General features: G+C 35.6%; 7 protein-coding genes and 1 long non-coding RNA gene across 10 annotated transcripts in view; 6 read left to right on the plus strand and 2 right to left on the minus strand.

Annotated features, from left to right (window-relative positions):
- Nucleotides 1-165, plus strand: part of LOC110760082 (auxin-induced protein IAA6) — a 2,876-nt gene extending 2,711 nt beyond the window's left edge. The window contains exon 3 of the mRNA XM_021962270.2: nucleotides 1-165. This exon is cut by the window's left edge and continues 181 nt beyond it. The gene's annotated coding sequence lies outside the window, so the exon portion shown is untranslated.
- A 14,148-nt stretch (nucleotides 166-14,313) lies between these two features.
- Nucleotides 14,314-15,931, plus strand: IAA15 (indole-3-acetic acid inducible 15). The gene is made up of 4 exons (XM_021962267.2): nucleotides 14,314-14,591; nucleotides 14,889-15,070; nucleotides 15,188-15,299; nucleotides 15,529-15,931. Exons 1-4 carry the CDS (start codon nucleotides 14,368-14,370, stop codon nucleotides 15,626-15,628), a joined length of 618 nt encoding a protein of 205 aa, XP_021817959.1. The 5' UTR covers nucleotides 14,314-14,367; the 3' UTR covers nucleotides 15,629-15,931.
- Nucleotides 15,932-17,140: 1,209 nt separating this feature from the next.
- Nucleotides 17,141-17,840, plus strand: LOC110760092 (uncharacterized). Its single transcript, XR_002527221.2, has 2 exons — nucleotides 17,141-17,560; nucleotides 17,650-17,840. It is a non-coding gene; the product is annotated as an uncharacterized LOC110760092 (long non-coding RNA).
- On the minus strand, nucleotides 17,783-22,285 carry LOC110760091 (P-loop containing nucleoside triphosphate hydrolases superfamily protein). The gene is made up of 12 exons (XM_021962280.2): nucleotides 21,978-22,285; nucleotides 19,954-20,354; nucleotides 19,684-19,763; nucleotides 19,548-19,599; nucleotides 19,431-19,472; nucleotides 19,223-19,301; nucleotides 19,115-19,146; nucleotides 18,951-19,019; nucleotides 18,568-18,642; nucleotides 18,336-18,452; nucleotides 18,175-18,225; nucleotides 17,783-18,073 (listed from the first exon to the last, which is right to left on the minus strand). Exons 1-12 carry the CDS (start codon nucleotides 22,207-22,209, stop codon nucleotides 17,930-17,932), a joined length of 1,374 nt encoding a protein of 457 aa, XP_021817972.1. The 5' UTR covers nucleotides 22,210-22,285; the 3' UTR covers nucleotides 17,783-17,929.
- An 843-nt stretch (nucleotides 22,286-23,128) lies between these two features.
- On the minus strand, nucleotides 23,129-31,271 carry CYCA2;4 (Cyclin A2;4). Of its 3 annotated transcripts, none has more exons than XM_021962261.2 (12): nucleotides 31,063-31,271; nucleotides 29,281-29,635; nucleotides 28,670-28,925; nucleotides 27,775-27,911; nucleotides 26,669-26,761; nucleotides 25,680-25,813; nucleotides 24,826-24,901; nucleotides 24,287-24,363; nucleotides 24,169-24,202; nucleotides 23,905-24,054; nucleotides 23,682-23,816; nucleotides 23,129-23,547 (listed from the first exon to the last, which is right to left on the minus strand). In XM_021962261.2, the coding sequence occupies exons 2-12, from the start codon at nucleotides 29,587-29,589 to the stop codon at nucleotides 23,494-23,496; spliced, it is 1,455 nt and encodes a 484-aa protein (XP_021817953.2). In that variant the 5' UTR covers nucleotides 29,590-29,635; nucleotides 31,063-31,271; the 3' UTR covers nucleotides 23,129-23,493. The 3 variants fall into 3 exon arrangements, with proteins under 3 accessions (XP_021817953.2, XP_021817954.2, XP_088107362.1); XM_021962262.2 differs by lacking the exon at nucleotides 31,063-31,271 and adding an exon at nucleotides 30,564-31,010; XM_088251236.1 differs by lacking the exon at nucleotides 31,063-31,271 and adding an exon at nucleotides 29,843-30,530.
- Nucleotides 31,272-39,514: 8,243 nt separating this feature from the next.
- Nucleotides 39,515-45,285, plus strand: LOC110760075 (Pyridoxal phosphate (PLP)-dependent transferases superfamily protein). Its single transcript, XM_021962263.2, has 9 exons — nucleotides 39,515-39,865; nucleotides 40,015-40,062; nucleotides 40,899-41,027; nucleotides 41,306-41,365; nucleotides 41,720-41,876; nucleotides 42,514-42,620; nucleotides 42,813-42,871; nucleotides 44,105-44,213; nucleotides 44,599-45,285. Exons 1-9 carry the CDS (start codon nucleotides 39,803-39,805, stop codon nucleotides 45,049-45,051), a joined length of 1,185 nt encoding a protein of 394 aa, XP_021817955.1. The 5' UTR covers nucleotides 39,515-39,802; the 3' UTR covers nucleotides 45,052-45,285.
- Nucleotides 45,286-46,250: 965 nt separating this feature from the next.
- ERH3 (P-loop containing nucleoside triphosphate hydrolases superfamily protein) lies at nucleotides 46,251-50,420 on the plus strand. The gene is made up of 7 exons (XM_021962282.2): nucleotides 46,251-46,593; nucleotides 47,680-48,151; nucleotides 48,378-48,575; nucleotides 48,961-49,205; nucleotides 49,350-49,508; nucleotides 49,668-49,755; nucleotides 49,928-50,420. Exons 1-7 carry the CDS (start codon nucleotides 46,472-46,474, stop codon nucleotides 50,207-50,209), a joined length of 1,566 nt encoding a protein of 521 aa, XP_021817974.1. The 5' UTR covers nucleotides 46,251-46,471; the 3' UTR covers nucleotides 50,210-50,420.
- A 571-nt stretch (nucleotides 50,421-50,991) lies between these two features.
- Nucleotides 50,992-54,685, plus strand: LOC148295512 (uncharacterized). Its single transcript, XM_088249775.1, has 6 exons — nucleotides 50,992-51,173; nucleotides 51,343-51,486; nucleotides 53,002-53,073; nucleotides 53,268-53,390; nucleotides 53,546-53,632; nucleotides 54,263-54,685. Exons 1-6 carry the CDS (start codon nucleotides 51,047-51,049, stop codon nucleotides 54,304-54,306), a joined length of 597 nt encoding a protein of 198 aa, XP_088105901.1. The 5' UTR covers nucleotides 50,992-51,046; the 3' UTR covers nucleotides 54,307-54,685.
- Nucleotides 54,686-59,689: the final 5,004 nt, after the last annotated feature.

Genomic DNA, 59,689 nt, shown 5'->3' on the forward strand with positions numbered 1-59,689 from the left:
GATATGTATGCTTTTTTTATTTTTTCCTTTCTTCATATAATCAGTAGTTAATTGCTGGCTTTAAGCAGAAAGCTCTTGTTTTAATTACAAACGTGAAACTTTGATGTTAAGATTGGTATAATGCACTAGAAATTAAGGGGAGATCATTTTCCTCCACCTTCATCATTTCCTTCGAATTCATATATGTATGTGTTTAAAACGACAATTCATTCCACTGTATTTTTTTTAATAGTTTCTTGGTGCTTCAGTTTAATGATGAATTCTGGTTCTCGCTCAAATATATGACCATTTCGTTTTATGATAATGTTAAGCACATAAACTTTTCTCCATTCCTTCCTTTCAAGAATCCATATACAACCTAGGATACTAACCTGAGATACAACTATTCTGATCAATTGTAGTATAATCTTCCTCACTATTCATACATAAACCAGTGTGGCTGCTTGTAAGGGGACCTTGCTATATATATACGTAATTAACCGTCCAAGCTTAACAACATAGGAATCCACAACATATATAGGACATAGAATCCACCTCCTACGTAGTAACGAGCCCACAATTACCTTTCTTATTAATATATCACGAGTTTACCTATGAACAGCACATAATAGGCTGATATACTAATGAATTGAGTCTAAAACCAAACATATCCCTTCTTTATTGTTGATCATTTAATTACTTTCATTAGTAATTAAACATAACCAGGGGGTGGCGATGAGTCATATTGTGTCGGGTTCGAGTCGTTTTAGATTAGGTCCAAAATAGGTAACTTGTTTAACAAATTATTGAACATGTCACATGTTTAACAGGTAATTTGTTTATACAAAACCTAATCAAAAACCTTTTTTTAGTACAATCGATAGTCTAAACTACAAGAGAAGGGGTTTCTCACACACACTACCACTATGGTGTTGTGGGGGTTCGAACATGAAATTACTAGTCTACAAGTCAAGACTATTTTTCACTGGACTAGACCTCGTTGGCTATTCAAAAAAAAATTAAGTTAAAAAGTTGTGTAGAATTTTCATTTGGGTGGGTTTAAATCCACTACCTTAGTAGGGTTCACGGTGGAATAGAATAGAACATATCAATATATGTATGTCACATATTTATTATTAATAATAATAATTTAAAATCAAACAATAAACGGGTTAAGTAGGTCATTTTGTGGGTTGGCGGGTTGATAGAAAACCCCATTGTTTATTAAATATGTCATGATGGGTTTATCAGAATTTAACCTGAATTTAACCCGAATTTGACCTATAATTTTAATCGTGCAGATTGATCACCTAAATTTCTGTGTAGATTTCGAGTCGTTCAACGGGTCATGTTGGAAATTGTCACCCCTAGTAATGACCATATACCGCAGATTTTGACTACATTGTCTGTTAATCACAGCTGTGATGAGACTTGTGAAATTAAAAAGAGGTGGACCAAAGTGTCTGCTACGGTAGGGTTATTCGTTTGAAAAGGAAGGCAAGGGAACAAGAAAAATGATGTAACTGCGCATTGCTGTTATATTATTCATTTGAAATTAAGGCTAAAGTTAATCACTCTTTACATGGTTTAGAGTGGCTCGTGGTTTTTGTAAAGGGCATTAAAGTAAATACATAATCCCCGAAAGAGAGACTTTTTCAGCCTAATCTTACAGCATTTTCACCCATTTGGCATGGCAAAAGGCAAAAGGATGCAAGGGCTGTTACTATTCATGTGAATAGTGCTTGCCCTTGCAATTTTTTTTGTTGGTTTTCCACCAATTGCCATGGCAACCCAAGGATAACCACTATTCACATAAGATATGATGAGAAGAATTTGCATAGAATTTTGGTGTGAGAAGTGAATAATATGGCTAGGTATTTATTTATTTTTAAAAAATTCTAAAATTTTTTGTGTTTTTTCCTTCTTGTTTTCAATATTTTTGTTATTTAAATTGACTGATGACATCAGCATTAGGTCTGCTTGCCCAGGCAAGTCTTGCCTTTGAGTTTGCCTAGGTTAGTGGTGCCAGCTCTTGCCCTAACAAGACTTGGGCGGTGGAAACACAAATGGGGTCTAGGGGGCCGCTTGCCTGGGTTGGTGCCTCCCGTTGGAAGTGCTTTTAGAGGCTGAATAGAACTTGATCAACTTATCAAAGAAAATGAGGGTCTTGCCAAAAAAAAAAAAATCAAAGAAAATGAGGGTTCAAATAGAAGAACCTTTGTACTTAATCAAACAATGTGCTTAAGTTCACATGCATGGGTTAAGCAAGTTGGCCAATAGGTTAAAATCTATATTAAAGAGTGAAACATAATGAAAGAAGCCCTATTTTTCCTTGATAAAATAATAAAAATTATATAAAAATACTTATAATTAGAAGTATTTAAGCTAGTTATGAACCAATTAACATTTGGTTTAGTTAGAGCATCTCCAAGGGAAGAGGCAAAAGAGAAGGTAAACCTCATTTGCCTTGCTACATCAGCATTTTCATGCTCCAAGGGAAGGGGCAAATGGGTATGCAAAATATACTTACTCTCTCCAACAAGGCAGTATTGCTTACTTCAAAGTGAAGAGATATATTGGGCCCCACTTACTTTTTATAATAAAATATTATCTCCACTCTCTTGCCTACTTTTTATAAAATATAATAATAAATGTAAGAGATAAAAATATAGACTTGCATTGTCTAGTCCCTTGGAGTTACTAACTCTTTCATGAGGCAAATGGGTAGGCAACATGCCACCTAGGTTGTTACAATACAATTTTGCCTATTTCATTTGCCTCTTTCCTTAGAGATGCTTTTAGTGGTAGTTTTTTTCCTTAGTTGGAGAAATCTGAAGTTCGACTCACATTAATGCGCTATATCACCAGGAATTTGAATTTAATACCGTACTTTAACGAAATCAACAAACTTATCAGCTAAATCTAGGAGACATGCTAAACATCAAATTTTCTCATCTCTTGACTTTAAACTACAAAGAAAATTAACAAGTGGAAATCTTCTAGAGAAAAACGTCATGTTCTCATATTCTTTGTGCATACATATACATTAATTGTGTGCTTCTTAGGCACATGATTAGTGCAATGCATAATTCCAGGTACAGAATCTTTTTGGTCTCATCTGCATTCACACATGTCCCGATAGTTTTGGTGCATATTTAGCATTTACTATTTATCATATAAATCCAACATTTAAAATAATGCAGCCGGATATTATCATTCTAATCCATAGATATTATCAATGAGATCCATTACATTGTTTTGGGTCAAGTTGCCCCTATCTTAATTTCTCTTCACTCGAAAATTTTAATCAACCGCCCATGATCCTAAGCAAATTGTGCAGATATGCATGAATTTTTCTGTGACTTCCAACTTTACAAAGCTGCCTTCCCCGAATTTAGCCTCGATAACTCAAAACAAAGAGTATGATTTGGTACGTTGCATGAGGTCCAATATTTATGGTATGTTTACTTATCAGTAATGGGTATCAGAATCATTCATATTTCTTCTTTCTCATGTGGTTGCTAACACATGGGTATTAATATGGAATAATTCTAATTCTTTACTTCTCCTGCGTTTACTTACACATACGGAATTAAAAAAATTATGAGAGTTCCATGGTAAAATCTATAATCAAATGCCCTCAAAATTATGAGAGTAGTTGATCCGATTCCAATTCCTTATTCCTAAATTCTTAATTTGTAAACTAATATCAACTCTAAATTCTGTTCACCTCGTTTCAGTTCTTCTCACTGAGTTAGATTCCTTGAAGAACGTCGTATTTGGGGTATCTTCTCGACCATCATATTGTAAATATCATCATTTTACAGGGGCTAAATTGTCATCTAATGGGGATGAAAGAATTTTGAACCCACCCAACTTTGGATTCTTGAGAATGATAGGAAATTACCAATTCCTTGCAGAAGAATCTGTCTTATCAAAACTAAGAAAGTTCTAGTATTGGGTGAAACATATGAGATTGTTTTTTATTTTGTTTTTTTGGCCAAATTAGAAAGGGGGAGGGGGAAAACTCATACACACGGGTACCATCAGGGCTTAAACCCGAATCCACTTAGGAGCTAGCACACTAAAAGTATGGGCAATTCAACTAATTAACACCCCATTGATGGTGAAACATATGAGATTAGTGGCCTTTTTCTTTGTCAGCTTCCAAATGTATTTTATCTACACTAGTCTTTCCATTCACAGAAGGGTGTGTCAACATACTTTTTTATTATTTATTATAAAGTTATTTATACTAATACCCCTTGAGGTTTTTTGTGTTTTCACAAAATCCCTTGAAATTTTAAAAATTACACGAACTCCTCTGAAATTATTTTCACAAAACCCTTTTTCATTAATATCTATATATATATAATAGATAATACCTAATTTTCATGATGACAAGGCATATATGTACATATACCAATTGATGTATGCCCTACCACATACGTGTTTGCCCCTTTGGCTAACCATATAAAGAAGCTATCTAGCTGTTTCAAAGAACCTCCATGTGAATGAGATATTGATATCGCGCTTTGATATCATGGAGAGCATGAAAAGATAAAAAATATTCATAATAAGAAATAGGGGTCCACCAAGTGGTATATCTTGCTACATCTGCTGTCTACCTTCTACTTGGGGACATGAACTTTCGACTTTGCTGGCTCCATTTCAACAAAGACAATTCAATACAGGTGGGTTTCTTTGGAAAATCAAATTGGATAGACAAGTTGAGATGCCCCACTATAACGAGAGAACTTCTTTAGGCATGCACTTTCTTTTTCTTTTTTTTAATTTATTTTTTTCTACTTAGAATGAGTGGATCGGTTACTTATAAACCGTACGTAATCAGCTTCTTTGAGTGACACTCCTACTAGCTATACTCTTCTTTGTGTTTCTATTAGTTTTAGTAGCTTTAGTTTACACTAGGATTTTTATAAGCCATATACTCAACCCAAACTGAGTCAAAGCAGAATCAATCTCGAATATGATATTGTTATATATTATTATTTCAAATAAAACTCCATGATTGTTCAGAGAATTTAAAATGGAAATAAAATTTGGTCGAATGCACTTCATCTTTCTAATAATTAATGTTTTCCCTTTCTTTTTTCTCCCTTTCATCATTTGGTCGAATGCAATTGTTTAGTATTCTAAATTATTTTTCCAACAAAAAAATTCTTGCAGCTTGTTTGATACTCCATACAAGATTTAATGATTAAACTGTCAAATATCTTCAACATTCATATTAGAAAACGAGATGCTCAGCAACAAATTATCGATCTACAAAACAAATTTAATTGAGACATGAATATAAATCTTGTATAATGATTTTTTTTTCTTCCTCAAACACCTCTATATTCTAACCAGAAGATTCCGATATAAAGTATGGATTGATTACCTTTCTATTATGAAGACTACTTGCACAAATAATCCTCAAAATATTGTAATACCATAAGATATTGACTATATAATTAGAGTGATGCTATTTCCACCCCCATCCTATTTCTCCACTCACCTTATCTTCCCACCCACCATGTAAATTTGAAAAAACACAATAATCTCTTTCCACCCACCATTATTCCTAAAATACTCTTTAATTATTCATTCAAGCAAATTCTCTTTGCTAATCATTAGTAATTGAGATATGGAGAGAACCAAGTTGTGTTTGACGGACTAGATATATATTTTAGTATAATATTTTGATTTTATGGACCTTTTAGTTTTTTTTTTCTTTTTGTCAAACAGTAGAATAGGTGGGTTACGTGAATTGAGATTTTTTCCCCAAGTTTATAGAAGTCATTTTACAAAGGGGTAGTTGTGGTTGTGGTTTTAAAAAGGAGTTTTTATCAAAAATAGCCAAAATTTACCCCCACCCCACTTTCAAAAATGGTAGTTTTTATAAAATCTTTCAAATATATCCAAAAACTCACCTAAATAGACACAAATGCCCTTAAAACTTAAAACCCGCATAAACCTAAAAAGCAAAATCCTACTACACAAAGTTTGGATTCGCATGCATGTCTGTAGCCTTTGGTCGAACTATTGCTAAGCATGCACGTCTGTAGCCTTGGTCTGAAGCAATTCCAACACTCCCTAATTCAACTTACCAATCTGTAATCCAAAGTTTGCTTTTCTTTCTCTCTCTCCTTCCATCTTTGTTTTAATTCCATGGTTTTCTGTTGGCCACTTGAAATAGTTTATTCAACTTATTAATTTTGTTTGTTGGATTGGATTTGAAGATAAAGAACTTATTAACTGTATTTCTTTTTCGATTTGAATGAATAAAATATTTCCAATTTGGGTCTACTTGGATCATTGTAAGTTGAATTAGGGAGTGTTGAGGCTATACAGATATGCGTGCTCAGGTTTTGCCCATTGAGATTGGACAGAGAGTAGAAAGTACTTTACAATGATCCAGGGCAAATCCATTCCCTAGCAAAAATAATTGGAAATTTCCTATTTGTAAATCTATTTCTTGTGTTTCGTGGGTGTTGTGAGTGTTTCTCCTGTGGTAGACCCAAATTGCACATGATTACTGATTTGCTATCCTAACAACAAAATATACAAATATATATATATATATAGTTTGAACATTGTTTTCTCAATGTGTATTGTATTATTTATTATGTTGGTTTACCTTTTAGGATAATGTCTAGTTTGACAATTTTGATTAACTACGATGGAAAGTGGGTTAACTCAACGTACAAAAATTGCAAAACTAAAGGACTACTTGTTTCAGATAAAATTACGATAGAGGAGCTTCGGAATAAGGTATATGACATTGTAAATGTGGACCGAAATGAGTATGAGATAACTATGAAAGTCATATACGATGCAATGAAAAGTGCATGGCCTGCAGAAATAGTTGATGATGATGACATGAGAGCACTTACAAGATTCCATTATGCATTACATTGAAGCATAAAATATTTTCTTATGGAAGTGGAAGCAATCAACCAATGCCAATGGACCTCAATTTGGGTACTAAAGCTGATTTAGAAGATAATGATCAATACCATGATTCAGAAAATGACTTGGGAAATGCGGAAATTGAGGACTCAGAATATGAAGAGGAAAACAATACAACACAGCTAGATGAGTTGCTTTGTGAGAACATGCAATTTGAGGATATGCCACATGTAGAGGTTGATAATGTGTTCCAAGATAATGTTGAATTCAATGACTTGCCTCGTGAAAACATTGGATGTGATGATGTTCCAATTATCAATGTGCACTCTGATGAACCCAACTCCAAAAAACCAAATGCTCGGTACAAGGATAAAAACAATGTACATGGATCAAACATGACAGAGCTATGCAATGCAAGTGGAGATTTAATTGTAGGTCAAGTGTATGAGACTAAGGAGGATATAAAAACGAAGTTGGGTATTGATGCTATGACGAAAAATTATGAGTTCAAAGTGAAGAGATCCAATAAAGAAAGATTTGAAGTTGGTTGTGTCGATGACCGATGCATATGGAAATTGCGTGCATCCAAGGTACAAAAATGCTCATATTTCATGGTTAAAAAATATTTTACAAAACACTCATGCCCATTGGATGCTATTCATCGCCATCATCGACATGCAAGTAGTTCTCTTATTGGCCAATGCATAAAATCTAAGTACAAGAATGTATCACAAGTACATAGACCCCACGACATCATTGAGGATATGCGAAAGGACATGGGTGTACGTATAAGCTATGTGAAGGCTTGGAGAGATAGGGAACATGCACTAGAGTTGGTTAGGTGATCGCCAGAGGAATCTTATGCGACATTTCCTGAAGGAGAACCCCAGTCGAAGACAAACACTTAGATTATTTGTCATTATCACATAATAATTCCTTGTAAATCCATGTTGCTTATCTCGATAGAGTTAGACTTCTATTTTGACTCTGTGTAATTATCACTACTTGTAATTGGCTCCTATAAATAATATACGTCTACCACTGTTAAATGTGTGGCCTTAGAGCATATCTTTCATGGTAATCAGAGCTGAAGATTAACCTCATGTTCGATCCTTTGCATTTTTTTTCTCTTCTCTGTTTCTTTATTTCTTTATTTTTCTCCATGGCCTCGTCTTCCTCTCATGATGATCTTTCGCTTCCTTCTTTCTCCAATGCTGTTACTGTTCGCTTGGATAGGAACAACTATCCTTTGTGGATCGCACAGATCCTTCCTCTCCTACGGAGCCGTCGTCTTCTCTCCTTCATTGACGGTTCATCTGTCTGTCCGTCTGCCTTTGTTCTCGACGATACTGGCAAACCCACTGACACTATCAACACTGCTTATGAAGATTGGATCCAAAAGGATCAGTTGGTCCTCTCATGGATCAACGGGTCTCTCAGTCACTCTGTTCTCGCTACCGTGGCTCGCTCTATTTCTGCTTGTTCTACCTGGCTTGCGCTTGAGAAACGCTATGCCTCCCAAAATCAAAATCGGCTTCTCCAGCTTCGCAGTGAACTTCTTCGTACTATGCGCGGCGACTCTTCTATTTCTGACTATCTTGATCGGGTTAATGCCATTGCTGATAACCTTGCGTTGTCAGGGTCTAAAGTTGATGAAGGTGACTTGGTTGCAGTTGTGATGAATAATGTTGGGGCTCTCTATGAAACCACCGTAAGCTCTGCCCAGGCCCGCGACACTCCTATCTCCTACGCTGATCTTGAGGCTTTACTTCTTAGTGCGGAACGTCGGGCCTCTGCGTACTAGATTCCCTCATCTACTGTTGGTTCCACTACTTTGGTTGCTGATCATGGTCGCGGCTCTCCATGTGGACGTGGTTCTTTCTCTTCTCCTCGCGGGAGTGCTCGTGGCCCTTTTCACGGTGGCATCCGCAGCTCCTCTTCTCCTTCTTTTGGTGGTCGCGGTTATGGTTATTCAGGTTCTTCTTACTCTGGCATTCTTGGCTCAGCTCCTGCTGCTTCGGGTTCTTCTGGTTTTTCTGGGTCATCGTCTGGTGCACCTCGTGTTCAATGTCAGATTTGTGGTCGCCTTGGTCATTCTGCCATCAATTGTTACAATCGTATGAATTTAGCTTATGAAGGTCGCGTTCCCTCCCAGCGCCTTACTGCCATGGCTGCTCAGTCCGCTGCCCCCTCTGCTTCTCCCGCTTGGCTTATGGATACGGGTGCTAACTCACATCTCACTCATGATTTAGGCAACTTGTCTCTTGCCAATGACTACCGTGGGCACGATCAAGTTGGTGGTGTGCTCGGCGGCGCAGGTTTAAGTATCACTCATATTGGTCAATCTTCTGTATCTTCTCCTTCTACCACTTTTGCCCTTACTGATGTTTTGCATTGTCCTCAATCCTCCAGTCATCTTATTTCTGTTAATAAATTTGCTCGTGATGATAACCGTTGTTTTCTCACCTTTTATCCCTCTTATTTTCTCATTCAGGACTTGGAGACGGGGAGGATTCTTTTTCGAGGCAAGAGTGAGAACGGTCTCTACCCTTTTTTGTTTTCAACAAATAAAACCCCTTCCTTGGGTCATATTGCGTTCGTTGGCACTCGTGTTGATAGCAATGTTTGGCATTCCCGTTTGGGGCACCCGTCTTCACCTATTTTAAAGTTTTTAATTTCTAGAAATAAATTGCTTGTACTTGGCTCCAAAACTCAGCATAATTTTATTTGTCATTCATGCCCATTGGGCAAAAGTATTAAATTGCCTTTTTCTTCTTCTCAGTCTGTCTCTACTGCTCCTCTTCAATTAATTCACTCTGATGTGTGGTGTTCATCTACTAAATCTGTTTCTGGTTTTCTCTACTATGTTTTATTTGTGGATGATTTTTCTCATTATTCATGGATTTATCCCATGAAATTAAAATCTGAAGTTTTCTCTTCTTTTATTAAATTTAAGGCTTTGGTGGAAAACATGTTTTCTACTACAATTAAAGTTTTTTTATTTGTCATTATCACATAATAATTCCTTGTAAATCCCTGTTGCTTATCTCGATAGAGTTAGACTTCTATTTTGACTCTGTGTAATTATCACTACTTGTAATTGGCTCCTATAAATAATATACATCTGCCACTGTTGAATGTGAAGCCTTAGAGCATATCTTTCACTTCCATCATATTGTGCTATGTTAGAAGCCAAAAATAACTCATATTGAAACTAACAGTAATAATCATTTTATGTATTTTTTTTCATGCCACTTAGACCTTGCATCAGAGGATTTTGCATCTTAAGAACCATTTTAAGCATGAGAGAGCGCATTCGCTGTATTATAGAGCTACTAAAGCATATCTTGTTCATGAATTTGATCGTCTTATGGTGCAAATATTTAATGTTGATTCCAAAGTGGGTGATTATCTTAATGCGGCTGGATATGAAAAGTGGGCTCATGCACACTTTAATGGGAAGCATTACAACCTAACGACAACAAATATTGCCGAATGTCTCAACTCAATCACCAAAGATGCTCGTAAACTACCTATTACCAATTTTATGGAGTATTTAAGAATGAATATACTTCAAAAGTGGTTCCATGAATGTCAAACTGAGGTAGCCAAAATGGATTCACATTTGACAGAGTGGGCAGACAATTTGGTGCGAGAAAATAACAAGAAAGGGTTGTCATTGCAAATATTTCAAATTCATTAAATTTTATTTTGTTGCAAGTAAGGAATATATGCAAACATTTGACAAAGTGGGCAAACATTTTCTTTTGTAGTTTTTGCTAATATTTTTATTTGTTCTTTTATTTAAGGAATATATGCATGATAATATTCTACATATCTTTTGAAAATATTTCAAATAAAATAATTACGGAGTATTATAAATTTATTTCTTGTTTCTTGAATATGCAGGTTTCCCTATTGAGGCTTACTCATTTTGTGAATATGATGGATGTTGTGTTGAAGTTGTAAATTTAGAGAGGAAGTGTTGCACATGCCGAGAGTTTGATCTTGACCAACTACCATGTTCACATGCTTGTGCTGCATGTAGGCATCAACAAATTTCATGTTACCCAAAGTGTTCACAATATTATACTACAAACTCATTGGTCATTGCGTATGCAGAACCTATTTGACCAGTTGGGGATCAGACAGATTGGGTGGTACCTAATGACGTACGGAATAGAATTGTCCTACAACCAATTACACGAAAAAGGTACGGCAAGCGCAAGGAAAAGAGAATCCCATCATGCGGAGAAGAACCATCAACTCGTAAGTGTTCAAGATGTGGTTCAACTTGCCATTATCGACAAACTTGCAAGAATCCGATTGCACTTCATCCTACCTCATAGATAGTTGTAATATTTTACTATTTCAATTTATTTATTAGTATGAACAATGGATGAATATTTAATTTTATAATTTTCTTAAACTTTCTAATGTGAACTTTTGAAGATGAGGAATAAAGCATGTTAGAAATTGTGTCCTTAGTTGATGTTGATAGAGGGTAAGAGTTGACTGTTAGTAGATGTTTCAGAGTGCTATAAGACGCCATAAAAGATGTTTTAGAGTGCTACCTACTATTAATAGATGTTTTAGACAGAGTGCTATAAGACCCATTTGTGTGGACTTTGAAGGCTGGATGGGGAGCTAAAGCATGTTTTCCCTCACGATTTTTGTAGATTTGAGATGATATACAGCAGAGATGCATCGCTTTTGGTTTCGCCCATGTGAGGATAAAGTCTTTGAATTGATTATTGGAAAAGAAAAAAACATGAATTATAGTAGTCATGGTCCATGCAAAGCCAACGCCTTTTATCGCAATGGTTTTCTGAAGATCTTAATCTATAGCTGGTTTGCACATGAGCTTTCTTTCTAAATCTCGTTTGTACATGAGCTTTCTTTTTAAGTTTATGTGGGTTTTAATTTTTAAGGGCATTTGTGTTTATTTAGGCGAGTTTTTGGCTATATTTGAAAGATTTTATAAAAACTGACATTTTGAAAGTGGGGGGGTAAATTTTGGCTATTTTTTTATTAAAAAAATAATTTAAAAAGAGTGCAAATTAATTTTTTAAAGTCTTTTTCTTCTTAAACAATATAGGTGGTTGTTGATTTAAATATTAGGTTGGTAGTTTTTATTTAATAAAATTCTTAGTAGAAATATTAAGTGCAAGTCAAACAGTTGGGCAATTTCTTTATTATTTGAAATAAAATGAATAAATAAATAGATGATACTAAAGGGCAAGGCCAGACAGGAGGCCCGGAGATCCCGGTTGGAGCGAACCGATTATCAACTGTAAACCGCGGGCGGAAAACTGTGGAACTTCACACGTGTCGGATATCGACAAGCAAACACGTTCACATGAAAAATGTTAGGTGGGTCCCAGAGCTCTAAACTCTCGAGTTTAAGTCATTTTGGGGTCCCACATGGAAAGTTCCATAAAGTTGACCTGTAGACAAGAACCGTGGCATGTGGGTCCTGCTTGGCCCCACGCGGGCATTGATGGGTTGCCTTTCCTCTCTCTTCACGGCTTCCTTCATCTTCTAGCTAGGTTAGTAGGTCTTTTTGTGTTCTACAAAGGAAGGAGCAGAGAGATTTCCCTTGAGCTGCAAAAATATTTCTTGTCTAAGCTAATTAGAAAAAACAAAAATATATATAATAAATTATTGGAAGCCTTTTGAATTTGAAATTTTATAGGAATTTCATTGCATGGGAATGTTTGCAAAGCACCGGCCAAAATTAAAAGAATCTATCAAATGAATTGTAACCAATATCAAACCAATGATTCCATATTTATATGGTTTTATGTCATTTTCTACTTATTTGGAAAATATTATTTTTAGCTTTTATTTTAGAAACTTTTAATGAGAAACGAGCAAGAATTTGCGGATCAATGAATAAGTTGTGGATATGCCCTGACGGTGATGGTGATAAAAAAAACAAAATGAATAGCCCTTGTTCGTTTAGTCATTCACCCACCGTTTAATATTTTGATGTAACACTTGTCAAGTTGGTTACACTTCCTTTCATATTATTAAAGCAATCAACAACAAAGTTCATCTCTCTAAAAATATGTCGAAACTGCACAACATTAAAACGTTAACAAATAAATTTGATGTCTCGAGTGATCATCTGCAGTTGCCATGGAGCAAGCCTCCAGTTTGGAATCCCCCCGTTCCACCGAAAACTCACGAATACCTTTATTAGTTGTCAAAAGCAATCAGTCATACGCAAGTGTCTCTTTGGTTAAAATAACAACAACAACCAAGGTGGTTGGTGTGAGTGGTTCGGCACTTTCATTCCTTAAGAGAGGTCAGGGGTTCGATCCCTGCTCTCGTACAGAGTCACCACTTTGGCCAACATTTTACCCCTTACGGGCCGACCCGGTGTGAGTGGGGATTAGTCTGGGTTGTGGTTAAGGCTTAAAGGTGCCACCCATAATTGGGGCCCATCCAGGACCACCTCATGGTTTAAGACCAAAAAAAAATAAATAATAACAACAACAAAATAAAGAAAATCGAAGCATTTGATTTTTTTTTTTTTCTTCCCGTCCACACACACAAGATAACTTTGTAAAGCCAATCTTAAATTTAAGTAGGTTGCTTGGTTTTTCTTTCTTGTCACTAACTTACATTATATGACAAAATAGCTTTGATTTTATATATTTTTCATGCTAATGTTAAAAAACATAAAACACATTTTGTTACCACATGCTAGCTAGGTATAGGCTTTTGTTATGATAATCGATTCATTCAATGAATTGGAACACACCAAATACCTTATTAAACTACTAGCCTTTTAAGTGATGTGTGCGCATATATATTAAATAGGCCAAAAAGCACTTCTATAGAGAATCGCTTCTCCAAATAATCACTTTAAGTGGTTTTAAGTGGTTTTATGAAGAAGCACATAGGTGGTGCTTATGTCCAGAACCATTTAAAATCACTTAAATTGATTATATAAAGAAGCACATGAGAGGTAGTTTTTCGCGAAAATGATTCTGGCCTATCAAGAATTACTCCCAAACGAGCCCTTAAAACTCTAGCAACTCAAATATTTTACTATGAATTATTTACCGCCGTTAATGCATTTATACTGCTTAGTAGCCATTTGTATTGCATATTATATGACTTAGCAGTATTAAAAAATAAATAAAATAAAATAAAATAAACAAAACAATAAATAATAAAAATTGACCAGGTCGGAATTGGACCGACCGGGGGGCCCCAAGCTTTCAGCTTCATTCAAGCATAGAAATCACAAGTTCACAACCCACACGCTTCCATCACACACTACTACCACCAACATGGACGAATCACAGCCGCTCTTTCCGAGCCACGTGTCATCTACCCACTGGCCGAATCATTTTGCCGGCCACATTCTCTCCCCCTCAACATTATATATAAGCTGCTAAGCACGCTGAGCCGGCTAAAGTTGTTAGTCCATCAAATTTACAAGCAAAGCAAAGCATTCGAAAAATGTCACCGGAAAATGAGCAGCAGCAGCCGGCCGGCTTGAACTACGACGAGACCAAGTTGACCTTGGGGTTGCCTGGCTCGGGGTCTAAGCGTGGATTTTCAGAGACCATTGATCTTAGTCTTGGGAGCTCAAGCTCATCGTCGTCAAGATCAGGGGTTGAATGTTGTGATCAAGATTGTGCTGATGGTGTTGGGGCCGAAACTCATAAGCCTCCAGCAGCAAAGTAAGACTGCCCACATGATTTATTTTTTGCTTAAGTGAGAATTGAAATGGGTTTTCTTTAACTTTTGAGTTTACAATGTGTTTGATGAAATTATATGAAACTATAATTATATGAAAACTGAAGTTTGATGGTCAACATGTTTTTTTGTGTAAAATTATATGAAATTTGAAGTTGGGTTTCCTTAGTTTTCATGGTCCTCATTGTTTTTTTGGTACAATTACAAGAAAACTGAAATGGGTTTTCTTTGATTTTTAAGTTTACAATGTGTTTGATGGAAGTTCTGTGTGAATATTTCAGGTTACAAGTGGTGGGGTGGCCGCCAGTGAGAGTGGCAAGGAAGAACTTGATGAAGACGTGCAAGTACGTGAAAGTGGCAGTAGATGGAGCTCCATATCTGCGCAAGGTGGATCTTGAGATGTACAATAGCTATCAGCAGCTGTTGGGTACTCTTGAGGACATGTTCTCCTTCTTGACCATCCGTATGTATCTCATCTCATCATATCTCTTCTAGATTTGATCTTCTTTGTAAAAAGTTAAAAACCTTTGTCATAATTTTCATGTCAGGAGTTAATGGTTGATATTTACTGTTGATGTAGGTAATTATTTGAATGAGAGAAAGCTCATGGACCCTGCAAATGGAGTGGAGTATGTACCAACTTATGAGGACAGAGATGGGGATTGGATGCTTGTAGGAGATGTACCATGGAAGTAAGATTTCGAATAAACCCTAACCATCTCTCGCCGAAATGTTATTAGACTGTGAATTAAGACCGCACATTCAAATGTTAATGGTTCTTATTCCTAAGATGACAACATAGTACTTGTACGAGAAAATTGTCGGCCAAATATATATTCCCGAGGATTTTAATTTTTCAATGTTTTACTAGATCGTGCATAATTACTTAACATCAATCCTTTCTTTTTTGGCTTTGAACAGAATGTTTGTGGAATCATGCAAGCGGATCCGGTTGATGAAAAGCTCAGAGGCAATTGGATTAGCACCAAGGACACCTCCAATATCCACAAGCACAAGTTGAAAGAGATGCCTTCTACATATGATAAAGAGACTGAATGAATGAATGAATGAAAAAATATATATATGCATGTACAGAGGCTTTTTCTTGATGGTTGGGGGGTTTTGATTAGATAGAAAAGTTGACAAGAATAAGAGATCGATCTGTGATTCTCTATAAGTTGCATTTTTCCATTTTGGTATTGAATGCACTTGATGTTGTAGGCTTTTTCTCCCCATTTTTGGGTTCATCACAGTTTTTCTTGGATTCCATATTTAGATATACACAGTAAGTTTGATATATGATAGACAAATTTTTCTTTCTGCATATTCAGTCGCATATTCAGTTTTGATATTGCTTTCAGATGCCATATATATTCTTCAATTCCCATTCTTTGCTTCTTCTTTTTTTTCTTTTGGTGTAAATGAGAAAAACATCTAAATACAATCAACAATTAGAGATCGTATCTCATATCCATCCGTTTGACAACTGGGATCTAATTAGATTTGAATTCCCAAAATCTTGAAGGAAAATGGGCAGAATAGAGACCCATTGGCTTACTTGTAAACCGAAAAGAAAGCCCAATTTGTATCCTTCATAACCTAATCTGTTCCAAGAGCATCATTTTTCACTCTACGCACCACAAGATTTTGTTCCACTCTTTCCAAGAGCATCATTTTTGCTCTACGCACCACAAGATTTTGTTCCACAAAGCAGCTAAAGGCCCGTTCGGTAACGTTTTCGGAGAATGTTTTCTTAGAATATTTTTAGAAAATGAAAACAAGAAAACAAATTTGCATTTTCAGGAAATGAAAATGCATTTGGTATATTAATTAGAAAACATCTTCATAAAACAAAAACAATGAAAACGTGTCTGATAGTACAATTTGAAATAATAATATGTGAACGTTTCTCATGAGAATGAAAACAACTTTTTCCTATTTTCTACAAGTACACATGAACTTGTTTTCATTTTATAAAAACATTCTCAATGTTTTCTGTTTTTGGGCCACCGAACGTGTTTTTGCCTCATTTTTGTTCTCTGAAAATGAAAACAACCACATAAAATGTTACCGAACGGGCCCTTTACAAGATTTCATTACCAAGCTGCTTCTATAAGATGAAAGAAATCGCAACATGCAAGCAATATCCCAAGCACAGATGCCTTTCAGGAAAAGTACAAGAAATCTGCATTTCCTCGAGAAAAAAAAAGAAAATACTTCACTCCTTTCCCATAAGTAGGAACTCCTACATTCCTGCCAATGTCAGTTTGACATGTGTGCATAATTTTTTTCTTTTGAGGGTTTGATGAATTATTTTTACATATGTCAAACTGTGATTTTCCAGAAGGAGGCAAGGAATATCCCCAAAAAAGGGGTAAAGGAAATAGATTTTATGTTTTGCAAAATGAGGAGCCACTGAATGGGTCATGAGATTCATGAGACCTATCACTCATCATGCAGTGCGCTATGACCTTATAGAAAAAAGAAAATAGAAAATAGAAAAACATGTTGGATACTGATAGTTACATATTTCTGCTCTAATTGCACATTTAAAGCTTCCATGTGGCAGCAGATGGCATAAGTTGTTTCTCATGGCTGGGACCATTATGTAATTGGTTGAGAGATAGAGAGATTCAATTGCAACAATTCATTATCATGGGTCATCAAAGAGAGCCAAGACAAAGAAGCTTTCATCCATTTCTATGCTCTACTAACAACCATAATAAATTGGGCAGTGAGAAAACTGTATCAGCTTTAAGCAAAGGCCATCTTTTTTTCCTTTGCTGCCTATATATATATATATATATATATACCATTTCGTGGTTACTTTGAAATGTTCTTCTACAGCTTCTTATCAAAGAAAAACAATGGCTGGTGCACCACCTACACAAAGGATGTCATGCTGTGATCAGGTCCAGAAGCGCAAGGAGGAGAAAGGCTGCTTCTATTCTTGGTTTGTTTATCATTAATCTTCACTTCCAATTTCCTCCTTAATCTTCATCTTATGCATTACTTATGATTGGATTGCATTTTATGTTGCAGTTTGTTTGCATTTTTCTGCTGCTGCTGCTGCTATAAGACTTGTGAGCCTTGCTTAAACGGCGTCTGCTGTTGCTGCCCTTAGATCTCTATACTTCAAAATATGTGCTATTGATTGTATGAGAAAAATCATGAGTTATTATGTGAATCATGAAATATGATTCTTTTCATTCGAGTAAAGTTACGCTTACACATTACATTTTTCCCCATTACATGATGCTTCTCTAACATGCAAATGACATCTCCAATATATCAAAATTGGACTTTAATGGCTCATAGTCACCTAGTTTCCAAGGATAGGGTTCCTTTCCTCATCAATTTCTATGAGGATGAGGCGCTTTGGGTCCGACCCTTCTGGTCCTTCTGAGTACAGGGTGGGAAGGTAAGCGTTGTATGCTGGCAAGTACCGTGAAACAAAATCTTTTACCTGCAAAACAAAGCTCTCAGAAAGCATCAGTTTCAGGTTATGGAACCTACTGCTGGTTCAGCAGACAGTTTATAAGATACAAATATAGATAGACTAGCAACCTCGTCATTGGACATTCCAGGCTTCCCTGCCTCTCTCATGGCAATCTCTGCCTGCAAGTTCAGGGAAACACTTGTTAATTAAGCAATGACAACGAGAAAAAGTAATTAAAAAGCAAAACACTACATTTTGGTTGCACGAAGATGTAAACATGAAACCCCACCTGCAAACGCCACTGGTACACACAGCTCGGATCCTTGATCTTGATAATTATCCATGCTTTGATGAACTTATACCATGCATCATAATAAGCTTCAAGATTTTTATTTACTGTCTCCAGCTGTTTAATGAAAAATTCACATTAGAGCTGTAACTGTCTTTAATAGAACTAAAATGATTAATAAATTTGTACTGGGGCCGCACAAGTTCCCACAATATATTTCCAATCCTCTAACCTGTGGATCAACTGCCTTGACAACTTCCACAGGAAGGGGTTTGAAACCAAGCATCCAACCTTCAAATAGAACAACCTACATAACCAGCCAAAACATAAATAAATTGCGAGGTGAAATACTCTTTCCAGAATTTTCTACAAAGCCTACTGAAACCACCTAACTAATTACCTTTGGGTTTGCCTATTGATTCACATCCAAACCCTATTATTACTTCTAAAAAACACTTCAACATAGCATTTGTGAGATCTTGATTCTTGATATGTTCAAACATCTATCTTCATATAATCAGGTAGCTACATGGGCCAACAGTATCAGACCCCAATTTGCATCAACCTAAGCCCACTGATTGCCAGACATTATGGAAAATCCTCTTACAGACTTACTGTAAGTGGCCCTTCAAACTCTGGCCATGTTGACGGATCAGCCCTGTCACCCTTTCCATTGTAAGCAGACTGCCACGGGAAACAAGTTATAAATAGGCACTTTGAACTAAAAATTGGTTGATGGAAAAAAATAATAAGGAAAGCAAACTTTCACTGTTGTGCACCTTATCGTATCGGGGTAGCTTCATCTTCATACCTGAACAATTTAGATGTGGATAGTTATGAAGCAGGCATGCATTTATAGCAGAGGAAAATGAATGAAGGAGAATCACCTTCTTTACTCAATTTGCTTACATCAGACAGCGTTTCAACAGAGAATGGAAGATCATGACTCCCTGCATTTCCACGTAACTACGAGCCACGAGAAATAAAAGAATAGACAGTGTTATTGATAAGAAAGCACGTTCATTTTCTAATGAGTTACAATCAACTTGTTAACTATCTTAAGTTGAATTACTTGGAACATATGTTGATCACTACCTCTAAAAGTGCATTTCCTGGATTTGCTTCTCGTAGTTTGGCCTACAAATAATACAATATCGCATCAGAAAACAAAAAATATAAAGAAGAATGTGCCACAAATTTCCTAAACAATACCTGACCCTCTGCTGTCAAATAAAAGTCATCGATGGATATTGAGGCAGACTTCCTGATATTTGAACATATTGTCAGCAATACCAAATTCCTTTATCTTGTTACGAATCATCTAGAGTATCGGTTGCTCATAGCTTACCGGCCCGTAACTTGGAAAAGATAATCAAGAGCAAACACAAGTGTAGTCTTTCCACAACCTTGTGGTGCACTAAAACCAATCTGCATCACAGACCAAAAATCAGCACCATAAGATGAAACAAAAAATAAATGATGGCAGCAATCACTCTTCACAGATACAATCATTAATCTGGAGACAGATATACCTTTACAAATGCCAATAGAATTCAACCCAATACAGAAACTTAAGAGTACAAAAAAAGAAGGGAAAATTGGAGTAGAAATGATGTACCACTAGAGGAGGTATATCTTCACCATCTTTGTACAAGGATCTGTGCTGAGAAATCTGATCATCACACCAAAAAAAGACTGGAATATAGTAGTGATAAAGCCTAACTTTTTGAGGCTCCGTCAGATACAATTCATTGAGCTGAAACAGCCGACAGAGGTGCAACCCATATGCCAACCATTTGTCAATGGACTCAGCCACTGCTTCTGGGGTAAAACCCAATTTGTTTATCAATGGACCTGAGCATATAAAGGTAAAAAGGTCCTGCACAGAAGAAACTTGTGCAGGCTTTGTAGGAAACACAGAATACAATGGGCCCTGCCCACATTCACTGCCAGCAGGACTGTTGTGATGCATAGAATTGTCTTGCATCCAGGAACCTCCACTGCCTGCAAGAAGAATCCCTGAAAGAGAAAAGAGGTGAAGAGCAGTCTTGTTGTGATTAACTTCCAATTGCACCCACAATATAGACCATGCTCAGACTATTCAGCTTGACCCATTACTATATATCAAAAATATTTCGCATTGTTTATACATCTGCAAACCTATATCTATATTCTACATGATCTCCAATGAACAAAAGGGTTTTTTCCTTCTATTTTTGTTAAGTTAAAGGAAAAGAATCCCCATGAAACCAAAAGAACAGGAAATAGATTTAGAATATAACTAAAGATAATGCAAGACCTAAATGTAAAAGTTCTAAGCCCTAGAACTAGTACTGCAGTAAGGCTAGTTAAGTTTCCAAATCAGTTATTCTTATTCAACATACAGGCGATCAATAAGCTAGAAAGTGGCTAAGAGAAGATATTTAGATCTAATAAGAAGAGATATTTAGCCTTAATAAAAAGATTTTACTCATATCTGAGTAAGCATAAAGAAAGCACAACAGTAAATAACATGCGTACGGTCATGGGCAAAGAATTGATGTCGTACAAAACGAAGAAAAGCAGCTAATTTGATCCGCCTCAAGTAACTAAGGTATAAGCCTTAGTTGTGAATTTGTAATAGTTGACCAGTACTTTCAAGTAAAGTGGTTCCTCTCCCTTTTTCACAAGGGCAAGTTATCGGTTCAACCCATGAAAGAGATGGCATTCGTGAGGAAGAGGACTAGCTTTCGACCAATGGAAGATACATAAATTTTTGAATAAGAAGGCTAGACCCCAAAAAATGGAGAGATGAGGAGACAACACAAATGTCCAACCGCAATTAGTAAAACAAGCTCCCTAAGAGAAAGCTCACAGCTCTAAAGAATTGAAGGAATCCATCCATAAGGCTTTAGTAAATTCTGCCCCAATCAAACACCGTTCACTAAAATGCCAACGTCTTATGTATGACCTCCAAAAGAAAACAGTGGCTTTTTAGTAGTGTATGGATTGCATGCTAATTTGCTTCCAGTAACTACAGTTTTTATTCCAAAGATACCGCAAGACTTCGATATTTCTTAACTTCATTGACAAGTGCTCATTATTTTTGCTCCCATTTTATGATATCTATGGCCTGCTCTTAGGTTACTCAAGTGTCAGGAGGACTTATCCTGTTGAGTAATCCATTGATGCCATTTAACCAGAAATATTCAACGTTGCATCTAAATAACTATATACATGTTAACCAGTACTTCTGGCACCAGAAAAGCTGAAGAATATATATTGCAAGAATCTTTCTTAACTTTCTAGAATGCTTTTGTCCTGTTTTCTTATGAACCCTTAAAATCATAATACTTTTTTTTCCTAAAATTACTCAAGAACAACTACCTACTGCAGCTTGAACCAGGCCTAGCATGGGAAATTGGACCCTTAACCATTCAGCTATCCCACATGAGGGACAAAGCATGAGACTTTAATAAATCTCCAAATTTCCCATTCTTTTTTTTATCCATTTTTCTTTCTATTTTAATCAGATTCCTACTCTTCCTAAGCAATTATCAAATGCAAGATAGTATGTATGTAACAAGAATCAAATTCACATTGAGTAGTAAGCAAAGTAAATGGAGAAGTAAATGAAATTATATCTGGAAATAGAAAAATTACCAGACTTTGAGAAATGGGTAGGCATTGCAGAGAGCTTAGATGATGGGTTTGGTCTATTTGACCCATAGAGTGAAGAGAGGAGAGAGAAGTGATAAGAATGAGACAAAGAATGTGACTTATTACTACTAATGGACTTACTAGTATTACAGAAAGAATAATAACAATTAGAAACAGAGAGAGATGGCGCAGGTGGCCACGGCTGAGATAAGATATTCAAGGCCGCCATTTTCATCTCTCTCGCTCTCGCTGTTGATGATGTTTTCCCAAAGCTGTGCAGGAGATATAACCAATGGTCATGGTGATTCTGTGTGCGGTAACGCGGGCAACGATACAGAAAATCTTGTTTGTTGGAAAGTACTAAACTACCCATACTTATTACTGTTTTCTCTCTTTTTTTTATTCGATCGTAAAATCCAATTCTTTTGTAGTGGATATATGAAAAAGCAAAAATTGTACACATCCACCACTTCAAATTTAATATTTTATTACCTGCAGGGTGACAAATGGATAAATTTAATACTAGGTTTTTTTTGGGTTTTGTTTTACAATCGAGATTAAAAGAGGGAAATCGAACCTAGAACTTCGGTAATGTTGTTTAACAATTTGAGCTACAAGCTCTTTGCAATTTAATAATTGTTTAAAAGACTAAAAGGGTAGGTTTCGACCTAAATGAATATCATATAGTCAGAAACCCAACATTTGGCAACCTTATTATTACAGATTTTCGAAATGAAACCTTGATCTAGTTTGGTTATCTGCGACTTTAGTGATGTCTCTTGGTTGCAGGCTACTCGCAATGTTTTTGCTCAGCACATGTTCTTATAGCGGAAGGTTGAGTACTTCGTGGTGGCCTGATTTGGGTGGTTATGTCCTTTTCATGCAGTACTGTTCTTCATCACTCTAAGGCAAAGCTTAAGCATGTTTTCGAAGAAGCTTATCTCTCACAAATCTGTAAGGAGCCAAGTAGTTTTTTTTTTTTGGGGGGGGGGGGGGGGGGGGGGGGAGAGAGAGGGGCAAGGAGCACTAATTAAGGGGAAAAAAAGGGCAATGGAAAACGAGAAGAAACTTAAAGTTCATCATAAGAAGAGTAATGAGCCACAATCACAAGACAACTGCAAATAAATTTGATTCATTAGATTAAAAGCTTTGCCTGGAAAAAAGTTACATTTCTCTCATTACAACTTAATTAAATTGTGGTCAAGGCCTGATTAAGAGCTAGTTTAAACTGAACAACATAATGACTATTAACAATTCATGTAACCAAGTTTAATACTTAAGTGGCCAGACATCCCTAGGTCAATTTTACAAAGACACAGGTTGGAAGCACAAAACCAGGTCAGAAAATCTATAAACAAGAATTAAGAAATTGGACAAAATGAATATAAATGGAATGGAGACAGGATTAAGATGGCACATCAAGTACAACCTCATGGAGTGATTGACAAAATCCAGAGGTAACTTCTGTCCGGAAAGTGTACATGTCTCAGTCTCTGTTAGCTGTCACTTGAAATCATCTTCAAAATAGTGTTTCAAGGAGTTTTGGGGATGACAAACCCGCTACGGATTTAAACTGCCACAACGAAAACCACCTCATTAATAGAAAATTCACAAAGTGTTCCAGTTGTGGTATAATGAAAAAATTCTACTGATTTTAGAAAGGTTTACAGTAAACAGCAGTTTCTTTATACTCTTGCTCTTTGATACCTTTTGGTGCCTATACTTCATGCGTACAGCACTCAGAGGACAACCATTGGTGTTCAACTGTAAATCTTGCAGAGCAAGAATTGTGATCTTCAAATCCAATGGCGTGTAACGGGTATAGTGTTCTAGTATTGGATTCTGTTAGAGTTACAACTGAAGTCATATTTCCAGTATATAATCAACATGCAGAAGAAAATAGTAAAACACTAGGGAAGAAAAGACAAACCCATGGATGGCTGGACTGATCTAAGGTCCATTTGGAAAGAAAAACAGCTGATGCAGCAACGACGGAAGGAAGGAAATTCAAGAAGCTATAGTCAACCAAAGTTAGTTCAGCAAGATAATTGGCCAAGTACTCCAGTTCAAGGCTAGGAGTCTGCAAAAAATTTGTTATTACATATGTAAGTCGTTCTTCAAAACGAAGGTCAAAACAAAAAGAGCATGGTATCTGCAAACCAAGGCCAAAAGCAACTTTAACTAATCAAGTTACCTTATAAGAAGCTTGTGCTGCTCGAAGAAATCTCCTGAAAATGAATGTGCATTAGCAATATTCAATAGCATATTGAAACTATCAATAAAGGAAACCGATACCATATAGGCAGATGTACCTGAGGAAAGTTTTAGTTGTTGGTGCAAAAAGTTGAAAGCCAAAATACTTTAATACTTGACTCTCCATTTTCAATACCTGCCATTTTTATTTATTCAGGAAGGCAATGAAAAGAATTTTAACAGGCGAGAATAAATTAGAACCTTAAGGATGTCAGTAACATACACATACAAGTCCTGCCTCAGGTTTCCAGTTTTCAGTATAGAGAGAGAGAGAGAGAGAGGAGCGCAGTTAAAGATTTTTTTCACAAACTTCAAACCCATGACAGGGAAATAAAAGGCATCCTGCCTTCTTTGCATTTATAACAGGGTGACAAAAGAACGCTTAAAATGAAATTAATCGCTTCGAAGTCGTAAACTCCTCATTTTCATCTCATCTATTTATGTGCAGAGGCAGACATCATACTAGTTCAGGAGCATCCCCTAGCAAGCATGTACTTATTTAGAACTCACATGGCTAACTCTTAAGATTTTTCTTATCAGTATTTAAACTCATGGTAATCTAACCAGTCTATTGGAATAAGAACGGGCAATCACATACCTCCTCTTTCGAGTAAGTGTTGTCTGTCATGAAACAAAGTTCTTCCACCCGCGGTGCACAAATTTCTTCATATTTCCTTAAATATAATAAACGGATAAGACAACCACATTAGCAATCACATTAAACAACATTCTGATAGATACTATGTTTTGTAAAATGCATTTGAATGAACCCTTGAAACTTCTACTTTACAATCACTTGCAAGAGATTCATAACTGAATTAAATTTAACAGATCCTAATACGGTCTTTAAATCTTCAACAATTAAAGATTAATCTTATTGTGTCGGTAAACTCAGATGATGTCCATATAAAACAATCATGTGGTCTTTTGGTAAAGGTTTCTTCTTCCCCATTTAATGGTCCTTGATCAAAACGAAACAGGCAATATTGAAGAAACTAATCTGGAATTTAAGGTGATATTAATGAATATTATTCAAAATTGCACTAGCCAAGTGAATTGTTGCCCAAATGTGTCCACGTCAAGCATATTCCGTTGATAAAGCATGTTGGGCAATTTCAATACAAATTCCTTCTGACTTCTGAGTGACCAAGGATCTAATGAAAACCAACAACGTTGTACATTCACTTCTCAACATCAAACAGCGACAGACAATATTGGACTTATTTATGTTTCCATTCTTTTCAACTGCTAAGATATGGACTTACCCATAACAGTGCTATTGCATCAGATAAAATCACAATTATCAACATTTGAGTGGTTTCATCATTGTATTATTGCCAGAGAATCCGCCTTATCCATAGTTTTGACAACTAAAATACCCCATTAATAGCTCTACATCATAAGTTCTAATCAAGTAATGCAGTTACCCCTACTATAGGTATGAAAGCTTACGAGGCAATTAGCATGCAAGTGATGCCAAGCAATTGAAGTCTAGTCCTTTCAGTGTAATTATGACAGAGAAACCAATCGATGAGATAGACTGTGAGGTAAAGCGTATCTGCCACCAACTTATATTCCTCTGACACCTGAAACCAAAGATTATTTGGATCAAATTACTTCTATTAGTATTCACAAGTTTTATATAAAGCACAATAGAGCATTTCATCATTGAACAGAAAAATAAGAAGCGTCACTGGGTACAGCTCTTCTTTAGAATACAAGACTTATTGTGCAAGTTGTTTATAAATGTGATTGAGCAAGTCATCAGTGAAGAAAAATTACAAAATAAAGCAGAGACAAAACAATCTTAGAAGCAGGATAGCAATATCAGGTAAAAGTCTAAACATGCCATCTCATTTAATACTGAACATTTCATAACATGATTCTAAAAGTGAAATCATAGGCATTGTAAGGGATGTTTAACTTCACATTAGAGGACAAAAACCAGCCATAATTTAAAAAGACTGTTAGAAAACAGTCCTCAGTTACCTTCCAGTATTTCATTAGACAATTATTGTGCCAAAAACTTGCAGTATATGCACCAGGGAACTTGTTCCTTTTCATTATACAACTATTAGGGTTATCCTTGATAAATCAAGAGGAAGGGTGACATAAATGCCATTGATATAATACTAGCATATGTTCATACCATTCTGATAAAGACACAATGTGGGGCAAATTCCAGAGCAAGATACAAAGTTTTGACCAAGATTAACTTGCATTGTATGAAGACTGAAATTCACAGTTCAATCCATAAAGATGAATTTGAAATATCCAATATGAACATATTCTACATGGTACAAAACGACAGGAATATCCTCACTAATATAAAGGGACATCACATAGCTACATAAACTACAACCTATATTTTCCTACTTAATCAGATACATGAGCTATGTGACTATGAAATTAGAACTAATAGGTAAAGGAACCATGCAAACCTCTACAAGCCAATCAATTAAAATCCCTCTCATACTTTTGGTGATATCTTGCTGTGTTGTTTCCATAAAAGTAGCATTTGGCCTTCGGTCAAGCTGTCAAAACAAAATTTTGTAGCCAATTGTCACACAGAGGAACAGAGGATAGAAAGATGAAAGCTCATAGTTTAGAACCCTGAAGTAGGAACCAGCACTGTTTGCACTCTCTGTGCTGGAAACAAAATGAGTGCAAAAAGAATAGGTTTTTTATTTTTGCTTGCACAAGGAATAGCACAACCATATAGCAGTGTAGCTTAGTATTGTATTATCATTCACTATCAAGCAATGAGTTTTGTTTTTAATTAGTAAAAACTCATGACAGACTAGTATGCATACCAGAACAACAGCATCATATGAGAAAAAGCTTGGACAGACCAAAAAAAGAGTAGCCTCAAAATGGAATCCTTTACGAGAATCCTTTGTTCCTTTATAAAGATGAGATAAATACAAGTTCACTTCCGGATACAGCTTAATAAAGGCAGTCCATCTGAGTAATTATCAGACTTGGAAATAAGAAACAGAAATTTGTTATACATGTTTTTGGTGTTAAAGATGTAGTTGCAACCAGTGCCACTTGAATGCACCATGTTCACTTCCAACAGCATCTGTATTCATTTGTTATTTAAAGTTTTTATAAGAATCCAGTCATGTCCCTTTTGCATCTGTAGGACAGTATGGAAAGAAACAAGTTCTAACATTCTTTATGGCTGATCGGTCACAAAAATAAAAAGGCTGGAAGAAGAAAAACGGTTTTAACCTTTATTAGACATTCCTCTAAACAAAATATTGTTGTCATGGATAGAGAAGGCTGAATAATAGTATTATACAACATATCGGGAATCATAAATCAGATATTCAGATGCCTCTTAAGTTGCACTACATCATTGTGATTCCAGGTAGTTATGCTTGTTGAACTAGACAATTCAATACACATCATCATCTTGTCCATTAATGAGTTGCACTGGTATCTAACTGATGAATTATACACTGTAATGTATAGCAATACGAAAATACTGGTGCTACTAGAAAGGAACTTCTATACATATTAAATAACATCAAACAGCACAAACCTCTGCAACACGTAAATGGTTGTAGATATCAGGGGCATAGAGGCTACACAATTGAGGATCCTTGTAATCTGCATCAATGTCAACAATATGTTGGTTTCTCGATGTAACCATGTCCACTGAAAGGCTACCATCATGTGCTGCACAATTTAATACTAAAGGTCACAAACTATGCATACTAAAGCCATAGAAAATCCTTAAAAGAAACATTAGCATTTGGCATCCAGCACTCAAAGTAGGTAAGAAAAGCATTGTATTGCAATGGCATGGATCAACTGTCTTAAGAATGAAAAAGGGTCATATAACATTAGGACACGGTGAAGCATAATATTAGAAGAGGAAAAGATTTGCAGAATGCTCATTTTGGAATCATGTTGGAACCCAAATAGTTTAATATGATTTTCAACGACTATTTCTGTCCTCTCATAAATCTTCAGCTTGTACTTTAGTGGAACCAACTCAGCTATAATTTTCATGAATAGTCTGTATTTGTTAAAGCTTTTAGAGTTGGATTTGAATTTACTGTAAACATATGATAACTTATTCATGTCGGTACTGCATATGGCCTCATCGCTGATAGGAGAAACAACCAGGTATTTGAACCCCCTCAGATTAAGCCTTCTAAGCTCATATCGCCATTGAGCTCTGCACTACATAAGAACTACTGAATTATGGTTCCAAATTACAGCTAATCAGAACATTGAATTTCACTCATGATGTTTCTCAGCCTATTATCCTTTGTACATTATGGGTAGGTAGAATGGAAAAGTGGACAAAGGTAAGGGTGGACATATTTCATTCCTCAAAGCAGCCATACATTGATATACAAGCTCCTATCTCTCATTTCAAATCGAGCTTGTATGCTGTTTGGAAGAAAGAAACTAAAGAAATGGCAAACCTTTATTTGAAGGGCTTTGGACTTTTGAAGCCACTCCAGATCCAGAACTCTGATTTTCTGACTGATGAACATCTTTCACATCCTTAGTTGACCACAAAAGCATGTTTCCATCTTCCAAATTAATTGAATGTAAGTCGGATGTTAGTTCTGGTTTTACAATTCCCTGCACAGCCTCCGTTTTTGAATCTACCGCAACGGAAAGGACCATTTTCGTCAGCTTTGCCTGACCCTTTTTAGCTGGCTTGCTGTTCTTAACCTGCATTCAGCAAAATAAGAGGCAGAATTCAGAATCTTGAGGGATAAAAAGAAAGTAAAGCTTTCATGACAATATATATATATATATATATATATATATCTACATATATATTACGTATTATAGGCACACATATAATCCTGACTAGACCTTGGTACAAGGAAGACACTGAACAGTGGAAACAATCCTTCCCTCAGTCTTAATCATGTTATGAACAATCAAAAGAATTGCAAATTATCTCTTTCCCTCAGTCTTCTAAATTAACATTCAGGCAACTAAGCTTAGCATCTGCATAAACCAAGCGTATTATTGTATTTGCACAACATTTATGAACAAATCTAACTAACAGCACATTGACCTGAATTTTAGTTGCATTGAAGCAGCTCCCATATGAAGGTTTACAGCAAGCATTGGTCACATCCTGAAGCACAGCCCTCCTCTTATGTTGCGTACAGGCATTACCAGCAACTTTTGTACTGTTCTCATCTGTGGCAGCTCTTTTTGGATTTGTTCGCACAGCCTGCTTCTGGCTCTGTTGTGTGGGTGGTTTTATTGGGGGCATTTGTCCAGATGTATGAAGTGCAGCAGCTCGAGCACGTGTTATTCTTCCAGGAAGCTCTCTAACTATGGAGGTGACCATATTTTCTCTCTTCATGTTTGCAGACATGAGAGACAAGCAGAACACCACATCAAATCGAACCAGTCAATGTGACCTGCAACAAAACCAGAGCCAAGTAAATTCAAGAAGAAGCTGCATAATTAGTAAGCAACTACAGATATACAGATCAAGAAATCAGGAAATATGGCATTTCTAAGAAGATCTCCAGGTATGTTGTAAATTGTAATGCAACTTCAAACTGAGGCCCCTCGTGTAATTGAAAACCATGATAAGCATGTAAAATTGTAAATGGACTGAGCACCTTTTTTAGTGCAGTTGAACAGTACACTATGATGGTGGATATAAAGTTACTCATAGAAAACTGTATGGACTTTGAAATCTGATAGACAGACGAAATAATGTTATTCATGTAGTACACAAGATCGCATGTATAACAGGCTATAAGAAATATTTGAATGATCAGTAGAAGTCAAGTCCCAAATAATCTTTCTGAGCAAACTCCCAAAGTACCAAATTACATGGAGAATCATTAAATTGACCATATTTGTCATAATACAGATCAATGGAAAAGACTTGCTTCAGCTTATACCCAAATTTCTATTCAAATGATAGACATGTTCAGAAAATTCTGCAAAATTTTCATGTTGAAGTGGGCTCTTTTCAAGATGTTTTGAAAACACAGAAAAGTTTATGTTCAATGGATGTCATACAGAAAAAAAAAATGCCGATGGTAAGTTCAAAGGGTGGCAGCAGCTGTAAAGTAAAACAAAAATTTTCTTAACACCCGATTTTTTGGTAATTCATTCAGACTAGTAGTACATTGGGCACACTAATCAAGCTATGAATTGTAAGGGAAATCCAGGGAAAAGCATGAAAACATAGCCAAAAAATGTCAAACCCACAAAATCGTTTCTGAGAAAACAAACTAGAATTTGAAAGTTTCAAATTTTTGCTACTCAGATCAGATGGAAGTGGGACCAAAAGTCATCAAAGGACTCAAAATCTGAGCTCGTTTTCCTTACCCACAAATTCTCAGCAATCAAGCAAAAGCATCAAACGGAGCTCTTCCGGGTAAAAATCATTTTTGCTTTGAGCCCATTTTTTGAAATTTCAGAATCTCCAAATTGAACACAGAAATTTGAGACCTTGACATGTTTGATCCCCAATAAAATGGGAGAAGACAAGAAAATACGACCTACTTTGGAAATTTTTCATTTTGAGGAAGAAAAAGAAGAAGAAACAAAACAAAAGTAGAGAAATCCAGCTTCAGTTAAAGTGGAGCTTCTTTCATTATCATTCAAATATTCACCCCAAAAAGATAAAGAAAGATTCTTGAAAACTTATCCATTTCCTTTTTGTTTCCCCCATTTTCTCATTAACCAAGCATACATTGGTACACAGAACCATGTCAAACGACCCAAAAGTTGAAGAATTTCAAAAATAGCAACAAAACCCACGAACCCTAATCGATTTGTCACTAGAACTAAAATAAAAAAAATTTAAAAGCCCATGATTACATACGCAGATTTTGATGCGTATAGACGCACACATTGCATTGTTGGGCTGAAAGATTGTCCTGAATCTCTCTCCTCCAAGCTCCAAGACCTCCAGATATAGGAGGTGAGAGAAGAGCTCTGTGAGCTTTAGAGAGAGAGAGGGGGAAGTGTGAGCGAGCGGGATGGGCCACAATTTGAAACTCTGACTCAGAAGCAGTGAAAGGTTGTTGCTTGGTTAATGTTAATGGAAAATTAAAATGGGAAATGAAAAACTGATTTAATAATAAATATAAAATTAATAGCTTTTTTGTAATGGTGTTGACTGTTTGACTAGGAAAGGTAAAAAGACAGTTCATTGAGTGTGCTGTTGGCTTTGTTTAATTTAATTTATTTTTAAAATTTTTGATTGAATTGACCGTGAAATCTGGTAGCTTCTTGAGGTTTTCAAATTATATTTACTGTTTTTGTTTTATTTTTATTTATTTATTTGTTTTGGTAAATTGGAAGATAAATTTTCAACTTTGGTAAAGTTTGACTTGTTCCTTTGTATTTGGGGTTTGAAGGGAGTTTTTTGGTCATTGTGAGGTCTGAGTAGAGGGTTTGGGTTTGTCTGTGGCGTGGTTTTGCTTGGCACGTTGCATGGAGGATACTTGAAATTCCTATAATGCCCTTGGCAGACCAAATCTTCTGCTTTTGCATGAGAATTTTGTTAGGATTTTATTATCAGTTGCAATGCAGCCGATAAATGATTTGAATCTTACACCAATTAAGAGATCACAATTTGTGTTTAATAATTTTTTAAAAACTAGATACATTTGTTGGTTCATTCTAAAAGGAAAAGATTTGTTTTCATATTTCTGGAAAGATTTGAAACAAGTAGCTCAAGTCCAGAAACGTACGAATTTCGAATCTCTCTTCCTGCTTGATAAAGAAAATAATGAATGTGTGGGGTCGGTATTACCCAATCAACTACTCTTCAAGCCTCTCTTATAAGTTGGGCCATTTATGTGCTACCCAATCAAGTACTCTTCAAGCATCTCCTATTTTGCATACCTAGGTTAGGTCAGTTGGGCAGGGCAGTGAGTCCGCCTCCTTACACCTAAGTTCGAGTTTTCTTTCTCGTAAATTAGATTAATTTAAAGTAATTAGACTATCGTTTGTATTAAAAAATATATATAAATAAAAAGTTACCTCTGTTTAAACCATCTCATCTTAATTACTAATATGCAAACCCACCAATTTCTGAATAAACCATAACCCATTGTCACATACTTCTTTTTCTTAACACACTCTAACAATACTCAAACCCTAGATTAGATTTGTCAAACAATTTAGACGCATATCATTTATATTTCATGTTTATCTCTCATTAAACATATCATTTATCAATGGAGTCTAACTCAGTGGAAAAAGACCTTGACTAGCAAATAAGAGGTCTTAAGTTTGAACCCTCGTGGCATCTTAGTTGTGTGTGTGTGAGATAAATTCTCCTCCCTTTTAGTTTAGACCATCAGTTGTACTAAAAAAAAGAGTATATCTTTCATTACTTGAAAGTTTCAACTTTTTGTGGCTTAATTGCTTGAAAATTTCATAAAGCATTCAAATTTAAAGTTAGCTTGTTTAGATTCAGGGGTATTGAGAATGTGAGAAAGTGTAGAAAATTATTTTTATGGTGTATTATTTAAGTTTGTTTATCCTTTAGAGTCTACGACTGGTAACGACCAAATAAAAAAACTCCACAATTTGTATATTTTTATATTTGAAGGGACGAGATAACATGCACTTCGGATCAACCGTTTATAAGAAAATGAGACTTTAATCTTATGTTTAGGCTTAAAAGTAGACTAATCAAAATTTCCCATACCCTTAAACAATAATAATAATTAAAAATCTGAATGGTCTTTGTTTACATTTGTTGAATAAGAAAATAACATCAAAACAACCCAATTTTTTCTTTAAAAAAGAATAAAACAAAGTCAAAAATAAAGAAAGAAAAAAGACACCCACCAAAGGAGGTGCTCTAAAATATTTATATATAAAACTTGGCGTCCTCTAATATATATATCAACTCATTTAATTTGGATAAATAAATATAGTTATTCTCTTATACGGATGTCCACATGTTACATGCGGATATCATTGTAAACAGGAAAAAAAAAGCAAGAAGGGATAGAAAAAAATAAATGACGTCCACACAGTAATTTGGGCCATGCCCTGGTAACCAATAATAAAAGGGTCGAATTAAACATATCTAATATAGAGAGTAAATTAACTTTAAGGGGTTTTATGCTATGAACATATCTTCTTCTCTTTCTTTATTTTTTTGGATCAACATATCAGAACCTTAGAAACTATAAGTACGATGAAAGGGGTGGTATAGAAAACCTCAAAATTAAACTATATTAATCACAGATCGTGCAATATCATTACCAAATTATTAGTCTTTAAAATGACAACCAAGAATAATTAAAATATTATATAAGTAAATTTCTCACATCTGATGTATATTCCCATTCATTATTTTCTATATATAATGATCCTTGTGACACATGGTGATGATGTAATGATAATGATGAAATACATATTGTTTCCAGATTATGTGCCTGAGATTCATCTCACTTGATCCAAATTCAAACTGAGTCGATGGAGTGGAGGGGGGGATTAGGTTTTGAATTTTGAAACCAAAGCATGCTTTTGATTTTGATGGGAAATTGATTACAATTTACACGTGATCTTGCAGCTTTTTTTTGTTTGTTTTTCTTCTTCTTTTTTGTGTGTGGCAGATTTCTTAATGGTTGAAGCTGAACTGGACCCCCCCACATGAAGGGAACAACTAGCTCTTCTTGTTTTAAATTAAGCATGTTATGCTAAATAATTGAAGGGTTGGCTTCACATTCCAATCAAATCCCACTTGAAACTTGAAACTTACAAGAACGTGACCTTTGAATGGCTCTTGCTTTCCAGTGATGAATAAACAAACTACAAAGGAGAGTTCCCGGTGGACATCTTCATGCTAAATTTGAAGTAAGTAAATAGTTTTGTTTTTAAATTTTTAATACAAGCGATATTGGGGGTGTGAGATATTCTCACACATACTGTCAATGTGTCATGAAGTTCGAATATGAGACCATTGATCTACAAATCAAAACCCTTTCCACTAAGCTAGATCCCATTGGCAAATTAAGAGATAATTAAGTTGGGTGAATTGTAAATGTTTTAAGTTTAACTAGAGTCGATTCGTCAGTTTCTCGGTGCAGTTTTATTGATTCCACCAAGAAATCGAGACGAAGTAGAGGGAAGAAGAGGGAGAGAGAGAGAGAGAGAGAGAGAGACAAGAAAAGAAGGAGACGATGTAGGCAAAGAAAAGACAGAACGTCTTACCAATATAAAAAAAATTGAATTGAAAATGATGAAATGGACAAGAATAAATATTTAAATTTGTTACAATATGGTTCCACCGGATTTCCCCATTAATTTACCTACGTGACACTATGGATCTCACATTTTCGCTTTTTTAAATTACCGATTGAGCTGTTGCAGATAGTCCACGTCAAAACCTGAAGTTGGTTAAAGATGATGCATGGCAGAGCTCACGATTTACGGGCCAACTTCAATTCCCTATTTAAGAGAGGGTGGGTCTGACCCTAAATGTTCAACCCTAAGAGCCGAAAAAGTCTGTGGCTAGGTAGAGAATAGGCTAACCCCACTCAAGGTTGGACTGGCTCAACTCGGCCCATTTTACAATCAAATACCACAATTTGGCTTTGCAATGGGTGCTTCTGATGCTTGTATTGTTACTCATAATGATGAAAATGACTATGCCACATTGTAGACTCTTAAAGAAAAAAGAAAAAAAAAAGAGAGAATAAGATAGAAGAATAAGAGTAGGTCCATATGCCTTTCTTTCCCATCTACATTGGCGTACAAAATTTATTTTCTCATTGTAAACTTTTTCATGTCTTTTCCATCACCACCATCACAACATGTAAAAGCTGCTATATTCTTCACTCTCCACATGTTTATGTTTTAGTTTGCTTGACCTCCTAAGCACAAAAAAGGTTTATAGGATAATGCTTGGCAACTGACAACAACACTCGCCGATTTTGCAGTTGTGTTGTTGTACAAATAGTTGCGCATGACCCTCACAACACTATTGCAATGTAGTTTCACCAATATGCCTTTAATAAAAATCCATAATTTTTATATGTTGAATTATTGTTTGTATCGTATCTGATCAGCCTTTTCGATACCAAGAGATCAAAAACAACAAGCATTGGCAAGTTCAATTACTGATCAAGACCAACAAAGGCCCTCCTACAACCAAGGACACATGACAGCCCCACAAGTGATGTCCACAAGTCCCACATCGAAATATTACCTCAAGGTTTCCCTCATATCTCCTCTCTATAATCAGAGCCCTTGCCCAAATGCACAAAATAATAGTAATTTGGCTATTGTACCCTTACTCTACCAAATTACCTACTCACTCTATACTTAGCTAACTTAAGTATAAGAGAGCCTTCAGACGATACCACACTGGTGCCAAGATCTCACCCTCCTTGCACTAAGGCCTAGTTTGGGATTGTTGCCACTTAAAAAAAAAACGGCTTTTGCTGTGCTTTAAAAAGAATCAGCTGCAAAGTAAAACAGTTAAACATTTGGTAAACTGTAATTTTAAAAGTGCTGTGAGTATGAAAGGCAGTGTCAGAGCATTTGGTAAATTTTACCTTAAAAGTGCTGTAGCTATTTATAATGACTAAAATGGACATGACCCCAACACAGGTTTTAGGATGGCATGAACACCGCTTGAAGAAACCATGGATTTGATTTGGCCAGGAAGTTTTCGTGTGGAAAAATTTCCAACACAAGAATCAGATATACATAATAAGCACAACCAGTATAGAAAAAACAAAAAAACAAAAGCAGCACGTATATAAAAATTTCGAGAGAGTGAAGAGATTGAAGAATAAATATATCCCAGAAAATTATAATCAATAACTTTGAAGAGATTGATAATCTACCTTGTGAAAGAGATTGAGAGAGATTGAGCCTTGGGAGGCTACGTGAAGATGAACTTTGGTGTCTGTAGATTTGAGAGAAATACGTGAGGATAATTATCTAACCTAATAAGGGTATTTGTGGAATTGCGAAAATTTCATTAAAGGGAGTGCACTGCTTCAATTGAAAGTAACTTTAAAAAGCAACCCCGATGTTGCTTTTAAAAGCTGCTGTCTAGACCTGGCATTCGTGTCGTGTTATCAGTATTCCTGTCGTGTTCGTGTCAACCCGTTTTTCTTAACGGGTTGACACGACACGACACGATAAGAAAACGGGTGAAAAATATCAAACACGAACACGACCATCTACAATTCGCGAATCACACGACACGACCCGTTTCACCCGTTAAGAAAATAAACTTAAAAAAAAAAAAAAAACTATTTGAACAAATTTTAAATGCAAACAATACATGCCTTGGCAACAGCTGGGTTCCTTTCTATTTTCTTCTTCTTTTTTGACGCAATGTGTTGATTTTATTTTTTCACTCTTCTCTCATTCCAATTTCTTACTGTTATAGATACACAACACAAGGCAATGCATCGTTTTCAAATATTGTTTGTTATTATTTATTTTTCTTGCTTCAAGCTTGTGCAAAATCCAAGCTTTTCTTCTCCTTTTTGATCTGTCAATTTCACGAATCACACCCACTTTGCTTCAAAGTTTTCACATTTCTCATATTTTTGGAGCAAACACAAACATCCGGTACAAGGCTTTTGCTATTATTGGATTGTTCATTGGGAATTTGAAAGTGCTGGGCAGTGGGGGGTTCTCACCAAGGAAGTTGAGGACTATGCTACTGGGAGTAGAGAAGAAGAGGAATGAAAAGGAAGATCCTGAATCTAAATTTACTTTGAGATCTCAACCTTTTGACTTAGATGAAGCTGGTAGAAAAAATATTTACCAAAAAAATTAAGACATTCGTACCTAGAGAGATGATTTGGCAGGGGAAGATATTGGAAGATAGAGACAGAGGTGAGATGGCAAGAAGAAGAAGATGGGGTTGTTGAGCGAGGTTCTTGAAAGAGAGAAATTTGAGAGATTGCAAGAAGGAGAAGATGAGGTTGAGAGAGAGAGAAAGCTGCGGAGAGGAGGAGATGGCTGAGAAAGCGATGCGGAATGAAACAAATGCTAGGGTTAGGAGATTTTTTAGAATTGCAAATTACAAAATTACCCCCGCTTAACGGGTTGGTTCGTGTATTCGCGAATGGGCATCAAAACGACCCGTTAGCTTAATGGGTGGCTAACGGGTCAACACGATATCAACACGACACGATAACTCAAACCCGAATACTGAATTTTTCGTGCGAATTCGTGTCGTGTTAACGGGTCGTGTACAATATTGCCAGGTCTACTGCTGTCAAAAGACCATTGCTTTTAAAATAAGCAAGATATTTTATTTTTACCAAACATCTTAAACTGCTTCACTTTAAAGTTAAGTAGGTTTTTGGCCAAAAATAGCAATCCCAAACGGGGCCTAAGGAGGTCCACGACCGAAGGCAAGACACCTTTAAGTTGGTACCATCAGTAATCATCCATTTTTGGGCATCAACAATTATAAATCTTTGTTAAACATAATAAATCATACCTAATACACATCTAAATAAACTCTACTCATCCTAAAAAAAAAATTTAAAAAATTTCTTGGACAATTTAGACATGTTAAAAGAGTAGTTATCAAGTATTAGATAACTTAGACATAACTCCATATGTACCATACGATATGTTTACTTATATGAAATATGAAAGTCATGAATTGTGTAAGTCAGTGAAGTGATAGAAGTCACGAAGTAGAATAATCCTGATTGATGCTCATTTCAGATAACTAACCTGTTCGGTAACGTTTTCGGAGAATGTTTTCTTAGAATATTTTCAAAGAATGAAAACAAGAAAATGAATTTGCATTTTCAGGAAATGAAAATGCGTCTGGTAGATTAATTAGAAAACATCTTCAGAAAATAAAAACAATGAAAACATGTATGGTAGTACAATTTGAAATAATAATATGTGAGTTATTTTTATGAAAACATTTCCCATGAGAATGAAAACAACTTTTTTCTGTTTTCTACAAGTACACATGAACTTGTTTCTATTTTATGAAAATATTCTCAGTGTTTTCTGTTTTTGGCCACCGAACATGTTTTTGCCTTATTTTTGTTCTCTGAAAATGAAAACCCCCCCTTAAAACGTTACCGATATATACTTTTTTTTTTTTTTGGTCAACTCAGATAACTAAACTAAACACACTAGTAGAGTTGAAATTTTTTGAAAACAAAAAGGAGAATAACTTTGCAAATTACATGCTCGAGAGGGCTCTTAGCACAAAATAAATTTAAAGTAAAATAAAGTAAATACAATACGGACTTTAGATCAAGAGGACATATTTTTGCAGAATAGAAACATCACATCAAATTGGTTCTGTTTGCCTCCTAAGCTCTTATTTCCAAGATGCCAGTTTAATTTTTTTTAGGGTCATGCTAGGGAGACCAACTTGGGAGACCAACTTGGGATACCAACTCTCTAATAGAGGTGGAGCCCACCAATGCAATGGGTCCCACGCTCTATTAGAGAGTTGGTATCCCAAGTTGGTCTCCCTAGCATTTTCCTTTTTTTTAACTCCACTTTTCTCTGCATTTTGCAATTAAAAGATGGCGAGAGTCTGTGAGAGAGAATCTCTTGCAGACAAAAATTCAAAGCTATGCTGTGTCATTTTGTGGGGCTCTAATTTCGTAGCAGATCAGGAAAAGTCTTTTCCTTGAAATTTCTAAATAAGTTGTTTTATTTTGCTTGCTATTCTCCAAATTCTGGTGCAGAAAATGGGTATTTCAAAAATATGGGAACTCCAAGTCTTGTAGATCCCCTGTTTCTGCTACTCTGTTTTCGACACTTGACCCAACTGCATTAAACAAAACAGAACATAAAAAATTGGTAAATGTAAGCATAATTTTCGGAGAGTCCACATTACAATCATAAAAAAATGGTCATAAACTTCAAAAATAATTTACTTACCATTCTATAATTTTCCATTTGAGATAATTCAGCTTTGTCAGTTTGCTCATTCTGGGTTTTTTTTTTCCTTCTGGTTTACTCTGGTTCAAAAATGAAATTTAAATACAGAAAAAGAAAGAGCTTTTATTTTATTTTATTTGCCTAACTAAAGTCCATCCAGGCAAAAGTGAAAACGGTGGTTTTCTTTTCCGGCAGAGATAAAAGGTAAAAGAAAATGAGATTATTCATCAAGGAGGAGGCAAAAGCAAGTCAAAGAAACGTACCAAAATAGCATGCGCAAGTCAGTATCTGTTTTCTGAAATTGAACAGAGAAAAGAAAAAGAAATAAAAGTAAAAGAAAAGCGTTTGGTATAATTGCCTTATCTTTTTTGGACTGTTTATTATGCAGAGAGAGGAATTATAAAACGTAATTGGGGTTGTTGACGCGTGCAGACATGGTCTCCTCTCATAGCTGATAAACGTTACCTACTTTGTTATTGTATTGATAGAGAAGTGTCAAACGTTGTGACGGTGGAAGCTTTTTGGGTAGGTGGAGGTCTTATCCTTGAAGCATAAAAACAAAAAGCTTTTATTTTTCTCTCTTCTCTTCGTTGCCTTACTGGGAAAGTTTCAGAATTTGGGTTTTGAGAAGGAGGGTCAAGAATTGGGTTGCATAGCTATATTTTGGAGATCATTTGTGAGGGTTGGGTTTGGTTGGCGAGATGGGTTCATATGGAAAACTTGCAAAGAGGGCTGTGGAGACTGAGATGCCGATCATGGTTCAGGTATTCAGGCAAAAACTCCAACGGGGTTTTTTGTAATTCTTTGAACTAAATCTGTTTTATCTCCAAATTTTGGGTCTTCTTCTTTGGGTGTGAATTGTTTGTTGTGTAATTCCAAAGTATATGTTTGAAAATGGTAGTTGTTTTTGCAGATACAACAATTGGTTCGAGGAGCCAAGAATGCTGTGTCACTGGCCCAGGTTTGTTTCTCTTATCCCAAGGAATAAAATCTCATTTTGATTGGTTTTATGTTTTGCTGTAACCATGGAGGCATTGAGAAGTGAAAATAATTTTTTATTTGGTTTTGGCGTTGAGATAAATGTAAACCCAAGTTATTGGACAAAGAGAACCGTTTAGTTTGTTCTTTGAGGGTGAGGGCGTGTTTGGTGCTAATTCTGATTGCTGGAAACGATGAATGTGATACAAAAGAGGCATTTGATAATTCATATTAGAATTAGTGTTTGACTAGGAAGCTATGCACCTGAAGAGTGAACAAGCTGTTTGTGTGTGCATATCTGGTTTACTTTTCTGGGTGTAAATACTTTTTAAGAAACACAAAATGAGAGAAAAATTGCAACCTTTTCCTGTGATAGTTTTTGTGCCAAGATTTTAATAATTGAAACATGCATCTTTCAAGTTAAAAACTATTATAGAGAACCAAATAACATATCTCTGAAATCATGACTAATGGGAGCCAGTCCGTCCCAATTGTCAAACATGAGCCAACTTGCTTAACTTAATGAAATAAAACACTCTATTTTGTTATATGTTTATTTATGTTCAACAAATTCCTGACCTTTTTTTAAATCTATATTTTGCCAAATCTGCTAACTCGTTTATGTTATTTTATTTATCTATTTTTTAACGGATTGTTGCATTATATGCATGCATGCCAGAACGGATGTTCTAAAAAGCAGTTTGAATTTGTTCATCACATTGGCGTTTTCTTGCATCACTGCTTATTTTATGTGTTCTCTATCCCGTAGTTAGGTTTGGAAAATATGCTTAAATGTTCTTTGGTTGAATTGTGCTGTAGGGAGTAGTTCACTGGCAACCACCCAAACAGGCTTTGGATAAGGTGAAAGAACTTGTATGGGAGCCTTCAATTAGTCGTTATGGTGCTGATGAAGGTATAGCTGAACTCAGGGAGGCATTGGTAAAAAAGGTATCAGTAGAAATAGTTCAGTGTTTCTCCTAATTATGATCGATTTTAATCTCTTGATACGGTTGAGCTACTTGGGGTTCTCTGTTCAATGTTATTTTCAAATAATATATGGCTTGTCATATTCTGTTTTATATGTCATTATTAACAATTACCCTTTAGGGACAATGCCAAGGATTGTTGTCTTTGTCTGAGATCAATATTTTTGAAAATATGACCATGCAACTACAAATTTATAACATCTTTTGCCATCTCCTTTTTTTTCCTTCTTTATTTTGCAGTTGCATAATGAAAATAAGTTGTACAAATCTTCAGTGATGGTTACTTCAGGTGCAAATCAGGTGATTATCATTGTATTTTATGTTGTGTATTTGTTTTATAATTTGTGCAACTTAACACCCGAAATAAGGAGTAAATTGACTTCCCTGCTAACTTCGAGTGATAGTGATTAGCACCTATTAGGATAAAAATAAAATATTTCTCTGGAAAATTGTGTTGCCCGGTGAATTTCATATTTGCAGCCGTATCACCATCTGATTCAGACACATAACCTTAGAAAAATCATACGTTATGGTCATCTTTGCAATTTATTTTGATCTTTAGTTGCTCAGCCTTTTGAATATGACAACAAATATTGAGTTTTACAGAACTCATTTCAAGAAATCTGGGATAACTTTATAACAATTTCAATGCAGGCATTTGTGAACCTTGTTCTTACATTGTGTGATTCCGGGGACTCTGTGGTTATGTTTGCACCGTACTACTTCAATGCCTACATGTCCTTCCAGATGACCGGCGTCACTAATATATTGGTGGGTCCTGGCCACCCAGAGACACTTTACCCAGATGCAGGTGAGAAGCTTAATGAACTTCTCATTGCAGAGGGACATAAAAGAATGACAACATTTTTGCACTTGCATCGAATGATATTTCTACTCTTTCTATCTGGATATAAATATAAGCACGCAGTATTAGAAAGAGTGTAATGTTTGCCATTGGTCGAATCAAGTAAAAAGGCTTGTTATCTTCTGTTGTCATTGCATGATAAATTGTGACTGCTGCATATATTTAGTTCCTCTGTCTAATCACTTATATTGAGCCTGCTAAAGTATCATAACATATTACATTAGGTTTGTGATAAATTATTGGTGCATTCCAACTGTCCATCTTGGACATGCTGTGGTAGGCATGATAGTTCTGACAACTTGGATCATTTGTCATGCATTGGATTGTCTGATTGCTTCTATGCATAATTAAAGTACATTATACATATAAGTTGCATCTTCTATTGATGCCCCATAAATGGGTGGGCTTGTGCTCGATGTTAGATTAAAATTGAACGAATTAAAAAGGGGACACAAGTTCTCTACCAGGTGGATTGGAGAATTAATATGTTTGTGGAATTTGAGATAAAGCAGTGTGATTGACTGTAGAGTATGTCCAGTGAATATTCTTTCTTTACATCATATATGCTACTTTGTTATTTCAGACTGGTTGGAGAAAACGTTATCGGAAACAAAACCAACCCCAAAACTTGTTACGGTTGTTAATCCAGGCAACCCAAGTGGAACCTATATTCCGGACCCTCTTCTTAAGGTCTCTCTCTCTCTCTCTCTCTCTCTCTCTCTCTCTCTCAATTCGTGTCTATGTACAAAAGAGTTTGCAGTTGTGATTGTGTATGCGTACAAAAAAGTTTGTTGTGTTGATTGAGCCTTGTGAATAAACTGTTTGGTTTCTTAGAGATATTCTATATGCTTTTCTTATTTTCTTTCCTCTCTTTGTGAGTAGAGGATTTCAGATATTTGTAGAGAAGCTGGATCATGGCTTGTTGTGGATAATACATACGAGTAAGTGTATTAAATTTTATCTGATTGGAAATGCTGCAATAATATGTTCTTAAGTCATTATTTTGCTGACTTGATGATATGGATTTATATGATTCTCATCTAGAATTTGGTCCGTGTTCAAACATGGGTGTATTCATTGGTATAAATCTCAGGGCACACACATAACTTTTCCTGTGGGTTCCCTTTTATGTGGATGGAAGTTACTCTGATCAAAATCTCAGTTGATTTCATGGCAACAATGATGGTGATCCTTGCATCTGTTTATGTCCATGAAACTTCACTGACTATTAAAAAAGTCTGACATTGTGAACTGCATACAACATTCAAGTTTTTTTCTAATTTGATTAGCATGCAAATTGATCTGTAGTTTTTGTACGAGGAATTATGTAAAGATATGTGAAGATTGGGGCTGAGATCCATTATAGTACATAAGGAAAGCAAAAGATGAAATAAAATAGAATAGCAAAAGAAGGAAGAGGCTGTAAGTTGGTTTGATTCTTCCATTCTATCGAAAATAAAAATAACCTGAACCATTTGGCCTTCTCCCCCTGACATCTTTTGAATATCTCCAAGTTTAAAGATTCTGAGCTTTACTGAAGTGAATGCTTGCTCAGATGACTTTTGCCTATAATTGGATTGAGATGTTTGGATGCCAGGGAAAATGGATCTACAAAAGTGACATGAATGCTGTTTAGAAAACCTTAATTGGGCAAAGTGTCCAACTGAGCATTTGAATAGGTTACTGTAGCTTTAAAAAGGGAGAGCCTACAGATTTCTCTGTCCTTATCAAAGTTCTTTGAAGAAAGCCTTTTATAATCTCTCTACGTTATGGACCCACAGTAATGTCAGTCCATAACTTTCTTGAATAGCAGTTATGTGAGTTTGCCTTTTGCTTCAGCGGAGCTTAGTTTGTCTCGGTTATATTGCCTAGTACCTATATACACTTATATTAATAGTTGCAGTCTGCTGAGTTCAAAATGTTAATGTGTAAATAGGTTTTAATACATTCCATTTGCACTAGATTGGGTCCATCAAGAATGACATATATACCAAATTGATGACTTATTTACCTGAGTACTCTTGAGTGTATTCAAAGAAACATTTTTTTCTTTTTTCCTTTTCACCAGTGGTGTCGGATTGTTAACTGCTTTTGATTGAAGAATTAATATGTGTTAAATGTTTGCTTCTGAAGCATCCAAGAGTACATGTGGGTTTTAAAGTTTGATTTTGCAGGTATTTTATGTATGATGATTTGAAACACACATGTGTGGAGGGAAATCACATAGTCAACATTTTTTCCTTCTCGAAAGCTTATGGGATGATGGGATGGCGAGTTGGATATGTAAGAAATACTTTTGATCTCTTATGCTTGTTAAGTTGATAGAGCTGGTTTGAAAACAAACGTGAGTTTTGCTTCATTCAGTAGGGTATAGAGCTTGCATCTTGCTAGCTGATAATTACCTTCAAGTTTCTTGTGGTAGTGTATTATGACAAAGAAAATCAGCTAAATCAACAAGAGTCAAAAGGTCATTTATGGGAAATCACCTTATCAAATAGCCATTATAACCAATCAAATATTTTTGAAATTTCCATGCATGAACATGAGTCATAGAAGTTTTGATCGATCTCGAAATGGTCAAGGTTGTTCTCTTTGAACTAAATATTTGATAGCATATGTATGCATGAGTAAGCATTGCTGATTCGAGCTAATTGATGAATTTATGCAGATAGCATACCCATCAGAAGTGGAGGGTTTTGCTACCCAACTCCTCAAAGTTCAAGATAACATTCCCATCTGTGCGTCAATAATTTCACAGTACCTTGCGCTTCACTCATTGGAAATGGGACCCGAATGGGTCACTGAACGAGTGAAAGGTCTTGTCAAGAATAGAGAAATTGTTCTAGAAGCGCTCTCCCCTCTCGGAAAAGATGCTGTTAAAGGTGGAGAAGGTGCTATATACTTGTGGGCAAAGCTTCCGGACAAATATGTAGATGACGATAAATTTGTTCACTGGCTTGTTCACAGGCATGGGGTGGTGGTGATCCCCGGAAGTGCGTGTGGGTGCCCAGGAAATGTGAGAATCTCCTTTGGTGGCTTGCTAGAGGATGACTGCAAAGCTGCCGCAGAAAGGCTGAGGAGAGGGTTAGAAGAATTGATCAGAGATGGAATGGTTCAGTAACTTTAACTTTTGCATTTAATTCAACATTGAAAATGGAAGTCCATTTGCCAGTTTACACAAGTTTGAAACTGGTTCTTTAGAATAATGGAGGGTCTGCTGCCAGCAAAAGAATTAGTGTAATTTCAATGAAGTAGGCAATGCCTAAGTTCTAACATGTGCTTATGTGCTTGTATTGTTGTTGTACACATTGATCTTGAAAATACATGCAATACATGATTCAAATGTTCACATGTATATATGGTCATATATTTCTTTTCCTTTTGTTTGAACTATTTCTGCATTGGAAACAATCATTTTGAAAAATTGTGTCAAATTCCCAGAATGAAAGTAGAAGCTACCACAGCCCTGGTTGCTTCTGTATGTATGGTAGACAATTTTGACTGTGTTACAATAGTAAGCTGTGTAGTTCTGTCATATGTTGTGCCTCTATTAGTCTTAAACTCTTTCATGCTGACACCAAAATAAGGTTTCTTTGAGAATGATTGTGTTTTCTGTTGATATGTTTATTTACTAGGATGGGTATTATGATTATTGTAATTCTTGACTTCCTCTAACACAAACACATGGGTATTTTCAATTCATGACTTCTCCAGTGTTTACTAACACATACGAAATTGAAAAGTATGTGATGTTCACATTACAATTCGTAATCCAATACTTTAAAAACGAAGAATTAGATTGGTGAAGGGTAGGTAGCCATACTCATTTATTCTCTTCCCTAGTTGTGACTTGTCCGATTGATGAGCGTGTTATAAGTACTTTACCATTGAAGTTATAAGATTTAACATTTGATAGAAGTTAACATTTCAAGAATCATTGATAACTTAAAAAAATTGAAAGAAAAGGAAACTTATGTTTTCCTTTTTGATACAAGGGTGGGTGGGGAACAAGAAAGAAATCTTAATTTGAAATATTTAGAACGGATTTGCCAATTGCCACCCTACCTCTTCAAAAAAAAGAAAAAAAAAAGAAGAAAAAGGAAAAAGCAAAAAGAAAGAAAATAAGTAGAAATCATGAAACGAGTATTGGGTTGGGTCATTGTGGGCCCCTTTTTTTTTTACTGGACAAGCTTTTGTGTTCAAACTTCTGTTGGGCGGGCCCTACATACTCAACAACAACCACAACTAATCTCACACACCAACATAGACCAACCCCGTAACGACTAAATACCAAGGACAATTTGGTCAATTCACAAAGCATCATTCCCCTCCCCCACCTGGAAACGTTTAAACGGCGACGTCAAAAGCTCCCTGGGCTGCTTCATCGTCCTAGAGAGAGAAAGACAGAGAGTTCTAAAGAGAGAAACTGTTGAGTTCGAGTTTGAGCTTCTTCTTCATCAGTACATGAACCCTAATTGTACGGAACCTTAGAAATCAGAGCAAGCGAGAGAGAGAGAGAGAGAGAGAGAGAGAGAGAGAGAATGGTTGGGCCAACTCTGGTGGGTCTGCAAGACCACCTGAAGCTGGCGAGAGAGTACGCAATGGAAGGGCTCTACGATACCTCCTTGATCTTCTTTGATGGTGGCATTGCTCAGATCAACAAGTACATTTCTTAATTTTTTTTAATTTTTGTGCTCTTTTCTTTTTCCTTTTCGTTACAAGTTTATCTGTCTTGGAACTATTTGTGCAAATTTCTAGGTTTTGGTTGGTCATTCTTTTGAAATTTGAGCGTATATGAAATTGCATTTTTGGGTCTCTGTTTGATTCATGCGGACCTCAAGATTTGGTTTTTCTAGCCACATTTTCCTATATCTTTTCAATGGATAACCAATCTTCCGGGAAAATATCCTTTCTTTTTGCTTGTTTTGTGATAATTGAAAGTGTTGGAGGTGGAAAGAGAATTTTTGGGCATTCTTCGAAGGAAAAATTTGGTAATGAGTGCCAGAGGCCCTTTACTTTTATTTTTCTGATTTGTATATGAAAATGAACAAATGAGAAAAGAATTAGTCCTACTGATTATTACTATCGCATTCTGAAGGAACTGACTATCTACTCTCAGGGTGTCTGAAACCATGAATTAATTGATGAAGTAGAGATTACAAACATGAAATTTGAACTATATAGAGCTTTCCTAAACCATAAGATTGCAACATATGCACAATTTCAATGTTTTCAAATTTGAACTATATTGAGCTAAGAAACAACTTTTATAAAATGATTAAATTTGAACTAGATCGAGCAAAAAATTAACTTTATAAGGTTATGATTTTCCCTTTTAGTAATCCACAAGGGGTATGAGTTGTGCAAGAAAACCATTTGGGAGAGGGTTGGGGGGATTCCATGTGCCTACTGCAAGGGGTGCAGTTGAATTGCCCTGACAAGAATATGCTTTGGATTTTTTTTTTTGATGTGTATTCATTTACATGACAACTGGGGAAGAGCAGAGAGGATGATGTTTTCCCAGTTCTCATTATCAAATAGCATCCAAAGATTAATAGGGTTAAAAAATTTCTTTGTGGAAGTTTTTCTAGGTGCTATATTCTACCAAAACAGCGTGATGGGCCTTTGGCAGACTATGATCTGTTTTAAATGTATCATGGGAGTTCTATGATTTATAGCATTAGTTTTTTCATTATTGTTCCTCCCTAAGTTTACTTGGCAGAGATTTGAATTTCTTATTTGCTTCCAGGCACCTAAACACGCTTGATGATCCGTTGATTCGCTCGAAATGGATGAATGTAAAGAAAGCACTTACCGAGGAGGCAGAGGTTGTGAAACAATTAGATGCAGAGAGAAGAGCATTTAAGGAAAGTCCCTTGGGCCGACGCCCTTCGTCACCTCCAATTCATGCTAAGTCGTCATTTGTTTTTCAACCCTTAGATGAATACCCAACTTCTTCTGGTTTACCCATGGATGATCCTGATGTGTGGAGGCCACCAAGTCGGGACACTACAGGTAGAAGACCTGGAAAGGCTGGCCCAGGTGGTATGAGGAAGTCACCACAAGATGCAACTTGGGCTCGTGGCTCTGCAACAAGAACAGGCACACCTGTACGTGGTGCAAAGGCTGGTGGATCAAGTAGGGCTAACTCAGCGGTTCGAACATCTACTACTGGAAAGAAAGGCACTGGTTCTGGCAAATCTAGCAAGGCAGATTCAGCGGTAAGTTCTATCAATAAAGCTGTAATCTTCATTATTCAAATACCCATCACTAGTTAATTACGGTGTGCTAAAAACTTTTGTCTTGATATCATTTGCTTCATATTTCCTTTTTGCAAGGTGATGGAAAACTATGACCTTGTGTTGTAGTTTTTAGCATCAAAGTTTGAATCTATAGTTTCAGTATCTTTCATTGTCCTGCTGACTGATTTGTTTTTGAAATTTTTAGAATGGTGATGCTGAAGATGGAAAATCAAAGAGGTCACAGTATGAGGGACCGGATCCTGATTTGGCTGAAATGCTTGAAAGGGATGTGCTGGAAACCAGTCCTGGAGTGAGATGGGATGATGTTGCGGGTTTGACTGAAGCAAAAAGACTTCTAGAGGAAGCTGTTGTGCTTCCTTTGTGGATGCCTGAATATTTTCAGGTATTGTTGAATTGAAACTCAATTATGATAATGGTATCTTGGGTACATGGCTATTTGCATGCGATCTTTCCTATGTTATCACTTAAGTTTTGTTAACAAGCTGCACTTCCTTAGGATCTTACTTTGAATTGTGTAGCTACTTTTGTATGGTTGTTGTTGTTATGGAATATATTTGATGACATTTAAACGAATCCAAATGAAAGTAGTTACATTAGTATGACCCAAATAGTGTTCACATCTGTACTTTGAAAAAGCAGGCTTTAATTTGTACCTATTTCACATTTCTGCATTTCAGTGAGGCAATTGATTCTTATTCTACATGCTGAAATGTCTCTATCCAGATAGTCCATTTTTCAGATTGAACTTATTGCTTCTTTGCTTGCAGGGAATTAGGAGGCCATGGAAGGGTGTTCTTATGTTCGGTCCTCCTGGAACTGGGAAGACGTTACTTGCTAAAGCTGTTGCTACTGAGTGTGGAACAACTTTTTTCAATGTCTCCTCTGCTACTTTAGCATCAAAATGGCGTGGAGAGAGTGAACGTATGGTACGGTGCTTATTTGATCTTGCAAGAGCTTATGCGCCGAGTACAATATTCATTGATGAAATTGATTCACTTTGCAATTCCCGGGGGTAAGATTTTAATCTAGTTTTACATAAATATCTTAATTAACTTCTCAGATGTTATTGCATGTATGCTATATTCGTGGAAAACTTACATATGCATGAGGTATCTTTTCTTGCGCTGACCCAAATTCAAAACCTCAATTTCTCTAGGGCATCAGGGGAGCATGAGTCATCCAGAAGGGTGAAATCTGAACTGCTAGTTCAGGTAGATGGGGTCAACAATACTGGCACAAATGAAGATGGTACTCGTAAAATAGTGATGGTTCTGGCCGCTACTAACTTTCCATGGGACATAGATGAGGCACTCAGGTTGGCCCTTATTTTGTTGTATTTATGTTTCAGTCTCCTAGCCTGTCTTCAAATTTGAGTTGGAAAGAGTTTATGTGGTTGGCTGTGTGTATATTGCATCTTGCCAATGGACTATGCCTGTTCGCTCTTAATGTATCTAACCTGGTGTTACTCATTCAGGAGGAGGCTGGAGAAGCGTATATATATTCCCCTACCAAATTTTGAGAGCCGTAAAGCACTTATTCGGATAAATTTGAAATCCGTTGAGGTAACAACCGACTCTGAATTTGTATTATTGTTATGTTATTGTAGTCAAATCTTTTTTTGTGCAAGTAAATTTTTCTCATACATATGTCATATAAGAAAATAAACAAATGTTATGTTTATTTCCAAGGTTTGTGTGGAAATTGCTTCTAATTATTCCTATTTATCTGCATCAGGTGGCTCAGGACGTAGATATTGATGATGTGGCTCGCAGAACAGAGGGATATAGTGGTGATGATCTCACAAATGTTTGCCGGGATGCTTCCCTGAATGGGATGAGGCGCAAAATAGCTGGAAAGACACGTGAAGAGATTAAGAGCATGTCCAAGGATGATATCTCAAAGGATCCCGTTGCCATGTGTGACTTCGAAGAAGCCCTGCGGAAGGTCCAGAGGAGTGTTTCTCAAGCTGATATTGAACGGCATGAGAAATGGTTTAACGAATTTGGATCAGGATAGATCTTATCAGCGCATATTGTAGGTGATAAATTGATGCACTGCATGGTCGAGTTTCCGAGTGATTGTGTCTTGTCTTCCTTGATCTTTTCCTTTGTATTTAGGCATAAATTTATTTGTGCATTCCAAGTGTTGGAAAGGTGTCATAGTGTTGTGCCATTTTGTATCTGTAACCGTGCATGAGTATATAATCTGCTTCATTTCATACTACTAATACACTGCAAATTTCATTCAATGAATTATAATTTGACATTCAGTAAGAGAATGATACAACATTCCTTATGATTGAATGTATGTGCTATCATCAAAACATTTTTCATGGGCCAATTCCGAAGCCAAAATGGCCTACAAGCAGGGAAATATTCTAGGTGTGAAGGTAACAGTGCCACGTGTTACTAATCCGTGTGCCATAATATGGATTGATTGATGGACGATGTGGTTGATACTTCATGCATATTTATGTCATAACATGAGTGGATTGACAACACTACTTGATCGGATCTTAAGGGTTTTGGTTTTGGTTTGTTTTGTTTTTCTAAGACACCTGTTCCTCGAACCCATCTTCCGAGTTTGAGCACTTGGTTGCATTAATTGATTGGGACGGCGTCTTGAAACCTAAAACAAAAGGATCGAGTTAAGAAAAAAATGCCCCAAGCTGGCTTTTCATAGAAAAAAAAAAAAGAAGAGAGTGAAACAGAAAAAAGGCGGCAACATGGGTGCATTTTGAGGGAGCATATCGCCACAACCACAACACTAAACCTCCTTTATAAATAAAAATGCTGTTTCCAATTTAATTAAGTTGCTCCACCAAACCTTGCCTCTCATCTCACACCAAAGATCATGGGAACCTTCAACTTCAACTTCAATTTCAATCTCATTTCTTTTTATCTTCTTCTCCTTGCCCTCTTCACCTTCTATCCCACTACAATCATTTCCACACAGTTGAGTTCATCAAACTCACTGGGAGGTAAAATAGATAGCAACCTATTTGCCCTTGAAATTAATTAACTTCGTTTGATTTGATATATGTAGATTTTAATTCAAATTTGTATTAATATTGGGTTTTGAGCAAATGGTGTTTTTGTTTGATATTAATTTTTGTTGTGGTGGTGATGATAATGTGGCATGCATGGCAGATATTGAATGTGAGTTTATAAATTGTGGGGAAGGAGTATGCAAGGCTTCTAATCAGACAGCGCTTGGTTTTGACTGTGAATGCAATCCTGGTTGGAAAAAGATTCAGGTTGGTCTATTGACCTTACCCACTTGTGTTCCAAACTGTGAGTCTCTCTCTCTCTCTCTCTCTCTCTCTCTCTCTCTCTCAAGAAAATATAAATGCTTGTAGTTCAAGTGGTTAGGAGTATCCAAGATTCTAAATTTGATTCTCCTTTTACCAATATCGTTTGTATATAAAAATAATGTAAATACTTAAAGAGATAAATTACGTTGCCTTATAAGTTTTGGTTTTTTTTTCTTTTACACGCAGTAGTCTCACACACACACAACCAAGATGTTATGGGAGTTCGAACTTGAAACATCTGATCTGCAAGTAAATGCCTTTTTAAGTTTTGGTTTAATGTATAAATGAATGACCATTATGTGTCAATGTTTTAAACAGTTGCTACATTCATTGGTCGATCCAAATTTACATGTAGTTTTAAGGAAAAATTATGTCATGATAATATTTTTTTGAAAGATATTATGTGTGTTGAATTGTCAAAATGTGAATCCAAATCATACATTTAAGTGTAATTTTTTTCTTCTAACTAACAATGTTGATTTACAACTTAGCAAACCGTATTCTCTAATAAGAGAAAGTTGATCATATAGTCACCTTATTGATGTGAATTTTTGGTACTGTAATTGTAATCTGGCACTTTGCAAATATTACAGGGCGCAGGCTAGCTGTAATATAATATAATCAATCGGCTATCACAATTTTGTTGGCATTAATTGTTTACTTTGTGTGATAAAATAGTAAAAGGACGCTAATCACAAGAAGATTGTGGTTTGGGAAAATACAAAAAGATAAAATAAAAAAATTTGTCGTCGTTTCAATCGAGATGTGAACATGGGCGGAATTACCACAAGGGCTACAGCCCTAGTGAGGTATTTGGGATTACAAAAAATATTGAATCTATATATTTGCATTTTTTCAAATATAACTCAGTATGTATTAACCTATTAAAGTCCAACAAAATCTAGTTCTTTATGAAATTAGTTGCATGATAACGATAAAAGTACACAAAATAGGTACACTTTCAATTCTGTTGCTGAACATATTTTCATTTTGACAATATATGGTTTTAGCTCAAATAGTAAAGACCATTTTTCCTCCCCTAATATCGCTTGTATCTAAAGAATATGTTTTTTAATTATTGGAAATTAGTCAATTGAGCTATGAGCTAGCATGGTTTATTGTAAGTACCCAAAAAAAAAAAAAATTCATTAGATTTTTAGCTAATAAATTTAGATAACCCACCTGTTTGAAAAATTCATAATTTCGCCTTGCATGTAAGTAGTTACCATTAGAGATCTTTCTTTCTTTCAATTTTTTTTTTTTGGGTCACAAGTTACTAACATAATTTTTCTTTTTTACTCTTCTCTTAATTATGGGATGGCAATCCACTGACAAAATAAACAATTTCAGCATGGACTTTTCATCTGCCTTATTTTTGGCTTATTGCTACTTTTGCTATAGGTAAATTAGAATTGCGGATGCTCTAGACACCAGAGAAATAGGTTCAGAAATTCACCCTCCATATTGGTTTTTCATATACAATGATTATTTGCAGGCACGATTAATTTTCAATGTGATGCATCTCCCTCACCACCCGCACCACCTGCTCCTCTGATTCCACCACAAGGTGATATAGCAAAATTATTCGTTTACCATGCATAAATGCATTTTTGCTTTGGAAATACTGAAAACAAGTAATGCTATACATATTAGAAGTGTGACCGGTCAATAAACGTGGTCCAAATAGTTTTATCTATTCAAAGCTTCATATAAATACTTTCACTTCTTTTTCATGCATTAACAATGAAAATTAATTTCCAGGCTGTGCTCTTGTTTGGTGTGGTGATGGAACCTGCGTAACCAATGGAACTGGATACGCATGCCAATGCCCTCAAGGCTCATGGAACTTGTTGGATATGCCAGGCTTCGCATGCTTTAAACCATGTAAGCTGTCAATTAGATTTATCAAACAGTCTTGAGAGTTAATTGGTCTCATTGGGTCTAATTATTATTTCTAAACAGTTTTCTTGCAGCTTATTATCATTATTTTTACTATCTTTATAGTCGCTTGGTTTTTTTTTTTTAAAACCTTATTTTAGGCTATTTTGGAGGAGATTGCAAGAGCAAGGGATTCAATTTGCCGGAATCGTCTAGTACTCGTATCTCTCAAGGCGATCGTATATCATGTAGGTGTACATTTATACAGTTCTAAGACTAAAATAGAACAAATGATTAACATTAATTAAAGCAAATTACCATGAGGTAATGTTCTTTTACTTGATCATTAACATGTCATGTGGAACCTTGTTTGAATGTAAAGGATGTTTCCAGACAACAAGATTTCTACACTAAACATTTGAATACATTCAAACAAGAATCTACATGCATGCATTGCCAATGATTTAGGCTTATAATTTAACAATAAAGCATGATATTATGTTGTTTGATAAGAATTTTTTTCCTAATACCCTCTAACTTTGAATGGATTTAATTGGGCCAATGGGCTTTTGCCTGGTCCTTGTGGGTGACTTTCACATCCTTGAGCCAGCTTTTTTGAGTTGGGTAAGTCCATTATTGTATGTGCTGAAGTTCATCTAAGCCCAATGATTCTTTCTACAACAAACTAGTTGTTCATTTAGTCGTACTTTTGTTTCCAATGTTGAAAGAGGTTTCAAGTTCGATTGAAACCTCCCCTCCCCTATCTAATGGGAATGGTTTCCGTGAACTATATTTTGAAGTACAATTTAGTTTTTATTGTGTTATACATACATTTTGTTTTTCCTCAAATTATGATACTTTTTTTTTGGGGGGTACAGTAACCATCATCCTGTTGATATCAATCATTCTAACATGGATTTGACATGGAAGCAAACGTAGGACGAGAAGACAACATGTACAATTATATACTGTCATGTTCAGATGGAGGCCATGATTTGGTTATTCTGTACTTTTTTGTTTAATATTTTGGAGTACACATATATATATTGGATCAAAATAAAGTCTATTATTTCACAGCCAATTAATTATAAAATAAAGAATCTCCATGTATTATTGTATCTCATGAACTCTCGAAGATTTGAACCCGAAACCTATCCCCAAGAAGAGTACCTAATGTTGCAATAATAAGGAAAGGAGAGCAAAGAATTTATAAGAGACAGAGAGAGTACAAGAGCAGGGACAGTTCATAAATTTTGTTGCCTTGTTAACTAGAGAACAGTGGCATGTGCTCAAGAGAAAGGTTGCTCTGCATTATATATGTTGATCCAAATTGCTTATAATTGCATGCTATGACTGGTTTTTTTTTTTTTTGTACTTTCAGTTGTCATCTTTCATGGCCCCAACAATTCCTGTTCATGTCTGAACTAGATTACATCTTGGCACTTTCAACTGCTTAATATATATGATTGGTAATAAATTATGTTGCTACTTGGCTTTTTTGAGGTAAACCCAAAATGATATTGTTCTGGAACTGAACAAAACCCATAAATCATATTTTCATTGTCTCAAATCTAAACAAATGGAAGACTTACTAAATCGACTGCTATGGTGTTTGAAGGCAACCATGAAACCATGCATGGTGTTTAGAATAGACACCAATTTTTTTCAAAATTTTATCTTGTTTGGTGCTTATTTTCAAATCTAAAAGTTCAGAATGAGTTCATTTGAAGTAGAGCATAATTTTGGATTACCAAAGAAAATTTTTGAGGATGAATTCTCTCCAAAATGGGAAGGATCATGCAAACTTGCATTTTCCGATTTCAATTTATGAAAGTTTTTGGGCAATTTTGTTTTCTTTCCAAAAATTAATCTTTTCTTATCTTGATAATTTTATTTATTTAATTTTTTTAAAGTCAAACGAGCAATATAAATACAATAACCACAAGGGCAATACAAACACCCACAAAGGGGTTAAAACCACTACCCGAGAAGGAAAAAAACAGCATATATGTCGCCACCGCCACTACTGCAGTCGCTGCCGCCGCAGTAGGGATAGGTCAAACACCACAAAAATTGTTGCACCCCAAAAACATACAACAACAAACAAAAACCCCAGATATTCGAAGAGAGAAAAAACGAGGGGTTGAAAGGGAAGAGGGAAGAGGAAAAAAATAGAAGGGTAAAGGGGAAGAGAGAAGAGAAGAGGGGAGAGAGGGGAGGAGAGGCCGAGACCACCTCCCCCTTTGTTTTAGCACAGAAAAGAGGTTAGGGTTCGTGTTTGAGTTTGGATTTGAGAGCGTATTCAACGCACTATCCTTCGAACAAAAAAAAAAGTACTATCTGGATAATTTTATCAAGTCGTGATAACTTTCTTGAAGATCAATAACACAAAGTAGAAAGTCGAGTAATATTGTAAGAGATCTTTCTTACCCTGGGAACATGTTTAGACCCGTACGATTTGCAGCTTTATTATCTGGGTCCATTGTCAGCACAATGCGATAAAAATCCCATAATAAATAAAACTAAATTTCAATTATGCAATGTGCATGGTTAGGGCACTGCAAACTCATGTGGCCACTTGTCTCTGTCGCTAAAATTTTCTAGATTGATCTGGTTGAATTCTTAGCTCCATCAATCAATTGTTTTGTCCACTTCTTTACTTGGTAAATGTAATCAAAATCTTAAGCGCATGTTTAATGACCATTTCAATTTTAGTTTTAGTTTTTATTTTTTTGCACTATAGTATAGAGGAAAAAGAGGGAGAATGGAAGACAGAATAAAAGTGGAGATGAGATTGAGAGCGGAGGATGGGAAGGAGGAGTAACAAAAACTAAAAACTGAAATCTATTTGAAATCGTTTTAACTTTTGTTACTCCTTCCTCCCATTCTTCCCTCTCAATCTCATCCTCACTCCCGTTCTTACTCTCATTTTCCTCTATACTCTAGCACAAAAAATGAAAACTAAAAACTAAAATTGAAATGATTATCAAACTGGCCATAAACAATTTAGTTTGCTTTATTGCAACTACTTATTTTCTTATTTTATTCTATTTCTATCTCACTCAGCATATATATCCTTTCCTTATGATCATTCTTTTATATAATCATCAAATGCTTGAAATCCAAAAGAAGAAACGAGTAACATTGTTTCCACTGCTCAACTTAGAGAAGAGAGAGAAGAAAAGGATGAATGTTAATTATAATATTAAATTTCTCTCTTCTTTTTAATTTTTTAATTCAATATATAATATTATCTTTCTCTAGTAGGAATCTCAATTATTTTCTGCAGCTTTAGATCTTACACTTTAACAGAATCTCTCTCTATGCGCAATTTGGGATTTTCAGATCAGAGATTGTTCATATATATTTTTTTTCTTTTTCACATAAAAATTTTAATTAATGATGAACAATATAATTATATCAGTATAGTTTGCAGCTCATTGTTTCTTTTGAACATCCATGGAAACATTGCACAATTTACTCTGTCTACGTGTATTTAAAAAAATTATATTTGATAACATCATTAATCAGTTTATTTAACAATATTAATGTAAATGTCTCAATGTTCTACTCAACTTGTTGTTCTTAAAACGAGACTTAACCTATGTTCTCCATCCCTCACACCATATATAATGCATGTACAACCAGTTTGACAAACAAAATGGAAAACGAGAAAAAAAATATTTTAGAACGTAGGTACTTATCTTTTTTTTCCTTCTCTATAAAGGTAGAATATATAGGAAATTTTGTGGTACTACGTATTATACCATAAGTGAATGACGGATTTATACTTTTGGATATATCAATAAATATCCACCCATATTATAATACATGACCGTGACCGTATTATTCCAAACCATAATTTAAAAATATATGTAATCCCAAATTATTGGCTATATTTAGTACCCAAAATGTCCGGACCATATAAATCTTTGCAAATATATACTATGAGTGCAATGAAAATGAAGGTGAGTTACCCCTTCAGCTCTCGAGAAAGGAAAATGAATAATGGCATGAAGATATACCTTTACGGCTTTTAGCTCCTCTGTACCATATAAAGATAACATTGCAATTGCGAATGCTGAGATTGCCCACACCCCTATGTCTCAATACATCTACAAGTTATTATTTATTTTTAAACGAAAAAAAAGAATAAGAAAAGAAGAATTTTTTTTTTAAAATTTATATATATATATATATATATATATATATTTTTTGCGAAAAGAAGAATACTTTATAGTCAAAAGGGCAAAAGCAAAAATCCAACATATATGATACCAATATGGCAATCTGTCGAAGAGTGGAAGGTTGCTATATAATATTGTATGTATACTAACTTCCAAAGCCAAATGTAGTGGAGAAGACTGAAGAAGATGATATTTGGTGCGTGAAAATACTGTGACCCATATTATATATGTATGTATATGTTTAGAGGACAGATATGATAAGAGAAAGGGGCAGCCACCTTGTTTTAATATTCCATTCTATCTTCACCTTGTTCTTGGTGTTTTTCCATTGGTTTGCTGCTACACCATGTGTGTTGGTAAGAGAGAGTTGGGGATATCAAAAGGAAAAAGCGACCCCAAGTGCAGTAAACTATATAATACACTAATAAAAACTAATCATGGCATGTTGTCCCCCAAAAAGTCCTCCATTTTCTTGCATGATCTTCACATTCTTCTCAGTGTGCACACAATGAATATTTAATTAATTTAATATCAACATTTATCATATTATTGATAGAACTTCTGAGTGAAATGTAAATATTTAATTTTAGAATTCCTTTTAGAAATTGCTAATAATTAAGAGAAAGTATAGAAAATAATTTATACTGTGGTTGTGGAGGTAAAAGAAAGGATCATAGCGTTGCCTCATTAGCAAAGCTAGCAATTTATGATAATTATTGTTGGCATAATAAAGAAGCTCCCATAAAGCCAATGAGAGTTGGTTGAGTTGGTAAGGATCGTTCTTTTCGCTATGAAGATCTAGGTTCGAGTTTCATTGCCGATAATTTCTCTTAATGGGTAATCTTTAAAAACTTAAAAAGAGACTAAGACCCCCTCTATAAGTCCTCAAAAAGGTCTTGATATGTCATGATTTTGAGATTGGGTAGCCTCCCCTCCTTAAAAAAAAAAATCTACACATATATATATATATATATTCCATATTCAATATCTTCTGGATTGCCTTAAGAAAAATCTTATCTATATACGACAACAATTTTAAAATAATGTGTGTATATATTTCTTGTGACACGTAAGTCCAACCAAGTGGTTGGGTGATTGCGTATGTTATTCATAGCTACAGGTGCCTAAATCGACCAAGCCATCTAATACTAGCCTTTTCAAGCACATTGGCTGTAAATAGGAATTTAAGCGTTCAAGCCCTAACGGTTGACGAATGTCACCAAACTTCACCCTCGAACAGAAAAGAGCTCAGATCCTTCCATTTGGTCAGCTTCCATATGTAGGGTAAACTAGCTAGGGTTGTATATTGATTCGATATGATTTGAGTTTGTATCACATTCAACTTGTTTTTAGCTTAATTCAAACTCATTTCATTAAGCATGTGCGGGCTAGGTCAGTTTGCCAGGCTAGTGAACCTACCATGCTGCACCCAAATTCGAATCCATCTCCTCATCAATTATATCTCTATATGCTATAATTTTCTCATAATTCATTAATTCTTAAGTCTAGTTGAATCGAGTAGTGTGAAGTTGAGTCGTACCAAGATTGAAGCTTTGAGAGCTTGACATTGCGTACGAACTGAGACAAATCAAATCAAACTCAAACTTTACTCATAGCACGTACGAGGCAAGCTAAATTTTGGAATATTTGAGCCAAGTTTAAGCACAAGTACGATCAAATTTGAACAGTAACGTACATGTGTGATGCATTCAAAAGTTGACTGAACTTTTATTGATTGATCGAAGGACGATATATCTTGATCCAACTTCCAGATTTAGAAACAAATTTGACTCCCCAATTTACCTCAAGTATATTCCTATTGCTTAGGCTGTACTTGATTGATTTTACCTGAATCACTAGCTAGGCCGGTCCAACTCAATCAAGACACGTGCAACACCTTCTTCCATTCTCCTCTATGATAGCTCTGCATGTCTTATTGGATTGCCATTTTTAGGTAATAGAAACACGTACAACCAAACCTATAATGGCAATCGAAATCAAAACCCTTGAACATTTTTGAGATTGCCTATGTGTCACAATGTCGAACTGAGTTTGGTAGTGTGATTTTAGTGGCTGTGTATGAGTTTAGACATTCATCATGACTTTATACCTACAGAA

This window comes from Prunus avium, chromosome 3, assembly GCF_965620075.1.
Source record: "Prunus avium chromosome 3, drPruAviu1.hap1.1, whole genome shotgun sequence".
Classification (NCBI taxonomy): domain Eukaryota; kingdom Viridiplantae; phylum Streptophyta; class Magnoliopsida; order Rosales; family Rosaceae; genus Prunus; species Prunus avium.

Coding starts and splice junctions, on each gene's coding strand:
- IAA15 (XM_021962267.2), top strand. CDS start 14,368: ATGTCACCGGAAAATGAGCAGCAGCAGCCGGCCGGCTTGAACTACGAC. Junction 14,592..14,888: donor CATAAGCCTCCAGCAGCAAA/GTAAGACTGCCC, acceptor TGAATATTTCAG/GTTACAAGTGGTGGGGTGGC. Junction 15,300..15,528: donor GTAGGAGATGTACCATGGAA/GTAAGATTTCGA, acceptor GGCTTTGAACAG/AATGTTTGTGGAATCATGCA.
- LOC148295512 (XM_088249775.1), top strand. CDS start 51,047: ATGGGAACCTTCAACTTCAACTTCAATTTCAATCTCATTTCTTTTTAT. Junction 51,487..53,001: donor ACCCACTTGTGTTCCAAACT/GTGAGTCTCTCT, acceptor GATTATTTGCAG/GCACGATTAATTTTCAATGT. Junction 53,074..53,267: donor TCCTCTGATTCCACCACAAG/GTGATATAGCAA, acceptor ATTAATTTCCAG/GCTGTGCTCTTGTTTGGTGT.
- LOC110760091 (XM_021962280.2), bottom strand. CDS start 22,209: ATGAAAATGGCGGCCTTGAATATCTTATCTCAGCCGTGGCCACCTGCG. Junction 19,147..19,222: donor AAGCAAATTGAGTAAAGAAG/GTGATTCTCCTT, acceptor TAAATTGTTCAG/GTATGAAGATGAAGCTACCC. Junction 18,643..18,950: donor AGTTTGAAGGGCCACTTACA/GTAAGTCTGTAA, acceptor CTGGTTATGTAG/GTTGTTCTATTTGAAGGTTG.
- LOC110760075 (XM_021962263.2), top strand. CDS start 39,803: ATGGGTTCATATGGAAAACTTGCAAAGAGGGCTGTGGAGACTGAGATG. Junction 39,866..40,014: donor AGATGCCGATCATGGTTCAG/GTATTCAGGCAA, acceptor TTGTTTTTGCAG/ATACAACAATTGGTTCGAGG. Junction 44,214..44,598: donor TGGGATGGCGAGTTGGATAT/GTAAGAAATACT, acceptor GAATTTATGCAG/ATAGCATACCCATCAGAAGT.
- ERH3 (XM_021962282.2), top strand. CDS start 46,472: ATGGTTGGGCCAACTCTGGTGGGTCTGCAAGACCACCTGAAGCTGGCG. Junction 49,206..49,349: donor TCACTTTGCAATTCCCGGGG/GTAAGATTTTAA, acceptor CAATTTCTCTAG/GGCATCAGGGGAGCATGAGT. Junction 49,756..49,927: donor TAAATTTGAAATCCGTTGAG/GTAACAACCGAC, acceptor TATCTGCATCAG/GTGGCTCAGGACGTAGATAT.